Below are 60,948 nucleotides of genomic sequence, written 5' to 3'. Positions count from 1 at the left end.
AAAATGATACTACATGTAAGGATATTGTGCACATGAGAGCATCTGTCACATGTAGGATAAATAGTGGGCATATTTTAACTAGATGTACAATAATTATGTGCGGACGAGTGCTGCAAAATATACTCAATGCAGTTCCATAAGACATTAAAATGCATTCAAATTTTTCAACGGCGAAAATAGTGAACCGCGTAACTGGTGTATTTCAGAAATGATCCAATAGTGTTGAAAAAAGGCGAAGAAAATCATGGAGATAAACATTAGCTCAGTCCCATTAGCTGCATACATGTGGAAAGGGGGACAAGGCACAGTTAAGGTAATTAGGAATATTGGGGAAGATTTATAAAAACTAGCGCAAAAGAAAAAAAAAAAAAGTAAAGAGATTTCAGCTCTCATTTTCTGGTGGGGTCTGGAGTCGTGGGGACTTAGTTTTGCAGTATGGGTGCTGTGAGGCCCAGATCCACCCGCCCTGCTGGGGCACGGTCGCTGAGATGGAGGTTTGCGCATGGCGTCATACCTTTCAGGGTAGAGACCCCCGAAGAGGTTCACCGTGAAATGGCAGTAAGATTCATGCAGTCTGATCAGAAGGTTAAATTAAGAACCTCATGTTCACTTGGTAGATTTTGCGTAGGCAGCATTAGATCAATGTATACATATTGGGATGTGTGGTCCATGTCTTTCTACAGTACTGGTCACTGATAATATTTCCTTATGGCAAGTGGAAATTACAATTTCATTAAAAAACAAAGTTATTTTCCATATTCAGTGTTAACAGGATTTGTAAAAATTGAGCAAAGCACAGAAAATGTGTTAAAGCTCCACTCTAGGTTTTTTGCCGTTTTCGCGCTAGAGTGGCACTTTAAATATAAGTCCCTTGCCCCCGGTCATACACTCACCCTCTGGAGTCTTCATCGGTGCCACACTGCTCTCACGGCGCCATCCTGTGAGCGCTGCTTCAGACTGGCCGGAAGTCAGAAGCTACGTCACAAGCTCTCAGTACAAGTCTATAAGAGTCAGATCGCGGCTCTCAGAGACTTGTATTGAAAAGTGACTTCTGCACAGCGCTAAGAAACACTGGAGCTGCCGGCAGGCAAGTATGAGACAGGGGGAAGGGAATTATATTTAAAGCACCACTCCAGCAGCGCAATAAAGAAAAAATGCTGGAGTTGTGCTTTAAATTGAGAGAGATATATATATTATATATATATATATATATATATATATATATATATATATATATATATATATATATATATATATATATAGAGAGAGAGAGATATATAGATATATATATACACACATACAACGACAAAGTAAAGTCCAGCAATAACGTGAGCAATCCAGGATGCTGTTAAAAAATCTTTTCTTTTTATTCATAAATCCATTAAAATGCAATGGTCCAAGCAGTTCAAAACAGCAATAATGCAGGAAAGTCGTGCAGATAGGACTACGCGTTTCAGCGGTAGAACCCGCCTTCTTCAGTCCAGAAAATTTTTTTTAACAGCATCCTGGATTGCTCACGTTATTGCTGGACTTTGCTTTGTCGTTGTTCACATTTGTATGGATGGACTCCTACATCCAGATCCGGGCACAACGGAGTTAACCAGGTCAGCTGAGGTTCCAGGTGGTTCACAGGAGTGAGCTGGTCTACATTGTTGGAGATATATATATATATATATATATATATATATATATATATATATAACATACATAAAGCAGACATAAGGTAATGCTGGATCCTTGAATTAAAAATATCCTTTTTATATGAAAATCATTTAAAAAAAAAAAAAAATCACATCAGGGATGTCAGTAACTGGTTGATGCGTTTCGGCAATAGCCTTGGTCGTAACAAATTACAGAATATGACGCAATCACATTTATATTTCTAGATTGAGATACAGTTTTATACCAATGTGTTAGTATTCTATGACTCCCTTCCAATAAATTTAAATCACTGATATTTTAATGGTGATTTCATGACTCACTTGTTATATTGATCCTTCCCCCCCACCCCTTTTTTTTTTTTCACAATAATTGTACTTTCCATTTGTGAAAGTCCAACGTATATTTATATATATTCAGTTTCCTTTGTTGTGATATTTTGGCTCAACGTTGTTTTCCATCAATTGCATGGTTCTTCACACATGTTCCTTATAAATAATTACATGTATGATCTCACTAAATAGGAGTGGTGTTTTTAAGCGATTGCGTCATATTCTGTAATTTGTTACGACCAAGGCTATTGCCGAAACGCGTCAACCAGTTACTGACGACCCTGATGTTATTTTTTAAATGATTTTCAATAAAAACAAAAATATTTTTAATTCAAGGAACCAGCATTTTTTCTCTTTAAATATATTTATGCACCCAGCCGACAGGTAGCTGTGTTCCTTATTTGCATGGATCAGTCAGGTCAAAGGACTTTCTGGTGAGCAACATACCCTCTACTGATTTTTACTATAAAGCGGACATGTTCCACTGGTCCTCACTTATTTTTGGTTTACTTCCCTGCAGCGCTAACGTCTCCCGCATCCATGTGAACGAGGCAGCCATGGTGCAGCACAAGGCTGCTGAGCCCTATGATTGGCTGCAGTGATAAAATCATTAACCCCTTAATGTCCCCTGCTTTGATGAGGGTTCCGGCGCTGAGCCCGCATCAAAGCCGGGAAATGTCAGCTGTTATGAACAGCTGACATGTGCCCACAATAGGCGCAAGCGGAATCACCGTCCGCATGTGCCTATTAAATAGTTAAATCCCGCTGTCAAAGCTGACAGCAGGCATTTAAAATAGCATTTAAGGCCGCCGGGCCGGAAATGACCTCATCGCCGACCCCAGTCACATGATCGGGGGTCAGCGTCATGTTGCCTGGACAACCAGAGGTCTCTATGAGACCTCTATGGTTGTTCCAGGCATATGGCTATCAGCGCCACCCGGTGGTCGGTGCTGAAAGCACAGCAGTAAATCTGCTACATATGGGCGATTTGCTCATCGCCCATATGTAGCAGAGCCGATCGGGTTGCGCATGCTTCTAGCCTCCTATAGAGGCTATTGAAGCATGCCAAAAGTAAAAAAAATAAATAAATAAGTTTAAAAATAAAAAAAAATTAAAAAAAACCTAAAAGTTCAAATCACCCCCCTTTCGCCCCAATCAAAATAAAACAGTAAAAAAAAAAATCCCACACACATTAGGTATCGCCACGTTCAGAATCGCCCGATCAATAAAAAAAAAAAAAAGCAATAACCCGATCGCTAAACGGCGTAGCGAGAAAAAAATTCAAAACTCCAGAATTACCTTTTTTTGGTCGCCAAGACATTGCATTAAAATGCAATAACTGGCGATCAAAACAACGTATCTGCACAAAAGAGGTATCATTAAAAATGTCAGCCCGGCACGGGAAAAAATAAGCCCTCACCCGACCCCAGATCATGAAAAATGGAGACGCTACGGGTCTCGGAAAATTGTGAATTATTTTTTTTTTTTTAAGCAAAATTTGGAATTCATTTTCACCACTTAGATAAAAGAGGACATAGACATGTTTGGGGTCTATGAACTCGTAATGACCTGGAGAATCATAATGGCAGGTCAGATTTAGCATCTAGTGAACCTAGCAAAAAAGCCAAGCAAAAAACAAGTGTGGGATTGCACTTTTTTTGCAATTTCACCGCACTTGAAGGATCTTTTTTCCCCATTTTCGAGTACACGACATGGTAAAACCAATGGTGTCATTTAAAAGTACAACTCGTCCCGCAAAAAATAAACCCTCACATGGCCATATAGATGGAAAAATAAAAAAAAAAGTTATGGCTCTAGAAAGAAGGGGAGGGAAAAATGCAAAACCAAAAATACCCCTGGTCGTTAAGGTGTTAACAGTAAATTCAGGTTATCACTGTGGGGATGTAAAAAGATAAACAGGGACCAGCAGCAGGGAGGAGTTGCAGTGGCAGAAGACAGACTAAGTAAGGAAGGTAATTAGGTAAAATTATTCCTAAAAGTATTATTCTCAACTCACTTTTCACAACTAAAATAATAATGAATAAATTATTCCATTGTTGGATCATAGTGTCTATTCACAGCAGAGACAAGAAAGCAAAGCTTGATTCTCTTATGTTAGACATCACTAGCACCGACAGACCCTACTGATATATGCTCCATCATTTCACAGAAGGAATAAGTATGCAAGTCATATACGATGGAATCTGCAATGAAGGCTACAATGCAAATACAAAAAAAGCCTGTATCAAATGGTAGAGGTCCAATTCCAAACTGGATCCGCACTGTGCAGATGGCATTAGACAAGCTGCTTCTCTCCTCTTCCGTTTTCCGAAATCTTCAGCTGCAGTATTAAAGGGAACCTGTCACCTTCATGCCGTGCTCCTGCGCAGGCTTACTGATCTGCCTGTTGAGAGCAGAGAAAAGTACTGCATTGCGCAGGTGCTGGGAAAGGTCAGAGAGGCCCAGCGCCTGCGCACTGCAGTACTTGACTCTGCCCTCAACAGGCAGATCAGTACGCCTGAGCAGCAGCGCTGCACGAAGCAAGCAGGATGACGACATAACATGAAGATGGGAGGTGACGGACACGGGACCTGTGACACCCATCGGACCGGAATGCCCTGGGTGAGTATAATAAAACTTGTTTTTCTTCTTTCAGGTCAGACCAGGGGCTTATCTACAGCATTACAGAATGCTGTAGATAAGCCCTGAAAGGCAGTGGTTGCATCTTATAGCAGCAAAATGAGGTGACAGGTTCCCTTTAAATAACATTTTTATTAAAGAGTAAAAGCATATTGAGCACTCTAGTGATTAGAGAAAATACATTCTAGACCTAGAAATGAGGGCCCTCACCGCAATTGCAAAATTCAGACATGTGCACGAACATATCAGTATCAGGAGAGGTAAAAGCAATAACATAGTAGAAAGGTCCCTTGAAATATTCCATATATTTGATATTAGCTAGGAAGTTAAAATTGGTCCTGTAAGATAAATAACTAATGACGCTTGAAATAAAAAAATACTTTTCAGTGTGAGATTCTACTGAGTTACTGGAAATTAGGAAAAAAAACAAACAGTTATTTTACATATAAATTCATTAACTCTTATGTACAAGACAATTAATCGCCATATTTACAAGATGCCCATGAACACAAGAAAAGTCATGTTCACGGCGCTATATAATTTTTACACTTTTTAATTATTAAATGAACTAAAAAAATGGACTCTGTGACCTTCAAGTTGTGTCAGGAAAATAAAAGATGTGCCATATTGATGGATGGGTGGTGACTCGCTTCCTCTTCATGATGAAGTGGCTAGCTCTTATATTACACGGAGGAAAGTTTGTATATTCGGCGGATGCCATGATTCATTATCCACCTCGATAGATTGAGGTTAGTCGCTGCAGTTCTTTACAATTATCCATAGATATCGACTCCGCTTTCACTTTTAGTCTATTATCCCGGTAAACCTTTGCTGCATGTGTTAAATCCGCTTCTAAAGCAAGAACATAAATGTCATAAAATGAATAACCAGGTAAGGAAAATCATTTTCACATTTCATATGTAAGACATAAATATTAAAAATAATATGTCAGAGCAGCAAGATGTAGGGACAGAGACCCTGATTCCAAAAATGGATCACTTACTGGGCTGCTTGCTGCAGTTTTGAAAAAAAAAATCACTATTATCTGCTGCATATTTACAAGTTCTCTGTAAAACCTGCCCACACCACTGATTTACAGTTTCCTGTCAATCAGTGGTGGGGTTATACAGAGCTCATAAATGAGGACTACATGTGAGCAGGGTTACGAGTCCTCTAGAGATAATCTTCTGGTGATAAAAGTGATTCAAATTACAACAACCATCCCAATGAGGGACATATGGCTAGAATTAGGCTCAGTGGTTAGCACTGCAGCCTTGCAGCACTGGGGTCCTGGGTTCAAATCCCACCAAGGACTAAATCTGCAAAGAGTTTGTATGTTCTCCCCGTGTTTGGTGGGTTACGTCCAGGTTCTCCGGTTTCCTCCCATATTCCAAAGACATACTGATAGGGAATTTACATTGGAATATGGGAGGAAACCGGAGGCTCACAAAGACATAAGGATAGGGAATTTGGATTGTGAGCCCCATCGGGGACAGTGCCAATAATGTCTGTAAAGCGCTCTGGAATTAATGGCGCTATATAAATGAGCAAAATAAGTTAGGGTCTCTGTCTCTACATTATGCTGCTCTCAGATTATGTGGCAAAAATCTAGTAACATACTCCCTTTAATGGTGTTGTCTAGGCACGTACTAGTGATGACCTACTGTATCCTCCGCATAGGTAATCAATATCAGATTGGTGGGGCTTAGAGATGGTGCAAACTGTTTTGCAGGACGTGGTCCAGCAGTCATGTCAGTAATCCATAACCGCTGAGTACAGCCTTCCAACCTGCCAGCATTTGCGGCTCTTCTTTTTGATTAGACATGTGTGCATCATGCCGCAAACATGATATTGCACCAGGCCGGCTAATGGCTGGGGATGTCGTCCGATAAGAGGTTGCTCTCAAGACTCCCGTCTGGCAGCCAATGGTTACGGACGTTGACGGATTAACAGAACGGGTCCCATGAGCCACTTCAAACCATTTGGGATTCCATCGTTCAACACCCCCCATTCATCACCTATCATTAGCTTGGTCAGCAGCCAAATGGAAACACTGCATGGGACTGTACAGCACACTGTTCAACGTAGAGAGGCCACTGCTGGATATTACAGATCAGCCCCCATTGTCGTGAATAGGTGCCAATGTCCAGTTCGTGGCAGCAGCCACTTAACATTAAACATGGCGGTGCTGTTCAACCCCGCACAAAGCTTACACTCAGCTTCTGACGGAGCCAAGAACAAGTCATCAATGGGGGTGCTAGATAACGGACCCTCATCAATCTGATATTAATGGTCTATTCAGAAGGATAGATCACCAGAGTCAGATGCCCAGGCAGCTCCTTTAAAGGTGTGTTCTCATTTAAGGCACATTCACAGATGTTATTTTTCCCCCTCATTTAATGTTCTGTTTATTAATTTTTTTTGTGTTTGTTATACTGTGAGGTGCTGGGTTAGCAGGGAACATGTGAACTCTATGTTATCTGTTTATAGGTCACGATTAGAGTTGAGCGACTTTGGTCGGATCGGGTTTCGTGAAACCCGAATGAAACAAAATAAGTTTCAGATGAAACTGGTCCGACTAGAGCAAAAAAAGTCGGAGTTTCGCCCGACTTTTATTTCCCATTGACTTGCATTGGGGTCGGGTTTCGGACGAAACTCCGACTTTGTTTTGCTCTAGTCGGACCAGTTTCATCTGAAACTTATTTTGTTTCATTCGGGTTTCACGAAACCCGATCCGACCAAAGTCGCTCAACTCTAGTCACGATTATACAAAAGATGTGCACAGGTGTACACAGCTGCAGAACCTAGATCAGCGAAAGCCAGACCCGGATGACAGTACATGGCCGGCATGCTGAGCCCGCGGTTTTACACAGGGTGGTCGGGAAGAAGCCACACTTATATGAAGGATGTGGTGATGGCCTTTACAGCCTGGTAATAATGCCGTAAGAATTTATTAGCATTTTCACCAAGAGTAGGGCGATTTCAATAGTGAAAACTAATATAAACCGTACATGAACAATGTGGCTATCAGGAGGAGACTTGGATTGTTCAGGATTATGGTACTTGTTTTTTATTATGCATACCCCTTTTTCACGTGAAAAGCGCCATGGAATAAATGGCGCTATAACAATAAATATCTTCAGTATTTGAGGATTTATCATTTCAGGCAGTAAATGTCCTAACTGCAGATACAAGGACAAACCAATAACCTCATTTAGTCTTACTGATTTTTACAGCTAGGTCCTGTTCACACTGATTTCTGCAGTGCGTTCAGTTGTTACACCGGACTCCCTCTAAAAACAGGACTTGGACAGACCCCCGATAGAGCCACAGACTAATGATACAAATAGAGTTCAAATGAGCCAAGTTTGTGGTTTTCTTCTGAATGAGTCAGTTTGCCCAGACAGGCACAGAAACGTAGCAGAAGTCTGTTCTCATTGCAGTCTATGGCGGCTCTGTCAGGAGGTCCATCGGATTCCAGCTGTTAGGGAGATTCAGACAGAACCCCTGACGTCACTGCAGAAATGCAGTATGAACAGGTCCTAACTACACAAAATCGGTAAGAAAAGCTTTAGATGTTCAGATTAACAAATGTGGGCAGAGCAAGTCTACATATCGTCGGATCCATGCCATGTAAGACACCACAGCTGTCCTACAACTTATACTGGGGTTATGTCAGGAATAATAGTAATGCATTCAGAGCAATTTTCTCCATCAAATCTCAATGAAGCATTACTGTGTTTATTCCCCATCACTATGTCTTTAAACTATACCTAAAGTTTCAGGTAAGCAGTCATGTGTGTATACATTAGGAATTATGCTGCTTCTGTCCATTATATGAATTCTAGCCTGCAATTTCACGTCTGAAGATGACCTCCTAAATTTCAGGGATTTCTACATTTCTTTCTCAATGAACCAGATGTTCAGAATCAGCATGGAGTATTATACAGTACTACTGAGCAGTGCAGCTGTGAATCTAGCTCTGGGATAAGTTAGAACACTGCTAGCAGCTGCACCACAATCCGTTTTTCTGTCAGAGACGCAGGAGACTCATTCTCCTCTTCCCTCTTTTCCATAGAATTTAATAGAAACTATAACCCAATACTTCAGTGAATTGGTATGTCGTCTGATTTTGAGCAAGAAAATTTCAGCTGTTTTTCAGACTGAATGATGAGCTCAGAAGGCAGTGGGAGAGGAAGAAGTGGCTCATAAATGTAGAAATAAGATGTTTCTTATAATTGCTTGTACTATTGATTTATGCAAAATTTGTTCAAATGACAGTGACTATTTAAATTAAGAGCATTGTTCCTACCACAGGGAGATATTTTTGTGTAACATGAAGGGTTATTTACACTTTGAAATGACAAGTAGCTGGTCCATTCACAAAGCTATATAACACAGGATCCTAGAGAGACATCTGTGCTGAATATGTGTTGTGTCACCAGAAATATGTCCCCTTTACATGATTCAAACAGCAAGCTACAACGCGGACCGTCACTTACTCTGTTGTCTTTCCCGCCAGCAGTTATTCCGGACGTTAGCCACATAATCCTCTTCAATGTTCTTCTCCAACTTCTTTAGTAACATCCCACTGTATTCAGACTGAAAGTCCTTGCTGACATAATAAGCTACGTGAAGATTTTCTGTCACACGCTTTATGTTTTGACTGCTGTAATGAGAGAGTCATAGTCACAAAGACTGAAGTGACAATATTCTCTCTTCAAGACCAAAACTCTTGTTTTATTTTAAAAAGTACAGAAAATTCAAAAACACATGCTGTCCAATAAAAGTTAGTAAGCATCTCAAAATAATATAATTTCCATACAAAACAGACTGCCACAGAAACCTTCCATAAGCTATTGCAATTTCTGCTACTAAAAAATCCAAATCAAAGCAGGTTGGGACAATATATATATATATATATATATATATATATATATATATATATATATATATATATATATATATATATATATATATACACACACACACATACATATACATACACACAGTATATTCAGGAATTTTATTTTTTTGGACAGAGAAATTGATTCTACAGAGAGTAAAGATCCACAGATAAAATTGCCTCATTGTCATCTGACATTGGTTATCAGTATAGAAAGCTTCCAAAATAAAATATTTTTAACATCTGAGCATCACCTATATGTGTAGCAGAGCCGATCAGGTTATGGCAGCTTCTAGTCTCCCATGGAGGCTATCGAAGCATGACAAAAGAAAAAAAAAAAAAAAAAAAAAAAAAAAAAAAATTAACCTGATTGGTAAACAACGTAGCAAGAAAAAAAAAAAAAAAAATCAAAATGCCAGAATTACGGGTTTTTTTGGTCGACATTGCGTTAAAATGCAATAACGGGCGATCAAAAAATCGTATCTGCACCAAAATGGGATCGTTAAAAACGTCAGCTCAGCATACAAAAAATAAGCCCTCAACCAACCCGAGATCACGGAAAATGGAGCAAATTTTTTTTTAACCCCTTAACCCCCAAGGGTGGTTTGCATGTTCATGACCGGGCCAATTTTTACAATTCCAACCACTGTCCCTTTATGAGATAATAGCTCTGGAACGCTTCCATGGATCCCGGTGATTCTGACATTGTTCTCTCGTGACATATTGTACTTCATGTTAGTGGTAAAATTTCATTCAAATAACTTGTGTTTATTTGTGAAAAAAAACGAAATTTGGCGAAAATTTTGAAAATTTCGCAATTTTCCAACTTTGAATTTTTATGCCCTTAAATCACAGAGATACGGCACACAAAAAACTTGATAACTAACATTTCCCACATGTTTACTTTACATCAGCACAATTTTGGAACCAACATTTTTTTTGTTAGGAAGTTATAAGGGTTAAAATTTGACCAGCGATTTCTCATTTTTCCAACACCATTTTATTTTTACGGACCACATCACATTTGAAGCCACTTTGAGGGGGTCTATATGACAGAAAATACCCAAAAGTGACACCATTCTAAAAACTGCACCCCTTAAGGTGCTCAAAACCACATTCAAGAAGTTTATTAACCCTTCTGGTGCGTCACAGGAATTTTTTGAATATTTAAAAAAATGAACATTTAACTTTTTTTTCCACAAAAAAATACTTCAGGTTCAATTTTTTTTATTTTACCAAGGGTAACAGGAGAAATTGGACTGCAAAAGTTATTGTGCAATTTGTCCTGAGTACGCTGATACCTGATATGTGGGGGGAACCACTGTTTTGGTGCATGGCAGAGCTCAGAAGGGAAGGAGCGTTGTTTGACTTTTTCAAAGCAAAATTGGCTGGAATTCAGATCGGACGCCATGTCACGTTTGGAGAGCCCCTGATGTACCTAAACAGTGGAAACCCCCCCCCACAAGTGACCCCATTTTGGAAACTAGACACCCCCAAGGAACTTATCTAGATATGTGGTGAGAACTTTGAACCCACAAGGGCTTCACAGAAGTTTATAACGTACAGCGGTACAATTAAAAAATAATTTTTTTCCATAAAAATGATCTTTTCACCCTCAATTCTTATTTTTCCAAGGGTAACAGGACCCTAAAAGTTATTGTGCAATTTGTCCTGAGTACGCTGATACCCCATATGTGGGTGTAAATGACTATTTGGGCGCATGGCAGAGCTCGGAAGGGAAGCAGCGCCATTTGAAGTTTTTGGCTGGAATTAAGATCGGACACCATGTCGCGATTGGAAAACCCCTGATGTACCAAAACAGTGGAAACCCCCCACAAATGACCCATTTTGGAAACTAGACCCCCCAAGGAACTTATCTAGATGTGTGGTGAGAACTTTGAACCCCCCCAGTGCTTCACAGAAGTTTATAACGACCGGGCGTGAAAATAAAAACGTCGTATTTTTTCAACAAACACGATCTTTTAATCGGGCCACCAATTGGCCTGTGTAAACAGACCCTTACTCTACTCTCCCCATAGAAAACCGAAACAATGAGCCGAACAGACTGGGAAATCAAAGAAATTACTTTCACTTGGCACTGTAAGTTCACGTACATCAAAAAGAACAGTGTTATGGTTTCTCGGAATAACATGTTACTTACGATCTGGGATAGAGACTGTATGGAGGATTGGAAACCAATAACTGGCTGAGCAAGGACACAAGTATTAGCACAATTATAGGCAGCAGTTGTATGACCATGGAGAAACCACCCTGTAAGTGGAAAAAACAAAAGGCAGGTATTACAAATGTCATTTTTATGTGACAGCCCTCTATACATTTAGTATAGATGGTGAAGCCAGAAAGACTTAGATGAGGGAAAATACTTACATCCCCCCTCTCATCTTGTCTTTCGTGACCGCTGTGATGCTGCTGATGTTGGTGGTGGTTACATGTTGTCCGTCCATTGGAAAATGTCCGAACGTTTCCTGATGAGAATAAGATCCATGTGTTTATTTTTTAGAGTTTATTTATGGGAACTAAACGCCATGTCAGCATGGCATCAGTGACCTCTGTTTCGGGGGGCAGAGCTGGTCTGTGATCGCCACGATCTCTCCTTACAATGCGCACCGACAGTGCGCTCTGTTACCGGCTTATTTCTAATTAGAGCCAGTGAGGGAGCGCACCATCACTGTGCACAGAGAAGAATACTGCACAGTGACAAGGAAACTCGTATTGAGCATATATCGGAATTGACAACAGATGCATGCTTGGTAGAGCAGGGACTAGGCCAGACCCTGAAATGGACATCACGGAGGATGCTTCATTTCAGGGTGGTGACAGAGGACATAACCACGACTGCTGCTTCTGTCCCCTGAGGACGTCACATTTGAGTATACCACCATGCATTGGGGATTCTCAAATGAAGCATCATTAAAACAAAAAAAAGGAATTAGATTAGAGAGGGAATAGGACACTTTTTAAGTTACACCACATTAGAAAATTATTAAAATAAAGAGAGACATTTAGGATGAAAACCAATATTAGTTTCAGACCAGCCCCTTAAGTCAAACATACCTGATGGGAAGCCTCCCCCAAAGAACATGTTAAACAGATCTTCTGGCGTTATGTCAGCTTCGAATCCTCGGTGGTAGTCATACCCACCATTTCTGTGGTAGCTGTGTACATGCTCCTCACTTCCAGTTAGGTCATATTGCCTGCGTTTCTCTGGATTGCCTAGTACTGCATACGCATTTCCAATCTCTGAGAAAACAGAGCACCAAGTAATTGGAGTAGTCCACTACAAATGCACGTTACTACGGAGCACATAAGAGGCAGTCCGGTACACACATCAGCACGTTGAAGCTGAACATGCCCAATTCTTCTTCACTCTTAAATCAGACCTTGAGGAGTTTGGACCCCTCCAAGACACATTAAGTGAATTGGTGTATTTGACCAATATTAATCTTATGAGTATGACTTGCTTTGAAAGGTTTTTTTGTTTCCTTTCATGAAAAGTTCAGCCCTGGCTGTAGGCGATTATAAAGAAAATCTGTGCTGTACTCCCCTTCCTCGAGTACATCGGCAAGTCTTGATGCTGCTCCCAGTGTCTGGCATTGGCTGTGGTGCTAAAGTCAAATCAACAGTTCGACAGCTAGTCTGTGAGCTAAGCTGCTCTGAGTGGGGCATTCTGTCTACATGGTAATGCCCCGCTCGGAACCACCGAGCTCACCGATTAGCTGCCAGACTGTGGACGTGATAACAGCGCCGCAGCCAATGTCAGACACTGGGAACAGAGACTCAATGCTGTACCCAGGGAGAGTGCTTAAAAATGCAGAGGGTGGATAAAGTGCAGTTTATTTTCTTAAAGGGGTTGTCCAGTCTTCTGATAAAAGTCTGCAGTCACTACATGAATGTAGACTTCTGAACCATGACAGAATGTGGTACTCATGCTGTCAGGATTCACCGGTATTACAGAGCGAAGATGATCAAGTGACCGACTTGCATACACAGGGTCACATACTGACTAGACGTGCTCAGCTTCTCAATTTCATTTGTATTGAGAGAAGAGAGTCAGAATGTGACTGGAAGTATGCAAATCGCATACTTGTGGTCACATAATCACCTTCTCTCACTGGCAATACTGGTGAATCCTGACAGCGTGCGCACCGCATCACTGAGTGACTGCAGACTTATCAGAAACAGTCAACCTCTTCAATTCAAACTGCAGCCGGGGAAGACGAGATTCCCAAAACCAGAAAATCCCTTTAAGAGAAGCCACTTTATGAAAAATATCAGATGCAGCATCCCTGAGGCTTTATAACGTCACCATCTTACAATATGAAAAATGATCATATGAAATGACCAATGCAATTCTATGCATGCCTAATATATTCCCTACTGTATTCCATGTAAATGGGAAAGAAAGCGACACAGCGTAGGACTGTATACAAGGACGACTACAAGATAATGAGCAGTAGCTCACAAGACGTAATCAGCGTGTGGGCAGCTTGGAGGCGGACATAACCTGCAAGGCAGACGCTCAGTAATATCAGTGTGTTAGCATACGTCTCTAGAGAAGGCATGAGCTTCTAGAAATACTGTGCTGCTCCATTCCTAGAAGAATGGAAAACACCCCACCGGCCCTTGAAGAACCATTCATTCTCAGATCCTGCTGCTAGGGAGAATTTAATGCTTATACGGTGGCTCCTCCGTATAGCAGGGCTCCCGGAAAACTGATCATGTGATTAGAAGAGGAGGATGAACATGCAGGCTGACAAAACCAGCCGCGCTTACTCTTAAATGCATCGGTGGCTCCTGGAGCATGGTTTTTATCTGGATGAAACTTAAGTGCAAGTTTCCGATAAGCTTTCTTCAAGTCCTCCTCTCCTGCATCTTTACTCACTCCCAGGACCTCATAATATGTTTTACAGCACTGTATCCTGCAAGAGAAACATAAGCAAAACACATGAGAAACCAAGGATTGATCTGCAGGCTTTTCTGATGAAAGATGGCAGCAAGGCAGAGTGACTAATATTGAGAGAGACCTACAGAACATGCTTCCACACTCTGCTAGGACGAGATTCACCACCAGTCTCTATAAGGAGACAGTTATCCCAGATTTGACATCTGCAGTGCGATCGCCAAGAGAGATCAGCTTACAGCAATACAGGGGTATTCCCCAAGTCACTGGGGTCTGACCTCTGGAACATGGGTGGGTGTAGAGCCTGGTTCCCATCTCTAATGGAGCAAAAGGTGCGTATGACCGACCTCCACTCCATTCACAGTTTATAGGCCTGATGGACATGGCCAAGTACTGTTTTCTACTTTCTCCAGCAATACACAATGAATGGGGTGGTGGTAGAGTATGCGCATCTGATCGCTGGTACCTGGAGCAGAGATGCACATACTCGACCGCTGCTCCTTTCACTGTTTATGGCACTACCGTAAGTGGATAAGTACTGTAATTCACTTTCTGCAGCAATCCCATAGGCAGTGAATGAAGCGGAGGTTGAGCATGCACATATCCACTTTAGGTCCCAGCGATGGGACAGTAAGCTATCCTATCGGAGCGTTGCAGATTCTTGCGATGCTCCCGGCAAGTCCCGTTCCCAGGGATGCCTTGTGACAATGACCTTTGATGACGTTGCTGTCTCGAAAGGGACTTGCCGGGAGCATCGCTGAGGCCTGGTGACACTGCGAGGGACACCGGAAGGTGAGAATATGAGGATTTTTTATTTTAATTCTTTTTTTTAACAGGGATATGGTACCCAGAGCCCGGAGGACAGTCTTCTTTTCTCCAGACCCTGGGTACCATCCGCAAATGTTCTGCTTACTTTTCTTATGGTGGGCACAGCCACATGCCAAAAGTAAGCAGAACAATGGATTCCTATGTGTGCGGATTTTCCCGCGATTCCGCACAAAGAAACGAACATGCTGCGTATTTTTCCGCAATGCAATTCCGCCACGGAAAAATACGCAGCATTAGCAGAGCATGTGTGGAATGCCATGCTTTTTTTCGTTTTCGCAACAATCGCGCGTTTAAAAGCGCAAAAAAAAAAGCTACGTGTGAACACAGCCTTATAATTCAGTGCGACAGCAGCTGCTCCTCACTGCTCCCTCTCCCGTCTGTAATGTTACATTACAAACCATTGTGCAGCTCCCCTCCCATCCCAATCCCCATGAGTACCAGCAAGCCTATGAAGAGGCATTGCCACACTCCCTGTTCTCTACATCGAAACAGCTATTATCATAGTAACAGCATGAAGCTTCATGCTGCTCTAACGTCCCAGACGGAGGGATGAGCAGTGAAGAGCAGCTCTTGTCACACCAGCCCCGATAATGTTTCCCTGTTTGCAGTCCCTAGTAGTAGCAAGCCCACTGAAAAAAATATCTCCTTCACTGCAGGGCTACTAGCAGGGAGCAGGCCATGCCTACTCATCTCTGACTGCAGACAGGGAGTCATTATCAGGGGGCTGGTGTGACAGAAGCTGCTTTTCACTGCACAGCTCATCCCTCAGTTTGGGCTATTAAAGCAGTGTGCAGCTCCCTGCTGTTAGCAGTCAGTCTCCTGATAATAGCGATTTCCCTGTAGAACATGGGGCGTGGCCATACCCCCCTTCTCAGACTGTCTGTTAAGGCCCCTTTACATTTAGCGATGCACCAGCGATCCCGACCACGATACGACCCGGTCAGGATCGCTGGTGCATCGCTAAATGGTCGCTAGTGAGCTGCCAAACAGGCAGATCTCACAGCGATGTAGCGACGCAGCAGCGGTTGTTACTTACCTGTCAGACGCAGCGATCCTGACATCCTCTTGCCAGCGTCCACGTGTCGCTCGTCGGCGCCAGCAGGAAGCGCCCGACGAGAAATGGACCCGGCCGATCTCGCGCGATCAGCGATAACCAGCGGGGAAGCCGGTCGGAGGTAAGTATCACATGTAGCGATATCGCTAGCAATCGGTGACGCTTTAGCGATATCGCTATGTGTAAAGCCCCCTTTACTCACAGCGGAAGCTGCACACAGGTGTGTGCGGTAACGTCCCAGACGGGAGAAGGGGGAGCAGTGAGGAGCTGCTGCTGTCACAATGAATTACAAGTGTTCTAACGATAATAGAAGTGCACTGGGTATCTCAGCTTTATAGCTTATGAGGGCAGGGACAAAAAATTTTTTTTTTTTTTTTTTTTTAATCTCCCTGGAGTACCCCTTAAAATGCTATCAATCTCTCAACGCTGAATTTAAATGGTTTTAACAAGAGTGGGCATCTTTTCAAGCACCCATTCCCCACAGCCAAGAATCACAATACAGTCCTGGGGTGCCGAGGGCTTTTCATGGCAGTCGCCTGCCTACTAACGGGATCTGTCACTGCCATCCATTGTACTTTTTATGAGTGTTAATGTCACTATATACTGTAATGCTGAGCCTGCTCCATACACAGGTTTAGACTTTCCACAATTGTACGGGCCTTCTTAAAAGATCACATTTACTGGTACTTGAACACCATTTAAAGAAAATAGAGAACATGGAATTATTCTCTTTTCAACATAACCTCAGCAGGACTCCCCCATCTTTTAATACATTTGGTAACATGAATTATGTCATTCAAAACTACAATTCAATTCAGCCATATGAAGGCTTCATTTCTTTGCCAGATAACCTTCTTTTTAAATGTATGGTCCTTGAAGAAAGGCAAAAAAAAAAAAAAAAGATAAAATGGGAAGGGGCTGAAGAACAGGGATGAATTGTGTTGAACAGCTTACCTTTTTACACCATCCACTTGGTCCTTCGTAAAGCTTTTGCCACCATCACCAGCGGCACTGTCCTTTTCTGGACTAGCTTTATTTTGTTCCACCCCATTCGACATTTTTGCACATTTTGGTCCATTCCCCGTTGATCCTTCATGCTTTTCAAGCCTTTCTAGCAGTTCTTAGAAGAAAATAATAGTAAAGAAGGAAAGTGAGCACTGTTGAGCAATGAAAGCAATAAAACACGTAATGCAAAATAATCAGTAATTATTAGAATTACATGTGTACATCTTCCTTTTCCAGCGGTGTTAATACAGTAAATGGTCATTTGCTTTACAATGGACTGATTCTATACAAATCCTATCAAGCTTTGAAAAGAGCATTTGTGACTACAATGCAACCAGTGCTGTAGAGTCTGAGTCGCTATAAAATGGACTTACCCCTAAAATATATAATAAATTGGGTACAGTAGTACAATGTAGGATGTGCTGTAAATGTTTTCATAAGAATCTGGGAAAGTGATGAAATGTCCTATAAATGTCTGTTCCTGATCTATTGGAGAGGAATCTTCGCTGCCCTTTACGTACATGCTCAGTACTATGTAAGGCTGTGGAGTCTGAGTCGTGGACTCAGGTTTGGCTTACTGACTCCACAGCCTTGGATGCAACAGCAAGCAGGTAGCGGGATGAGCTATGAATATTATAAGGGCTCATACACACAGTAAATCCAGAGGCTCAGTACAGGCCCCATGCACTGGGATGAAAGCTCGATTACAGTGCTGTACAAATAGCCATGATCAGGAAGTTTTAGACATACATATCAGCCTACTCTTTGAGGAACCCACCAATATCGACGTGTTCGGCTGATGGTATAATGGGTTTGGGGTCGCCGACCCACTGACGGTCGGGACAGATGTCCGATTTTGTAAAGCCAATCACATTGTTGTTACAGAGATAAGCCGCCAGCCTATGTTTCAGTCTTTGGATTTCTCATAGAGAACACAGGCGTGCTCCTGTGTATGTGAGAGTTGGACAAGTGAACTCTCCTGTATATGGTAGAGTTGGCTGTCAGCCAAACAGTTGGCCGTAACATCGTTTGGCAGACGGTCATCTAATGTGGATGGCTAGCTTAAGTCAGACTCCATATTGTAACTGATGACGGATGCGATGGTTGAAAAGGTGCGCTGCCAAAAGTCCAAAATACAACTGGAGACCAAATGAAATATGAATACCATTTCATCAACGCTTTTCAAGGTCTTCAAACCTATTTGGTGGTCCTTCAGCAGCCTTTACATGCTTTCTAAAAGAAGTTGTGACTGTCAGAGTATGACAGCGGCATTTAACATGTTAACAGCAATGGGTGGATTGAGATTCCACCCGTGGCTGTTAAGGCCACATGACAGCTGATCAGATCAGCTGTCAAGTACCGGAAAAGGTGCAGGCTCATTGCCAAAGCCTGGCACCAAACAGGGGGAGGCGTCCAATGATGGGTATATCCGTCATCGGACGTTAAAGGGTTAAGGCTATTGTTTTGAGACTGTTGCTTTTTTGATCGTAAACACAGAGAGCTTCCAATAAAATATGGTATTAGTATATTATAGATTTTTTATTGGATGAGAATCTCCACAGCGCTGGGGCCCAGATCTGCACTCCGGTTATTACTGTGATCTAAGCTTCAATGACATGACTGCTGTGCTCAGATCTCTCAAAGGAGTGGTGAGCAACACAGCTCCGACCAACTGCCCCCCTATATCTATAGTGTCCATCCACATACCAGTAGAAGATTTCTATATCTGTTCTCGTCTTTCCCAATTACCACACTTTACCAGGAACAGATATAATGAACTGTTGCCGAAAAATGTTGTAACATAGAAGGAGGCGTTATAGGGAAATGATGTAGTAAACAAACCCCCTCCAAATGCCGGCCTTTACTAAAAAAAAAAAAAAAAAATGATTTTCCTCCCTCACCCAATAAAAAAAAAAATTTAATGGCATCATCACATCCGTAAAAGTCCAGTCTATCAAAATATAGAATTAACCCCACCGTAAACAGAAAAATAATCGACATATCAAAATTGCTGTTTTTCAGTCAAATGACCGATGAGGGGGAAGGAGGTGAGCAGCTGATGGGTTGGGTTTTATCCTTGTGATAATCATGGTCTGGACTATATCAGCTACAGAAGTGTGCATGCTTGTTCAACTCCGCCACCTCTGGTGATAAGCAGCTCACTGTCTAGAGAATTTGTCCATACAGAGCCTGCTGTGGGCGGGGTTAGCTTCCTCAGCTCTGCTGCATCGTTAAATCTAAGAACTCTATCAGAACCGCTGTACCCAATAAGCGATAAGATTGTTGGATTCAGGGTCTCTTTGCCTACCTCAGGCTGCTCTCAGATCAGGGAGCCAAAACCTGCTGACAGATTCCCTTTAAGATAATAATATGCATGTTCAAATTCCCAAGAGTCATGCTGATTTATCAGGCTTTTCTCTTTGCCATCTCACCCAGCTATTGATATTAAAGCAATCGTCAACATTTGGGCAGGCCGTGTTGTACCCTGATATGAGTATGTGTATCACTGACTCCATCAGTCTTGTCTGACCAAGAACAGTTTGGCCGGATGGCAGAACAATTCGGAACCTACTACTCTGACACCACATCAGGAAAGGAGGGCATTCCTTTTTCACCCATACATTAAAAAAGCCACAATACTGATGATACACGGAGGTGTTACTTTGTGCTGAAGAGATGATCACCAAAACTTAAAGCAAGTGGAACTGTAGACAGGATCTCGGTAGTGTTAATTAATTAAAGCACAGCGTCCTATTACTAAGTGAGAAGCCAAGACTGCATATAGTACAGACACGATCACCTGAGCCAGGATCGTACTCGGGTCACAAACGGAATGTCGATGTGTCCATGAAAACACATATGGTATGTAAGGGACAAAACAAAAATGATAACCGAAAATAGGACACAGATGGGACACCATCAGGCCTCACATCCCCCATTGGCTGTAACAAGGTCGTCAGTTCTCTGTCATATTGTTATTTTACCAGAAAAACAACAGCTTATACAGTGACAGTATATTCTGTGTATGGTGGTGCCAGTCCTAATAGTAGTGCTCTGTGTCAGGCTGCAGGTCCTATATGTGAGGGTATATACTGCCCCCATGGTCCTGTGTATGGTGGTGCCAGCACTAATAGCTGTGCCCTGTGTCAGGCTGCAGGTCCTATATGTGAGGGTATATACTGCCCCCATGGTCCTGTGTATGGTGGTGCCAGCACTAATAGTAGTGCTCTGTGTCAGGCTGCAGGTCCTATATGTTGAGGGTATATACTGCCCCCATGGTCCTGTGTATGGTGGTGCCAGCACTAATAGCTGTGCCCTGTGTCAGGCTGCAAGTCCTATATGTGAAGGTATATACTGCCCCCCGTGGTCCTGTGTATGGTGGTGCCAGCGCTAATAGCTGTGCCCTGTGTCAGGCTGCAGGTCCTATATGTGAGGGTATATACTGCCCCCGTGGTCCTGTGTATGGTGGTGCCAGCACTAATAGCTGTGCCCTGTGTCAGGCTGCAGGTCCTATATGTGAGGGTATATACTGCCCCCATGGTCCTGTGTATGGTGGTGCCAGCACTAATAGCTGTGCCCTGTGTCAGGCTGCAGGTCCTATATGTGAGGGTATATACTGCCCCCATGGTCCTGTGTATGGTGGTGCCAGCACTAATAGCTGTGCCCTGTGTTAGGCTGCAGGTCCTATATGTGAGGGTATATACTGCCCCCATGGTCCTGTGTATGGTGGTGCCAGCACTAATAGCTGTGCCCTGTGTCAGGCTGCAGGTCCTATATGTGAGGGTATATACTGCCCCCCCATGGTCCTGTGTATGGTGGTGCCAGCACTAATAGTTGTGCCCTGTGTCAGGCTGCAAGTCCTATATGTGAGGGTATATACTGCTCCCATGGTCCTGTGTATGGTGGTGCCAGCCCTAATAGCTGTGCCCTGTGTCAGGCTGCAGGTCCTATATGTGAGGGTATATACTGCCCCCATGGACCTGTGTATGGTGGTGCCAGCAGTAATAGTAGTGCCCTGTGTCAGGCTGCAGGTCCTATATGTGAGGGTATATACTGCCCCCCATGGTCCTGTGTATGGTGGTGCCAGCAATAATAGCTGTGCCCTGTGTCAGGCTGCAAGTCCTATATGTGAGGGTATATACTGCCCCCATGGTCCTGTGTATGGTGGTGCCAGCACTAATAGCTGTGCCCTGTGTCAGGCTGCAAGTCCTATATGTGACTGTATATACTGCCCCCATGGTCCTGTGTATGGTGGTGCCAGCCCTAATAGCTGTGCCCTGTGTCAGGCTGCAGGTCCTATATGTGAGGGTATATACTGCCCCCATGGTCCTGTGTATGGTGGTGCCAGCACTAATAGCTGTGCCCTGTGTCAGGCTGCAAGTCCTATATGTGAGGGTATATACTGCCCCCATGGTCCTGTGTATGGTGGTGCCAGCACTAATAGCTGTGCCCTGTGTCAGGCTGCAAGTCCTATATGTGACTGTATATACTGCCCCCATGGTCCTGTGTATGGTGGTGCCAGCCCTAATAGCTGTGCTCTGTGTCAGGCTGCAGGTCCTATATGTGAGGGTATATACTGCCCCCATGGTCCTGTGTATGGTGGTGCCAGCACTAATAGCTGTGCCCTGTGTCAGGCTGCAAGTCCTATATGTGACTGTATATACTGCCCCCATGGTCCTGTGTATGGTGGTGCCATCCCTAATAGCTGTGCCCTGTGTCAGGCTGCAGGTCCTATATGTGAGGGTATATACTGCCCCCATGGTCCTGTGTATGGTGGTGCCAGCTCTAATAGTAGTGCTCTGTGTCAGGCTGCAGGTCCTATATGTGAGGGTATATACTGCCCCCATGCTCCTGTGTATGGTGGTGCCAGCACTAATAGCTGTGCCCTGTGTCAGGCTGCAGGTCCTATATGTGAGGGTATATACTGCCCCCATGGTCCTGTGTATGGTGGTGCCAGCACTAATAGCTGTGCCCTGTGTCAGGCTGCAGGTCCTATATGTGAGGGTATATACTGCCCCCATGGTCCTGTGTATGGTGGTGCCAGCACTAATAGTAGTGCTCTGTGTCAGGCTGCAGGTCCTATATGTGGCTGTATATACTGCCCCCATGGTCCTGTGTATAGTGGTGCCAGCTCTAATAGCTGTGCCCTGTGTCAGGCTGCAGGTCCTATATGTGAGGGTATATACTGCCCCCATGGTCCTGTGTATGGTGGTGCCAGCACTAAAAGCTGTGCCCTGTGTCAGGCTGCAGGTCCTATATGTGACTGTATATACTGCCCCCATGGTCCTGTGTATGGTGGTGCCAGCTCTAATAGCTGTGCCCTGTGTCAGGCTGCAGGTCCTATATGTGAGGGTATATACTGCCCCCATGGTCCTGTGTATGGTGGTGCCAGCGCACTAATAGTAGTGCCCTGTGTCAGGCTGCAGGTCCTATATGTTGAGGGTATATACTGCCCCATGGTCCTGTGTATGGTGGTGCCAGCTCTAATAGCTGTGCCCTGTGTCAGGCTGCAGGTCCTATATGTGAGGGTATATACTGCCCCCATGGTCCTGTGTATGGTGGTGACAGCACTAATAGTAGTGCCCTGTGTCAGGCTGCAGGTCCTATATGTTGAGGGTATATACTGCCCCATGGTCCTGTGTATGGTGGTGCCAGCACTAATAGCTGTGCCCTGTGTCAGGCTGCAGGTCCTATATGTGAGGGTATATACTGCCCCCATGGTCCTGTGTATGGTGGTGCCAGCACTAATAGCTGTGCCCTGTGTCAGGCTGCAGGTCCTATATGTGAGGGTATATACTGCCCCCATGGTCCTGTGTATGGTGGTGCCAGCGCTAATAGCTGTGCCCTGTGTCAGGCTGCAGGTCCTATATGTGACTGTATATACTGCCCCCATGGTCCTGTGTATGGTGGTGCCAGCCCTAATAGCTGTGCCCTGTGATAGGGCTGCAGGTCCTATATGTGAGGGTATATACTGCCCCCATGGTCCTGTGTATGGTGGTGCCAGCACTAATAGTAGTGCTCTGTGTCAGGCTGCAGGTCCTATATGTGAGGGTATATACTGCCCCCATGGTCCTGTGTATGGTGGTGCCAGCACTAATAGCTGTGCCCTGTGTCAGGCTGCAAGTCCTATATGTGAAGGTATATACTGCCCCCCGTGGTCCTGTGTATGGTGGTGCCAGCGCTAATAGCTGTGCCCTGTGTCAGGCTGCAGGTCCTATATGTGAGGGTATATACTGCCCCCGTGGTCCTGTGTATGGTGGTGCCAGCACTAATAGCTGTGCCCTGTGTCAGGCTGCAGGTCCTATATGTGAGGGTATATACTGCCCCCATGGTCCTGTGTATGGTGGTGCCAGCACTAATAGCTGTGCCCTGTGTCAGGCTGCAGGTCCTATATGTGAGGGTATATACTGCCCCCATGGTCCTGTGTATGGTGGTGCCAGCACTAATAGCTGTGCCCTGTGTTAGGCTGCAGGTCCTATATGTGAGGGTATATACTGCCCCCATGGTCCTGTGTATGGTGGTGCCAGCACTAATAGCTGTGCCCTGTGTCAGGCTGCAGGTCCTATATGTGAGGGTATATACTGCCCCCCATGGTCCTGTGTATGGTGGTGCCAGCACTAATAGTTGTGCCCTGTGTCAGGCTGCAAGTCCTATATGTGAGGGTATATACTGCTCCCATGGTCCTGTGTATGGTGGTGCCAGCCCTAATAGCTGTGCCCTGTGTCAGGCTGCAGGTCCTATATGTGAGGGTATATACTGCCCCCATGGACCTGTGTATGGTGGTGCCAGAAGTAATAGTAGTGCCCTGTGTCAGGCTGCAGGTCCTATATGTGAGGGTATATACTGCCCCCCATGGTCCTGTGTATGGTGGTGCCAGCAATAATAGCTGTGCCCTGTGTCAGGCTGCAAGTCCTATATGTGAGGGTATATACTGCCCCCATGGTCCTGTGTATGGTGGTGCCAGCGCTAATAGCTGTGCCCTGTGTCAGGCTGCAGGTCCTATATGTGAGGGTATATACTGCCCCCCATGGTCCTGTGTATGGTGGTGCCAGCACTAATAGCTGTGCCCTGTGTCAGGCTGCAGGTCCTATATGTGAGGGTATATACTGCCCCCATGGTCCTGTGTATGGTGGTGCCAGCAGTAATAGCTGTGCACTGTGTTAGGCTGCAGGTCCTATATGTGAGGGTATATACTGCCCCCATGGACCTGTGTATGGTGGTGCCGGAACTAATAGCTGTGCCCTGTGTCAGGCTGCAGGTCCTATATGTGAGGGTATATACTGTCCCCATGGTCCTGTGTATGGTGGTGCCAGGACTAATAGCTGTGCCCTGTGTCAGGCTGCAGGTCCTATATGTGAGGGTATATACTGCCCCCATGGTCCTGTGTATGGTGGTGCCAGCACTAATAGCTGTGCCCTGTGTCAGGCTGCAGGTCCTATATGTGAGGGTATATACTGCCCCCATGGTCCTGTGTATGGTGGTGCCAGCACTAATAGCTGTGCCCTGTGTTAGGCTGCAGGTCCTATATGTGAGGGTATATACTGCCCCCATGGTCCTGTGTATGGTGGTGCCAGCACTAATAGCTGTGCCCTGTGTCAGGCTGCAGGTCCTATATGTGAGGGTATATACTGGCCCCCCATGGACCTGTGTATGGTGGTGCGAGCACTTAGTAGTGCCCTGTGTTAGGCTGCAGGTCCTATATGTGAGGGTATATACTGCCCCCCGTGGTCCTGTGTATGGTGGTGCCAGCACTAATAGCTGTGCCCTGTGTCAGGCTGCAAGTCCTATATGTGAGGGTATATACTGCCCCCCGTGGTCCTGTGTATGGTGGTGCCAGCCCTAATAGCTGTGCCCTGTGTCAGGCTGCAAGTCCTATATGTGAGGGTATATACTGCCCCCCATGGTCCTGTGTATGGTGGTGCCAGCGCTAATAGCTGTGCCCTGTGTCAGGCTGCAGGTCCTATATGTGAGGGTATATACTGCCCCCATGGTCCTGTGTATGGTGGTGCCAGCAGTAATAGCAGTGCCCTGTGTCAGGCTGCAGGTCCTATATGTGAGGGTATATACTGCCCCCATGGTCCTGTGTATGGTGGTGCCAGCACTAATAGTAGTGCTCTGTGTCAGGCTGCAGGTCCTATATGTGAGGGTATATACTGCCCCCATGGTCCTGTGTATGGTGGTGCCAGCGCTAATAGTAGTGCTCTGTGTCAGGCTGCAGGTCCTATATGTGAGGGTATATACTGCCCCCATGGTCCTGTGTATGGTGGTGCCAGCGCTAATAGCTGTGCCCTGTGTCAGGCTACAGGTCCTATATGTGAGGGTATATACTGCCCCCATGGTCCTGTGTATGGTGGTGCCAGCACTAATAGCTGTGCCCTGTGTTAGGCTGCAGGTCCTATATGTGAGGGTATATACTGCCCCCATGGTCCTGTGTATGGTGGTGCCAGCGCTAATAGCTGTGCCCTGTGTCAGGCTGCAGGTCCTATATGTGAGGGTATATACTGCCCCCGTGGTCCTGTGTATGGTGGTGCCAGCACTAATAGCTGTGCCCTGTGTTAGGCTGCAGGTCCTATATGTGAGGGTATATACTGCCCCCATGGTCCTGTGTATGGTGGTGCCATCCCTAATAGCTGTGCCCTGTGTCAGGCTGCAGGTCCTATATGTGAAGGTATATACTGCCCCCATGGACCTGTGTATGGTGGTGCCAGCGCTAATAGCTGTGCCCTGTGTCAGGCTGCAAGTCCTATATGTGAGGGTATATACTGCCCCCATGGTCCTGTGTATGGTGGTGCCAGCGCTAATAGCTGTGCCCTGTGTCAGGCTGCAAGTCCTATATGTGAGGGTATATACTGCCCCCATGGTCCTGTGTATGGTGGTGCCAGCGCTAATAGCTGTGCCCTGTGTCAGGCTGCAAGTCCTATATGTGAGGGTATATACTGCCCCCATGGTCCTGTGTATGGTGGTGCCAGCGCTAATAGCTGTGCCCTGTGTCAGGCTGCAAGTCCTATATGTGAGGGTATATACTGCCCCCATGGTCCTGTGTATGGTGGTGCCAGCGCTAATAGCTGTGCCCTGTGTCAGGCTGCAAGTCCTATATGTGAGGGTATATACTGCCCCCATGGACCTGTGTATGGTGGTGCCAGCGCTAATAGCTGTGCCGTGTCAGGCTGCAAGTCCTATATGTGAGGGTATATACTGCCCCCATGGTCCTGTGTATGGTGGTGCCAGCGCTAATAGCTGTGCCCTGTGTCAGGCTGCAAGTCCTATATGTGAGGGTATATACTGCCCCCATGGTCCTGTGTATGGTGGTGCCAGCGCTAATAGCTGTGCCCTGTGTCAGGCTGCAAGTCCTATATGTGAGGGTATATACTGCCCCCATGGTCCTGTGTATGGTGGTGCCAGCGCTAATAGCTGTGCCCTGTGTCAGGCTGCAAGTCCTATATGTGAGGGTATATACTGCCCCCATGGTCCTGTGTATGGTGGTGCCAGCGCTAATAGCTGTGCCCTGTGTCAGGCTGCAAGTCCTATATGTGAGGGTATATACTGCCCCCATGGTCCTGTGTATGGTGGTGCCAGCGCTAATAGCTGTGCCCTGTGTCAGGCTGCAAGTCCTATATGTGAGGGTATATACTGCCCCCATGGACCTGTGTATGGTGGTGCCAGCGCTAATAGCTGTGCCCTGTGTCAGGCTGCAGGTCCTATATGTGAGGGTATATACTGCCCCCATGGTCCTGTGTATGGTGGTGCCAGCGCTAATAGCTGTGCCCTGTGTCAGGCTGCAAGTCCCATATGTGAGGGTATACACTGCCCCCATGGTCCTGTGTATGGTGGTGCCAGCGCTAATAGCTGTGCCCTGTGTCAGGCTGCAGGTCCTATATGTGAGGGTATATACTGCCCCCATGGACCTGTGTATGGTGGTGCCAGCACTAATAGCTGTGCCCTGTGTCAGGCTGCAGGTCCTATATGTGAGGGTATATACTGCCCCCATGGACCTGTGTATGGTGGTGCCAGAACTAATAGCTGTGCCCTGTGTCAGGCTGCAAGTCCTATATGTGAGGGTATATACTGCCCCCGTGGTCCTGTGTATGGTGGTGCCAGCACTAATAGCTGTGCCCTGTGTTAGGCTGCAGGTCCTATATGTGAGGGTATATACTGCCCCCATGGTCCTGTGTATGGTGGTGCCATCCCTAATAGCTGTGCCCTGTGTCAGGCTGCAGGTCCTATATGTGAAGGTATATACTGCCCCCATGGACCTGTGTATGGTGGTGCCAGCGCTAATAGCTGTGCCCTGTGTCAGGCTGCAAGTCCTATATGTGAGGGTATATACTGCCCCCATGGTCCTGTGTATGGTGGTGCCAGCGCTAATAGCTGTGCCCTGTGTCAGGCTGCAAGTCCTATATGTGAGGGTATATACTGCCCCCATGGTCCTGTGTATGGTGGTGCCAGCGCTAATAGCTGTGCCCTGTGTCAGGCTGCAAGTCCTATATGTGAGGGTATATACTGCCCCCATGGTCCTGTGTATGGTGGTGCCAGCGCTAATAGCTGTGCCCTGTGTCAGGCTGCAAGTCCTATATGTGAGGGTATATACTGCCCCCATGGTCCTGTGTATGGTGGTGCCAGCGCTAATAGCTGTGCCCTGTGTCAGGCTGCAAGTCCTATATGTGAGGGTATATACTGCCCCCATGGACCTGTGTATGGTGGTGCCAGCGCTAATAGCTGTGCCGTGTCAGGCTGCAAGTCCTATATGTGAGGGTATATACTGCCCCCATGGTCCTGTGTATGGTGGTGCCAGCGCTAATAGCTGTGCCCTGTGTCAGGCTGCAAGTCCTATATGTGAGGGTATATACTGCCCCCATGGTCCTGTGTATGGTGGTGCCAGCGCTAATAGCTGTGCCCTGTGTCAGGCTGCAAGTCCTATATGTGAGGGTATATACTGCCCCCATGGTCCTGTGTATGGTGGTGCCAGCGCTAATAGCTGTGCCCTGTGTCAGGCTGCAAGTCCTATATGTGAGGGTATATACTGCCCCCATGGTCCTGTGTATGGTGGTGCCAGCGCTAATAGCTGTGCCCTGTGTCAGGCTGCAAGTCCTATATGTGAGGGTATATACTGCCCCCATGGTCCTGTGTATGGTGGTGCCAGCGCTAATAGCTGTGCCCTGTGTCAGGCTGCAAGTCCTATATGTGAGGGTATATACTGCCCCCATGGACCTGTGTATGGTGGTGCCAGCGCTAATAGCTGTGCCCTGTGTCAGGCTGCAGGTCCTATATGTGAGGGTATATACTGCCCCCATGGTCCTGTGTATGGTGGTGCCAGCGCTAATAGCTGTGCCCTGTGTCAGGCTGCAAGTCCCATATGTGAGGGTATACACTGCCCCCATGGTCCTGTGTATGGTGGTGCCAGCGCTAATAGCTGTGCCCTGTGTCAGGCTGCAGGTCCTATATGTGAGGGTATATACTGCCCCCATGGACCTGTGTATGGTGGTGCCAGCACTAATAGCTGTGCCCTGTGTCAGGCTGCAGGTCCTATATGTGAGGGTATATACTGCCCCCATGGACCTGTGTATGGTGGTGCCAGCACTAATAGCTGTGCCCTGTGTCAGGCTGCAAGTCCTATATGTGAGGGTATATACTGCCCCCATGGACCTGTGTATGGTGGTGCCAGCGCTAATAGCTGTGCCCTGTGTCAGGCTGCAAGTCCTATATGTGAGGGTATATACTGCCCCCATGGACCTGTGTATGGTGGTGCCAGCGCTAATAGCTGTGCCCTGTGTCAGGCTGCAGGTCCTATATGTGAGGGTATATACTGCCCCCATGGTCCTGTGTATGGTGGTGCCAGCGCTAATAGCTGTGCCCTGTGTCAGGCTGCAGGTCCTATATGTGACTGTATATACTGCCCCCATGGTCCTGTGTATGGTGGTGCCAGCGCTAATAGCTGTGCCCTGTGTCAGGCTGCAGGTCCTATATGTGAGGGTATATACTGCCCCCATGGTCCTGTGTATGGTGGTGCCAGCGCTAATAGCTGTGCCCTGTGTCAGGCTGCAGGTCCTATATGTGACTGTATATACTGCCCCCATGGTCCTGTGTATGGTGGTGCCAGCGCTAATAGCTGTGCCCTGTGTCAGGCTGCAGGTCCTATATGTGAGGGTATATACTGCCCCCATGGTCCTGTGTATGGTGGTGCCAGCGCTAATAGCTGTGCCCTGTGTCAGGCTGCAGGTCCTATATGTGACTGTATATACTGCCCCCATGGTCCTGTGTATGGTGGTGCCAGCGCTAATAGCTGTGCCCTGTGTCAGGCTGCAGGTCCTATATGTGACTGTATATACTGCCCCCATGGTCCTGTGTATGGTGGTGCCAGCGCTAATAGCTGTGCCCTGTGTCAGGCTGCAAGTCCTATATGTGAGGGTATATACTGCCCCCATGGACCTGTGTATGGTGGTGCCAGCCCTACGCTTGCCCTCATATATATACACACGGAATGTCGTGCACAGCTCAGGCCGCTCCGCTCACCTCGGGCTTCCGTGCTTGGGTATAGCCGCTCCGCTTTGATGAGAAATTTGCGGCCTTTCTCCCGGTCCCCGACCAGCAGCGCAGCCTTCCCGATTTGCCGGCATCGGTCAGCCTCTTCCTTATTGCTCTCCATGGTCCCGGGGCTCTTCTCCTCCTCCGGCCCCGGAAGCTCAGACGGTAGAATAAGAGTGGAGCGGGGTAAGCTGGAAGAACGCTCCGCCTCTATGACGCCGTAAGTAACTACTCGTTCTGTTCTGTGCGGCCATAGCTCCTCCCTGCTGGCGCCATCTCTCTACACCCGCCGTAGCTCCTCCCTCCGGGCGCCATCTCTCTACACCCGCCGTAGCTCCTCCCTGCTGGCGCCATCTCTCTACACCCGCCGTAGCTCCTCCCTCCGGGCGCCATCTCTCTACACCCGCCGTAGCTCCTCCCTCCGGGCGCCATCTCTCTACACCCGCCGTAGCTCCTCCCTGCGGGCGCCATCTCTCTACACCCGCCGTAGCTCCTCCCTCCGGGCGCCATCTCTCTACACCCGCCGTAGCTCCTCCTTCCGGGCGCCATCTCTCTACACCCGCCGTAGCTCCTCCCTGCGGGCGCCATCTCTCTACACCCGCCGTAGCTCCTCCCTGCGGGCGCCATCTCTCTACACTCGCCGTAGCTCCTCCCTGCGGGCGCCATCTCTCTACACTCGCCGTAGCTCCTCCCTGCGGGAGCCATCTCTCTACACCCGCCGTAGCTCCTCCCTGCGGGCGCCATCTCTCTACACTCGCCGTAGCTCCTCCCTGCGGGCGCCATCTCTCTACACTCGCCGTAGCTTCTCCCTGCGGGCGCCATCTCTCTACACCCGCCGTAGCTCCTCCCTGCGGGCGCCATCTCTCTACACCCGCCGTTGCTCCTCCCTGCGGGCGCCATCTCTACACCCGCCGTAGCTCCTCCCTGCGGGCGCCATCTCTCTACACCCGCCGTAGCTCCTCCCTGCGGGCGCCATCTCTCTACACCCGCCGTTGCTCCTCCCTGCGGGCGCCATCTCTCTACACCCGCCGTAGCTCCTCCCTGCGGGCGCCATCTCTCTACACCCGCCGTAGCTCCTCCCTGCGGGCGCCATCTCTCTACACCCGCCGTAGCTCCTCCCTGCGGGCGCCATCTCTCTACACCCGCCGTAGCTCCTCCCTGCGGGCGCCATCTCTCTACACCCGCCGTAGCTCCTCCCTGCGGGCGCCATCTCTCTACACCCGCCGTAGCTCCTCCCTGCGGGCGCCATCTCTCTACACCCGCCGTTGCTCCTCCCTGCGGGCGCCATCTCTCTACACCCGCCGTAGCTCCTCCCTGCGGGCGCCATCTCTCTACACCCGCCGTAGCTCCTCCCTGCGGGCGCCATCTCTCTACACCCGCCGTAGCTCCTCCCTCCGGGCGCCATCTCTCTACACCCGCCGTAGCTCCTCCCTCCGGGCGCCATCTCTCTACACCCGCCGTAGCTCCTCCCTGCGGGAGCCATCTCTCTACACCCGCCGTAGCTCCTCCCTGCGGGCGCCATCTCTCTACACCCGCCGTAGCTCCTCCCTGCGGGCGCCATCTCTCTACACCCGCCGTAGCTCCTCCCTGCGGGCGCCATCTCTCTACACCCGCCGTAGCTCCTCCCTGCGGGCGCCATCTCTCTACACCCGCCGTTGCTCCTCCCTGCGGGCGCCATCTCTCTACACCCGCCGTAGCTCCTCCCTGCGGGCGCCATCTCTCTACACCCGCCGTAGCTCCTCCCTGCGGGCGCCATCTCTCTACACCCGCCGTAGCTCCTCCCTGCGGGCGCCATCTCTCTACACCCGCCGTTTCTCCTCCCTGCGGGCGCCATCTTTCTCTGGGGAGAAAAATGTACTAATCCTCTTGGCATATGTAGTTAACCCCTGAGAGAGAGGAGTTTATTGATACCATTTTGGGAAGAAACATTTTGACCACTTGTTATTGCATTTTGGTTGCAGGGTTGCCACCAACCATCAAACCCAAATTTTTCTGTGCTGAACCAAGCTTTCTACGTATTAACACAAGCAGAACTAAGCCTACTATAGAGCTACAGAAACACAACCAAAATTACTACGTGGATACAGAAGCGGAAACCAAGGTCATTAAACGATATACTATACACTATAGGAACAGAACCAAGCTCATTACATAGCTACGGGAAGAGACCCAAACTTGTCACCCCCGGGAGAAGACAAGCGCCGAAACGCGCGGCGGTGACCCGGTTGCGCACGTATACGTAGGTAATTGCCTGTCTACCTCTATTGCATTTGCACTTTCTTACACATAACTATTCAGCACTTGTATGGACTGGAAATTGCATCTCGGCTTCTTGCCGGTACCAGCTACTTATCGTGTTCTTATGTATTCACTGTGAAAGTTACTAATACACACAAACCGGTTTACCGCCTCTGTAATGTTGCATTTAAACACAGAGTTATTTTCCCTACATATTGTACCTCAAGTATTATGACTTTGTTGTGTACAAATGCATTGGATCAGCTGGTAAATTTTCGGTTTTAATTATTTTGCCATTATTACTTTTGTATTTTTATCTATATATGGTCTTGTTTGCACTTTTTCTCTATATGATCCGTGTTTGCATTGTTATACAGTGCAGACCAAAAGTTTGGACACACCTTCTCATTCAAAGAGTTTTCTTTCTTTTCTTGACTATGAATATTGTAGATTCAGGCTGAGTTCACATGTGGCGTTTTTTTCGCGTTTCCGCGGCGGTTTTAACCGCGCGATTTTGCCGCGAAAAATAAGCATCCCATGCATTCCTATGGGATCCGCAATGCTGTGCTGATGCTGCGGTTTTTACCACGGCAGAATCGCTTCACGGTAAAAAAAGGCAGCATGCTCATTAATTTAGCGGAATCGCGGCGATTCCATCCACATAGGAATGCATTGTTCTGCTTACTTTCTGCATGTAGCTGTGCACACCACGCGGAAAGTAAGCAGAACATTTGCGGATGGTACCCACAGTCCGGAGGAGAGGAGACTGTCCTCCGGGCTTTGGGTACCATATCCCTGTAAAAAATAGAATTTAAAATAAAAATATTGTTATTCTTACCTTCCGACGTCCCGCGCAGCCTTCCCGCTTCTCTCCACGCTCTCGTTCCCAGTAGTCCTTTGCGAAAATGCCCGCGATGATGTCTGTTCTCGCGGGATCACGAAGTCTCGCGGTCATTCGCGCGACGTCATCGCAAATTTCCCGTTAGACGTTGCGATCCCGCGAGAACGTACGTCATCGCGGGCATTTTCGCAAAGGATTACTGGGAAGGAGAGCGTGGAGAGAGGCGGGAAGGCTGCGCGGGACGTCGGAAGGTAAGAATAACACCATTTTTTATTATTTTTTACATTTTATCTTTTACTACTGATGCTTCATAGGCAGCCTCAGTAGTAAAAAGTTGGTCACACTTGTCAAACACTATGTTTGACGAGTGTGACCAACCTGTCAATCAGTTCTCCAAGCGATGCTACAGATCGCTTGGAAAACGCTAGCATTCTGCAAGCTAATTACACTTGCAAAATGCTAGTTTTTCCGTGGGAAAATCGCGGGAATTTAAAATGCGATTTTCCCGCGGAATGGAATTCCGGAACTCTCGCGGTAATTTCCGCGAGAGTTCCGCTACGTGTGAACTTACCCTCACTCTGAAGGCATCAAAACTATGAATAAACACATGTGGAATTATATAATTAACAAAAAAATGTGAAACAACTGAAAATATGTCTTATATTCTAGGTTCTTCAAAGTAGCCACCTTTTGCTTTGATTACTGCTTTGCACACTCTTGGCATTCTCTTGATGAGCTTCAAGAGGTAATCACCAGAAATGGTCTTTCAACAGTCTTGAAGGAGTTCCCAGAGATGCTTAGCACTTGTTGTCCCTTTTGCCTTCACTCTGCGGTCCAGCTCACCCCAAGCCATCTCGATTGGGTTCAGGTCTGGTGACTGTGGAGGCCAGGTCATCTGGCGTAGCACCCCATCACTCTCCTTCTTGGTCAAATAGCCCTTACACAGCCTGGAGGTGTGTTTGGGGTCATTGTCCTGTTGAAAAATAAATGATGGTCCAACTAAACGCAAACCGGTTGGAATAGCATGCTGCTGCAAGATGCTGTGGTAGCCATGCTGGTTCAGTATGCCTTCAATTTTGAATAAATCCCCAACAGTGTCAACAGCAAAGCACCATCACACCTCCTCCTCCATGCCTCACGGTGGGAACCAGGCATGTAGAGTCCATCCGTTAACCTTTTCTGCGTCGCACAACGACACGGTGTTTGGAACCAAAGATCACAAATTTGGACTCATCAGACCAAAGCACAGATTTCCACTGGTCTATTGTCCATTCCTTGTGTTCTTTAGCCCAAACAAGTCTCTTCTGCTTGTTGCCTGTCCTTAGCAGTGGTTTCCTAGCAGCTATTTTACCATGAAGGCATGCTGCACAAAGTCTCCTCTTAACAACTGTTGTAGAGATGTATCTGCTGCTAGAACTCTGTGTGGCATTGACCTGGTGTCTAATCTGAGCTGCTGTTAACCTGCGATTTCTGAGGCTGGTGACTCGGATTAACTTATCCTCTGCAGCAGAGGTGACTCTTGGTCTTCCTTTCCTGGGGCGATCCTCATGTGAGCCTGTTTCTTTGTAGCGCTTGATGGTTTTTGCCACTGCACTTGGGGACACTTTCAAAGATTTCCCAATTTTTCAGACTGACTGACCTTCATTTCTTAAAGTAATGATGGCCACTCGTTTTTCTTTACTTAGAATTTGTATTATGGCAAGAAAAAAGCAGCTAACAGTCTATTCAGTAGGACTGTCAGCTGTGTATCCACCAGACTTCTGCACAACACAACTGATGGTCCCAACCCCATTTATAAGGCAAGAAATCCCACTTATTAAACCTAACAGGGCACACCTGTGAAGTGAAAACCATTTCCGGTGACGACCTCTTGAAGCTCATCAAGAGAAATACAAGAGTGTGCAAAGCAGTAATCAAAGCAAAAGGTGGCTACCTTGAAGAACCTAGAATATAAGACATATTTTCAGTTGTTTCACACTTTTTTATTAATTATATAATTCCACATGTGTTAGGCTAATTTCACACTTGCGCCTTTTTGCGCAGCCTATCGAGCGCACATGAAACGCATGTCAAAGGCGCATGCAAATGCTTGTAAACGCTGCATTTTTTGTAGCATTATTGTGCGCGTAACGACAAAAAAATTGCAGCGTTTTTGTGCGTTTGCATTTTTTATGCGCAATGGTGTCACTTCACAGGAGAAAAAATCCTTGAAAAATTCGTGCAACACACTCCACCAATGGCACACCAGTGGGCGTGTCTTATGGAAATTCTTTATGTAACCCCTGTTTACAGCTGAATTCTTCACATTTACTTTTATTTGACTTGAGAAACATGGATCTGCGCTGGAAGAGTTTTGACTTTGACTTGGATCTGGACATGAGGATGGCTCAGGCTTATGCCGTTGCTTGTCATGAACAGAGGGAGAGAGAGAGGCAGCGAAGACGGCAGTAGCGGCGTTTGTGGATACATCCCATTATTGAACTCCGGGAGAGCCGTGGAGCGTACCACACCCTCTACAGCGAGCTCCAGGCAAACCCGGAGAAATTTACGGATTATACCCGAATGACCCAAGAAACCTTTCACTATTTGCTTGGTCGGGTAAAAGAAGTCATCCGGAGACAGGACACGCAGCTCCGGCGTGCGATTACTCCTGAGGAACGGCTCCTGGTCACATTAAGGTATGTTGTTTTGCTAAACCAATATCTGCAGATTTTTCTAGGTTGTGACATGTACTCTTCCAAATCTGGCAGAATTGTAGTGCTGCCATGTAGTTAACTAAAGGCTGCGGTAATTTTTTGATGGCATGTACTGAACCAAAGGCTGCAGATATATATATATATTTTTTTTTTTTTTAACGTGTGTAAAAAATCCGTATACACAAATATTAATTTTTGATTTTTTTCTTTGTGTCACAGATTCCTGGCTACTGGAGAGACCCTCTCGTCACTGCACTTCCAGTACTGGATTGGAATCTCCACGTTGTCTGGAATTGTAGCAGACACCTGCCGGGCTTTGTGGAACGTTCTTTGTCCCGAATTCATGCCCCTGCCAACCGCAGAAAAGTAGTTGGAAATTGCCGAAAGATTCTGGACTGTCTGCAATTTCCCTAACTGTTTGGGAGCGGTGGATGGGAAACACATCCGGATTATCAAGCCCAAAAGAACAGGCTCTGAGTACTACAACTACAAAAAGTACTTTTCTACTGTACTCATGGCCATTGCGGATGCAGACTGTACGTTTATTGCTGTGGACATTGGGGCATTTGGCCGTGGGAATGACTCCCAGGCTTTTAAGAACTCGGAAATGGTCAGGAGGTTGTATGGCAACAACTTCAATTTCCCCATGCCACGGCCTCTTCCCAACACCGAAGGTCCGCCTCAGCCCTTTGTAATGGTTGGTGATGAAGCATTCCAGATGTGCCAAAACCTGCTCAAACCCTACTCCAGCCAGGACTTGGACCTCAACAAAAGAATTTTTAATTACAGGCTCACCAGGGCCAGGAGAACAGTAGAGTGTGCATTTGGTATACTTGTATCTAGATGGTGCATTCTTGGCACAGCTATTAATCTGAAACTGGAAACAGTGGATGAGGTGGTGAAGGCCTGTGTCGTTCTACATAATTTTGTAATTTCTCGAGAGCACCCAAACTTAGATCTTGATGATGTTGCTCCTAATCCATTGCCTGAATTTACACAGCACCCTCTCAGGTCATCCGTTGAAGTTGGTCAAATGAGGGACCAATTTGCGGCCTACTTCAACTCAGATGTAGGATGGGTGGAATGGCAAGAGCAAATGGTGTAAAAAAAATTTCTTGTTGGTATATTAATAAAAAAAAAAAAACGTTTTTGATACATGTTGTTGGTATGTTAATAAAAAAAACTGTTTTGATACCTGTACTGAGTGCATTCTCTGTTTTTACACTCCCAAAACCATTAGCAAGTAGCAAGGTGTATCAGTGAATTTATGATGCTGCGTTTTGTGCATCCTGAATTCACTAATACTCCTGAGTAGGTGACTATACATACACACACAAGTTGTATTACCTTTATAATCTCTACAGTGTGTGTTCAATTAACAGCGACGGTGGAGATAATGCTACTGTTTCACATGGGGTGATTTTACAAAAATATAACACCACTATGGCTTTCATTTAGAAAGCACACTGGTAAAATACCCAGACCTTGTGTCATGCTGAATACTTATCAAATGGGCATTACAATACAGATTAAACTGCAGCATCATTACACAAAATATATATATCATCTTCTGCAAAATATATGGAAAGTTAAGCAACGCTGCAGGTTCAAACTCTATTCACCTGCCCAGGTGTCATAGTGATGCAAGGTCAGGGGATTTGTCAACTAGATAGATCATTTATTTTCACCATCATTAATCTGTTTCTTGAACAAACACGTAATAGAGTATGTGGTAAATTACAAGGTATATCTATAGTTCCTTGCCTTTTCTCTAATAGTTAAATCAGGACGGTACAAAAAAGGCAAGTTAACCATGGATATGCCTTGCACTCAACACCATGCTCTATGCCAGGGTTTCCAAAATGTAGTCCTAAATGTCAACCAACAGATCATGTTTAAAGGTTTGGTTTTTTTTTCCCTCAAATGGAATTACTTTGCACATGATTTGTTTGTTGGCTTTGAAGACTGTAGTTGGGGAACCCTGCTCAAGTCAGTGTGTGCAATACACCAGATATCTCCATTACTGATGTTTCTTGTGTCAGTCTTGGAGATATGTGTTGTCAACGAAAACAATCTACATTGCTTTTCTTTTCCGCAGCAGGCTCTACATTCTTGTAATATTGCACAGACTGGATCCAACAGGGTTCCACTACTCCAGTCCTCAAGGGCCCCCAACAGATCATGTTGTAATGAAATCCATAGCTCCGTTGATAACTGCTTCACAAGAGCCAAAAAAAAAAAGAGGATTCTATACAACATGATCTGTTGGTGGCCCTTGAGGACTGGAGTTGTGGAACCCTGCTGGATCCAGTCTGTGCAATATTACTAGAATGTAGAGACTGCCGTGGAAAAGACAAGTCATGTAGATTGGTTTCATTGACAACACATATCTCCAAGACTGACACAAGAAACATGTCTCAGTAATGGAGATATCTGGTGGCAAAAACGCTAAGTGTACGACGCAGTGTGTGTAGTCGGCGATTGACACAGTAACCAATCCAAATATTTTGAAAGCATAATTGCACATTTATTTTTTAGCAAAAAATAAAATATTTTTTTTTTTTATTAGGAATGACGTTTGGGGGAAGATTGGGATACTTTGGGTGTGTGGAGAGACGAGGAACGACTGGAGGTTGAGGAAGGGGCTAGGAGAAGGGGCGACGAAAGTACTGGGGGAAGGGAGCTCTGGAATGGACATGGAGGCAGGTTGAGACACATTAGGAGGAGAGGGTGGATGGACGAACAAAGTTTTTTTTTTCTTTTCTTTGCCGCTGGAGTATCCTGCCCGGACCGACGTGCACCCTGTGACCGCCTTACATTGCTCGACCGCTTGGTGATGGTGGACTGGGGCGTTGCCCTGTAAAATAGCGAATGGGGATCACCCCTTTGCTGCTTTGTGGTGGCGGTGGCGGTGCTGCTAGAAGTGGCAGTGCAAATAATGCATAAAGGTAATAATAAGGGTATTTAGTAAACATAATTTTGATCAAAATAATGTACAAGCCATCCCGCCACGTCACGGCAACCCTTGTGGGACAGTCCGTACTCTAGTATTTAAAACCTTTTCACTTGCCAAGTGGCGTGAATGTGAATAAGGGTCGAGCGGCTGAACCACTAGTAACAGCTTAGGCCAGGCTGGATGGCTTTCCCAGCTCAGAAAAAGGGCGGTCACACCCATATATGCACTGAATGCACAATGAAATGAATAAAAAACAAATCTGAACTGAGAAAAGCAAGTTAATGTGTATGCACAATGTAAGTGCATATTAACACATGACCATTAACCAGAGAAAACAAAAAGCAAAAAACACAAATATCCTGAACTAAAAAGTAAAAAATATACTGCAAATAATGCATAAAGGTAATAATAATAATAAGGGTATTTAGTAAACATAATTTTGATCAAAATAATGTACAAGCCATCCCGCCACGTCACCGCAACCTGTCCCTCAGCATGAACATCAGTGTTGAAGCGGTCCTTCATCGAGCGCCAACGTGTGCAGATTTTGTTCACCATTGAGAAAAAGAAAAAAAAAACACGTTAGACAATGCACTTAAGAAAACTTAATTATCAGCACACACACCGGATAGAACTTTGCAAACAGTCAATGCTGCAGCAGACATAAATTATAGACACAATGCAGTCACTGTTGTTCCTGAGGACACTGCTATGTTTCCTGCTAGAATATATGTAGCAGCCAAAACAACAGTATCATCCGGAGCAAGAGTGAAAACAGGATCAAGACAGCAGTTGGAAAAGCAATCACTGTTTTTCCGCAAGGCATTGGTGTGTTTAATGCAAGAATATATTTTGCAAAAAACACAACAGCACCATCAGGACCAGAAATCAATGCAGTAGTTGAATACAAAAATCAATCACTGTTTTCCACAAGGCATTGTTGTGTTTAATGCAAGAATATATCTTGCAAAAAACACAGCAGCACCATCAGGACCAGAAATCAATGCAGCAGTTGAATACAAAAATCAATCACTGTTTACCACAAGGGATTGTTGTGTTTAATGCAAGAATATATCTTGCCAAAAACACAACAGCACCATCAGGACCAGAAATCAATGCAGCTTAAAGACAGCAGTTTAATACAAAAATCAATCACTGTTTTCCACAAGGCATTGGTGTGTTTGATGCAAGAATATATCTTGCCACAAACACATCAGCACCATCTGGAACAAAAATCAATGCAGTATCACAGAGCATCTTTATACTTACTGAACGCCCTTTTGGAACTCGGAGAGGCGCTGTCCCAGCCATCCATCATCGCTGCGGCCACCTCATTCCAGAGCTGCCGGGTCACCACTGTGTCTTTGTACTGCTGGTCACGGCTGTCCCACAACGGGATACGCTCCTCAACAAGGCGGATCAGGTGCTCGTTGTCTATGTATACTACTACTTCTTCGTCATCCCGTTGTGGAACCTAGAAAAAAAAAAAATATTAGAATGTTTGGAATTTTGGAGAATTAAAAAGATACAAAAAGAAACAGAGAAGAAGAAAGGTAAAAGATGAAAATAAAGACAGAAAAAAAAAACACATTATATACTAACACTGCGTCTCCTTGCCACGACTTGCCTACGCTGCTCCCGCTCAGAATCCTCCCGATCAGACCGCTCCCGCACTTCATCTTCACTGCCCGTGTCCGATGTCTGTAAAGTAAAAAAAAATTAAAACACATTTCTAGAGGCAGCTATACTTACCCAAAGGCAGCAGCATCCTCACCTCACGATCAGCTTGGGCCAGTTCTTGCCGAGATGGCGAATAGGCCGATCCAGAAGAAGACATGCTGAAATATAAACAAAAAATACATTAGTACATTATAAAATTGTACAGGACACACAGACATTATGTTGAAGAATACTCACATTTTGGCTCCTGAAGCTTGAATCCACAGGTGGAAGCCTCTTGTAGGTTCTTGTCTGGTCTCTGCAAGGCTGTGTAGAGTATTGGTCTGACCCTGAAGACACCTTCTTTTATCCACACTCCTCCCAAACAACGTTGCTTGTTTAGGGGGAGGTTAAGACAAGTGTCTAGACATTGTTTACTCAAATCGCGTGCGCGCACAAGGCGCTGACGTGCGCGCATCCAAGCGCACGTCAGCGACCCCATAGACTGTAATGCTATTTTTCGGCGCACACATGCGCGTGCGATTTTTTTAACGATGTAGGCGGAACAAAAAATGCAACATGTAGCGTACGGGCGTCTGGGCACACACCTGTAAAATGCGCAGCGCACACTAAACGCTGATGAGCACGTACATTCGCAAGACCCTGCGATTGCCATGTTAAAGATAGGGGAACATTGCGCGTGAGCCCGATAGCGCACGATGCGCTGCGCGATAAAACACTAGTGTGAAACCAGCCTTATTTCATAGTTTTGATGCCTTCAGAGTGAATCTACAATTTTCATAGTCATGAAAAGAAAGAAAACTCTTTGAATGAGAAAGTGTGTCCAAACTTTTGGTTTGTACTGTAGGAAAGGAACCAAGCGTATTACATAGATACAGGAACATAACCAAGCTTACCATATAGATACAGGAACAGATCCAAACTTATTACATAGATTTGGGCGAAAAAAACAAGCATATTACATATATGGGAACAGAAACAATCTTACTGCATATACAGCTCTGGCAAAAATTAAGAGACCACTGCACAGTTTTATAAAAATCAGCTTCTCTACATGTTTGGCGGCCATTCCATTCCAGTGTCAGTTGAATTCCAACCAGAGTACATCTCGTTCTACTTAATGTGCTGCTGATTAGGTGATCACCTGAACCAAATCTTATTTAACGAAGGAAAGTATAAAAAACCCTGCTGTGGTGTTCACAATCCTCTTGCAATAGGACAAGCTGGATGGCAGAACAAGTGCTAGTAATATCCCAAAAGTAATAGGAATGAAAAATAACTTTTAACCATGCCAAAGGAGTTGAAAAGAAAAGTCTTGAGTGAGGAAAAGAAGGGCTCAATTCGGCTTTACTAGCAGAGCAATACAGTGAGCGTGATGTTGCCTCCATCCTTAAAATTTCTAAGATGGCAGTCCATTACTACAAGGTCAAGCAGCAGACATTGGGTACAACAAAGCTAAAGACCGGCAAAGGGTGAAAACGACTCTCCACTGACCGGGATGATCGTCATCTTATTCAAATGTCACTCAGCAACCGCAGGATGACATCAAGTGACCTACCAAAGGAATGGCAAATGGCAGCTGGGGTGAGTGGGGTGAAGTTCACAGCAAGAACAGTTCGTAACAGGCTCCTAGAGGCAGGGCTCAAGTCATGTAAAGCTAGAAAAAGCCTTTCATCAATGAGAAGCAAAGGAGAGCCAGGCTGGTTTGCCAAAGACCATAGGGAGTGGACCATAGAGGACTGGATTAAGGTAATCTTCTCTGATAAGTCTAATTTTCAGCTTTGCCCAACACCTGGTTGTCTAATGGCTAGATGGAGACCTGGGGAGGCGTACAAGCCACAGTGTCTTGCACCCACTGTGAAATTTGGTGGAGGATCGGTGATAATCTGGGAATGCTTCAGCAAGGCAGGAATTGGGCAGGTTAATCTTTGCGAAGGACGTATGAATCAAGCCGCATACAAGGTTATACTGGAAAAAACAGTTGATTCCTTCTGCTCAGGCAATGTTCCCCAACTCTGAGGACTGTTTTTTCCAGCAGGACAATGCACCATGCCACACAGCTTGGTCAACCAATGTGTGGATGAAGGACCACCACATCAATTCCCTGTCATGGCCAGCCCAATCTCCAGACCTGAACCCCTTTGAAAACCTCTGGAATGTAATCAAGACGAAGATGGATAGTCACAAGCCATCAAACAAAGAAGAACTCCTTGCATTTTTGTACCAGAAGTGGCATAAGGTCACCCAAAAGCAGTGTGAAAGACTGGTGGAAAGCATGCCAAGACACATGAAAGCTGTGATTAATAATCATGGTTATTCCACAAAATATTGATTTCTGAACTCTTCCTGAGTTAAAACATTAGTATTGTTGTTTCTGAGTTATTATGAACTTGTTTTCTTAGCATTATTTGAGGTCTGTAAGCACTGGGTTTTTTTGTTATTTTGACCGTTTCTCAGTTTCGGAAAATAAATACAAAATTTAGTGCTTGGAAATTCGAAGACTTGTTGCCAGTAGTTTATAGAATAAAAGAGCAGTTTACATTTTACTTAAAAATATACCTATAAAGAGAAAAATCAAACTGAAAATTTTGCAGTGGCTTCTTAATTTTTGCCAGAGCTCAGTAGCGTAGCTACTATTGGGGCAGAGTGGGCCGTTGCCCCGGGGCCCCGTCCCATGAAGGGGCTGCTATCAGGCAGGAGTGAGGGAGAGTACCACAAATTGTCTGCTCCTCTGTCTTCCTGAGACTCTGCACATGGGCTAGCACCTGCTCAGCTGTCAGTGCTGCAGTCAGCTCTGCTCCCTGAGTGCTCTGGCTCATGCATGCTGGAGCTCCCCTGGGTCCTAGTGCCCACATCTCATTACCTCAGACACTGCCTGGGCCTGACCTCATCTCATGTTCTGTGCCTGCAGCACTTGGATCAGACATTGCAGGTGCCATCCATGAACTACCTGCAAACTTCATCTGAATGTGGCCAGAATATATTAGGCTAATTCAATTCACGTATGTAACGGTCACTGTGGGGTGAATGTGAGAGGATGGGGGCAAGGTGGGAACTGAAGGGGTGGTGGAGGGAGGACAGGGCGGGGGGCTGTGGGTCCCTCATACTGTGTTTAGGGGAGCTATACATGGGCAGACTCAGGGGACATTGTTAAATGGGCATTTAAGAAGCATTTTTGTTATAGGGGCACTCAGAGTTTTTGACTGGCAAAAGGTGACATTATTTCTTTCTAGGGACTATAGGTGGGCACTGTTATCACAGTGGCACAGAGGTGGCATTACTACGTGGGGCAGTAAGTGGAGCTCTGTTTTTGAACAACATATGCATTAATAGGGACACATATGTCAGACGTGGCTCAGTATTGGAGTATCAGCAGGATAAGGAGTTTGTGCAGGCAGGGAATAGATGGGAAATGTGCTGGAAAAGTGAGAAATCATATGTGTCTTTGTTGTAATATCTATCTACAGCTGAGTCAAGGCTGGAGAAGTTGACGTGTCAGTCGGGCCAAGATGGAAAAGTGAATGTTTCCATGAGAAAGAACATCACCTGTAAGTCACTATTTATAACTGTACTGCAATCTCCTATATGTTCTGCAGTAGTGGTATCTAGCACAATATGGCGGTAATAACAGTGTTGTTTTTTCATGGAGATTTATTTTCAGTAATACCATGGTCATCGGCTGAGATTCCCCTATGCCCACAATTAGGGTGTGCAACTATAGTTGTAATTAGGGCTACCTGGGTAGGGGCCCAGGCAGATGTTCCCCCCCCCCCCCCCCACCTAGCTACACCTCTGCCACAGCTGTATATGTTAAGGTCATTGTATCTGTATAGTAAGCTTGAGTCTGTTCCAGAATCTATTTAGTAAGTTTAATTGAGTATATACACACACACATACACACACTCAATTAAACTTACTAAATAGATCCTGGAACAGAACCAAGCTTACTACACAGATGCAGGCACTGAACAAATCTTATTACATGAGACGGACTATAAAAAATGAAGAAAAAGAATGAACATAGTAACTTATAGGTCCAAAGATATGGAGAGGTATTATAGATTCCATCTCTTCCTTATTACATAGATATGTGAATGAAATCAAACTTATTACTTGGATACAGGAACAAAACAAAGCTTACTGAATACAGGAATAGAACCAAGTTTAGTATATGGCTACAAAAGCAGAGCTAAGCTTGCTGTTGAATGGGAATATGTCATGTCACTTTTGTGTTGTAGGCTGTGTGCCCACGTTGCGTTTTCTAAGCGTTTTTGCCGCGAAAACGCTTAAAAAACCCATACTGAACGCACTCCATGCATTCCTATGGCATTCCGCACATGCTGTGCTAATGCTGCGTTTTTTTCCGCGGCAGAATCGCATCGTGGAAAAAAATGCAGCATGCTCATTCTTTTTGCGGAATCGCCGCAATTCCGCACCCATAGGAATGCATGCGATCCGCTTACTTCCTGCATGTGGCTACCATGCGCAAAGTGAGCGGCTCTTGTGCGGATGGTACCCACGGTCTGGAGGAGAGGAGACTGTCCTCCAGGCCCTGGGTACCATATCCCTGTAAAAAAAAAGAATTAAAAAAAAATTAAAAAAAATCGGGTTATATTCACCTTCACCGATCGTCCCGCCAACTCCCGTTCCCAGTAATGCCTGCGGCAAGGACCTGTGATGACGTAGCGAGACCACTACAGTAACGCGAAACCTCATGTCATCAAAGGTCTCGCAAGGCATTACTGGGAACGGGAGCATCGCGAGGATCGGGGAGGCTGCTCGGGACGTCGGAAGGTGAGAATATCACGATTTTTTATTTTTTTATTTTTAACATTCTAGCTTTTACTATTGATGCCGCATAGGCAGCCTCAAAAGTAAAAAGTTGGTCACTCTCGTCAAACACTATGTTTGACGAGTGTGACCAACCTGTCTATCACATTCCAAGCGATGCTTCAAATCGCTTGGAAAGTGCTTGAATTCCGCAAGCGAAAATCGCGGGAAAAACGCAAAAATAACAGTGCAAAAATCGCGCAGAAGACGCGCGGAAAAAAACGTGCGATTTCTGAGAAGGAGTTTGGATTTTTGTCAGGATTTTTCCGCATACGTGGGAACATAGCCTTAAACTGCTCCGAATGTGCATATCGCCCGATATCTCTTGGGCGGCACGGTGGCTCAGTGGTTAGCGCTGCAGCCTTGCAGCACTGGGGTCCTGGGTTCGAATCCCACCAAGGACAACATCTGCAAGGAGTTTGTATGTTCTCCCCGTGTTTGCGTGGGTTTCCTCCGGGCACTCCGGTTTCCTCCCACATTCTAAAGACATACTGATAGGGAATTTAGATTGTGAGCCCCATCAGGGACAGTGATGGTAATGTGTGCAAACTGTAAAGCACTGCGGAATATGTTAGCGCTATATAAAGATTATTATCTCTTCTCCCTTACGCCTCAAAACTACTGGAACAGCATGTATATATTGAACTGTCCTCCCACCTCTCCTCCTGTTCCCTCTTTGAGCGGTTACAATCTGGCTTCCGACCGCATCACTCAGCTGAAACTGCCCTAACTAAAGTCACTAACGACTTACTAACCGCCAAGAGCAAGCGACACTACTTGGTCCTCCTTCTCCTGGACCTGTCCTCTGCATTCGACACCGTAGACCATTCCCTCCTGCTACAGACTCTCTCATCTCTTGGCATCACAGACTTGGCCCTATCCTGGATCTCATCATACCTAACAGACCGAACATTTAGTGTCTCCCTCTCACACACCACCTCCTCACCTCACCCCCTGTCTGAGGGTGTTCCTCAAGGCTCTGTCCTAGGACCCCTACTATTCTCCATCTACACCTTCGGCTTGGGACAGCTCATAGAATCCCACGGTTTGCAGTATCACCTCTATGCCGATTACACGCAGTTCTACCTATCTGGACCCAACCTCGCCTCCTTACTGAATGAAATCCCACAATGTCTGTCTGCTATCTCAGCCTTCTTCTCTGCTCGCTTTCTCAAACTGAACATGGACAAAACAGAATTCATCATCTTTCCCCCATCTCACTCTACCCCTCCACCAGACCTATCCATCAATGTCAATGGCTGCTCTCTTTCCCCAGTCCCGCACGCTCGGTGCCTTGGGGGTGATCCTCGACTCTGCGCTCTCTTTCAAACCACATATCCAAGCCCTCGCCTTCTCCTGCCACCTCAAACTCAAAAATATTTCCCGGATCCGTTCATTCCTCATCCACGAAACCACAAAAACACTAGTGCATGCTCTTATCTCCCGCCTCGACTACTGCATCCTCCTTCTCTCTGGCCTCCCCTCTAGCACTCTGGCACCGCTCCAGTCCATCCTACACTTTGCTGCCCGAATAATCCACCTGTCTCCCCGCTATTCCCCAGCCTCCCCCCTATGCCAGGCCCTTCACTAGCTTCCTATTGCCCAGAGGCTCCAATTCAAAACCCTAACCATGACATACAAAGCCATCCACAACCTGTCTCCTCCATACATCTGTGACATGGTCTCTAGGTACCCACCCGCACGCAACCTTCGATCATCTCAAGATCTCCTTCTCTACTCCCCCCTTATCTCTTCTTCCCACAACCGCATACAAGACTTCTCCCATGCTTCCCCCATACTCTGGAACTCTCTGCCGCAACACATCAGACTCTCACCATAAACGGAAACCTTCAAGAAGAACCTGAAGACCCACCTGTTCCGACAAGTCTACAGCCTGCAATGATCCTCGGTCTACTGAACCATTGCACGACCTGCTCTACCCTCTCCTACTGTATTCTCACCCATCCCTGTAGACTGTGAGCCCTCGTGGGCAGGGTCCCCTCTCCTTATGTACTTGTGTGTCCCTTGTCTTACACATGTTTATTATACTTGTCTATATTTCCCCTTTTCACATGTAAAGCGCCATGGAATAAATGGCGCTATATAAATGCATAATAATAATAATGTGCATCACTAATATGGTTTTCTCAAAGAAAAGGTCCCAGTATATATATAAAAAAAACGCTTTTTATCATCAGAAGATTGCATCACATACCTTCTGTTTCAGTCATTGAGGTGGCATTTTGTAGTGTTTCAGTCACCTGAACCCAATAGAAAATCTTTGGAGGCAGCTGAAACTCAATATTGCACAGCGACAGCCCCTAAACCTGAAAGATCTGGAGAAGATCTGTATGGAGGACTGGGCCAAAATCCCTGCTGCAGTGTGTGCAAACTTGGTCAAGAACTACAGGAAAGGTCTGACCTCTGTAATTGCAAACAAAGGTTACTGTACCAAATATTAGATGTTTTTCTATTGGATCAAATACTTATTTTATGCAAAAAAAATGCAAATTGTATAAAAATCATACTTTGTGATTTTCTGTTTTTTATTTCTAGATTCCATTTGTCACAGTTGAAGTGTACCTACGACAAAAATTACAAACTCCATTCTTTGTAGGTGGAAAAACCTGCAAAATCGGCAGTGTATCAACTACTTCTTTTCTCCACTGTATAATGTCACAAGTGCCCGTCTTCATCACTGAGAAGGGAGTGATTGTCCTCTGATCCTGTCAGGATGTATCTGATGGCCCGGAAGTAGCAGTTTCCATCACCTTTGGTTTTATATGTACACCATGGATGTCCAAGGTTTCTTTTGGCTCCATAGTACACAACCCTACCAAACATAGGGCAGAGAATGGTGGCAAGATTTCTTTCCTGTACTTGGTAGTGGGTTGAAAGAATAGATTTGCTTGTGTTTCTGTGTGGCAGAGTCACTGGGACAATCATTAGGGGACTGGGTGGTACAGAAGTTTCATCATCTTGGTAAATCTTAAGGTTGCTGGCATGATAGGTGTTGCTCAGTATCTTGCCAGTTTTATTGTTCTTAAGTTTTACTTGTCCCTTGGTCAAGGATTCCACAACTAAGTACGGTCCAAACCAGTGTGGTTCCATCTTTGAACGCATGCGAAGAATACAGCGTTGATTCTTCAGTCACAAAACAAGCATGGATAGCCTGTTTGTTGGGCTCTTCATGCATGTATTGTGACTGTCAAACAGCTGCGACACATGCAGCTGCGGCGCCAAACAGCTGATCATCAGGAGAACTCCAAGTATCCGGGTTCCCGATGCAGCTATTCAGATAAGGAGTTATCCGAATCTATTCGCTCAACCCTAAGGCTATGTGCACACGTGCGGAATTGCCGCGGAAATTTCAGCCGCAATTCTGCAACTCCCTGCCGTGGGAAATACGCATGTGGAATTCCTGTAAAAAAATAGCGTTTTGCAAGCATAATTAGCTTGCAGAATGCTACAGATCGCTTGGAAAACTGATTGACAGGTTGATCACACTTGTCAAACATAGTGTTTGACAATGCTCCCAGCAATGCTGGGTGTTTGACAATGCTCCCAGCAAGTCCCGTTCCCAGCGATGCCTTGCGACAATGACCCCAGATGACGTAGCATCACGCGAGACCGCTGCGTCATCACAGCTCATTGTCGCAAGGCATCCCTGGGAACAGGAGTTGGCAGGAGCATCGCTGAGGCCTGGGAGTGCTGCGGGGGATGCCGGAAGGTGAGAATATCACGATTTTTTATCAGGGATATGGTACCCAGGGCCTGGAGGAGAGTCTCCTCTCCTCCAGACCCTGGTTACATCCGCACATTTTCCACTTACTTTGCCCATGGTGGACATAGCCACATGCGGAAAGTAAGCTGAACAATGCATTCCTATGTGTGCGGAATCCCCACGATTCCGCAAAAAGAATGAGCATGCTGCGTATTTTTCCGCGATGTGATTCCAACGCGGAAAAATACGCAGCATTAGCACAGCATGTGCGGAATGCCATTGACTTCAATGGGTTGCTTTATGTGTTTTCGCCGGGTTTTCGTGGCGAACAAACGTGGCAAAAACGCATAAAATTTGCGGCAATGGGCAAACCCTCCCCACAATTTTCCTCCATTCTCTAAATGGGAGGCTGACCTGGGAAGATCTTTATCGATCGAAGATAGATCAAAAATCCTTCTCTTTACGTTTAGATCTTCACTATGTTCTACATCACAGGAGAGGAGCTACGGGATTCTTAAAAGATGGTATAGTTGCCCATCAGCTGTCCACTCTATATTCACGGTGGTCCCAGATACTTGTTGGAGATGCCTACATAAGGAAGGCACATTTACTCATATATGGTGGCACTGTCCGCCCATCAAAAACTTGTGGTCAGCAGTTTTTGACCTACATAACAGATTATCCATTACCAATATTATACCCACAATGGAAGCTGCATTATTGTCCCTGAATGACATCTCAGTTTCCAGATTCAAAAAACGCCTTTTTAGACACTTCCTTACAGCTACCAGGAACTTGATCCCCAGATATTGGAAACAGGTAAAGTCACCTTCTCGTTCTGAGTTTGTCGCTGAGCTTTACGAAATCTATAGAATGGAGCAAATGATAGGCCAAATAGTTGGTGATACAGACAGCGTCTATAACACTTGGGCTCTCTTGTTTTTAGAGAGACCCCTGGGTTGGAAGTATGGGTATCAGGACACTGAGAATATTCATCAATAAATGAACACCCCTTTGATTTGATTGGATGGTTTTCGGGGCGCCCTGGGTTCCTGGATGGCCGTTCTGGATCTTGACTCCTATCAGAGTGGTCGAGGGATTTATGGCCTTCCGGGTGCGGGGAATGCTCGAATCCCATTTCTAATTTGTAATGTCTATCTCCTACGATCATTTAATCCCCTCCCTTCCCCTCTCTTTTCTTCTCTCTTCTTCCCCTCTTGTTTCCTTTCTCCTTTCTTTTCACTTTCTTGTTTAGGTTGCATAAATTTCATTTCACAAGCATGTCAGTATTCTCTTATTGACTACTCTATTAATCAATGTACTGATTGCTGTCAGTTTAGCAAGTTTAATTATAATAGAAATGACACAGTTATCAGTTATATCCTACAGTTGATAATTTCATCCTAATATGGATTATATGCTTTCGTTATACTTTATTACTAGTTTGGATTATGTATTGCATTATTTCAATACACTTGATTTACACAAAATTTGCGGCAATTCCGCACGTGTGCACATAGCCTCATAGTGAGAGAATACTTAGCTAAGGCTACTTTCACACATCAGGTTTTCGGCGTCAGGCGCAATCCGGCGTCGTGCCGGAACGCCGGATCCGGCAAATGTTTCATAAAACCGGATGTGACGGATCCGGTTTTCTGCCGGATCCGTCTTTTTCTTGACAGACAAAACCGGATCCGTCTCATCCGGTTCATCCGTTTTTCGATCCGTTTTTCGACGGATTACGCCGGATCCGGTTTTTAAAATTGACCCTTGTGGCCTTCCGAACGGGATTGGCTACTGGAAAACTATATATAGCATGTTCCTACAGCCCTTCTTTGACAGGTTGTAGAGGAGAAAGTGCAGGTTGGAGAGAAGAGCAAGTTACTGGCGAAGATGGATGTTGTCATTGGAAATATTTTGAAGAATTTGGCGGATTTTATAGCGGAGGCGAATCGTTTGAGGGTGATTGTTCTGGAGAAGGAGAGAGCGAGACAGCAGCGCATCAGGCATCGTAGACGACGTTTGTGGATCCACCCCATCACAGCCAAGAGAATGACGCGTGGGGTCTATTCTACACTCTGCATGGACCTTCGACGAAACCCGGATAAATTTTTTGGATATGTTAGGATGAAAATGGAGAATTTTGATTACTTGGTGGAGCGCATTGCACACCTCATAAGAAAAGCGGACACCTATTGCCGCTTCTCTGTTTCACCCGCAGAGCGTCTGATGGTGACTTTAAGGTAAGCCACATTTATTGGATATGCTCGCATCAGAGCACACTTTCACTGCAATCTTGTTGGTGGTAGTTTGTATCTCCAAGTGTTATAGGTCAGTTTTGGTATGTAATGCTGTGATTTAAAACTAATTTATTGTTTTTTAATTCCCCACAGATTTCTTGCAACTGGAGAATCCCTTTCGTCACTGCATTTCCAGTACAGACTTGGGATTTCCACCATATCTGGAATTGTGAAGTACACATGCCGTGCACTGTGGGACTCCTTAGCTGAAGAGTTTTTACCAGAACCCACAACAGAGAGGTGGATTGAAATTGCTGACAAGTTTCAACAGATATGTCAGTTTCCAAACTGCTTGGGCGCTGTGGACGGGAAACATATCCGCATTGTAAAGCCAGCTGGATCGGGATCGGAATATTTCAATTACAAGAAATATTTTTCAATTGTCCTCATGGCCATCGCTGACGCGGAATACAAATTTATTGCGGTTGATATTGGGGCCTATGGCCGCTCCAATGACTCTCAAGTTTTCAAACTGTCTGCCATGGGGCGTAAACTGTATGGAAACACCTTCCAGTTCCCACCACCTAGACCGCTGCCGCAAACATCTGGTCCACCTATGCCATTTGTCTGTGTAGGGGATGAAGCCTTCCAGCTGTCAGAACACCTTTTGAAACCATACTCTAGCAGAGGATTGACAAGACCAAAACGCATTTTTAATTACCGCCTCACAAGAGCAAGAAGAATGGTTGAATGTACCTTTGGTATTCTGACAGCCAAATGGCGGGTCCTATTGACTGCAATCAACCTCAAGACAGAAACTGTGGACGAGGTGATCAAAGCGTGCGTGGTACTCCACAATTTTGTTATCTGCAAGGAACCCATTTCCATTGAGGACACCTCTGAAGAAACCACCTTGCAAGATTACCATGACATTACCACTAGAAGTTCTGTGACGGTTTCAGTAATGAGGGAAAATTTTGCAATATACTTTATGTCACCTCAAGGCAGAGTACACTGGCAGGATGACAGAGTGTGAAAGATTTGTGCCCTAACCAAACTTGTGTACCTTCTGGACCAACAGTATATACCTTTGCCAACCAAAGTTGGCTATCTTGTCATGGTCTTACTATTTTTAGCTTTAGGCCACAGGTGTGTACCTGGTTGTGTTTTATGCAAAGTATTTCACCTTTTAACAAAAGTTGTGTACATTGTTAGGAAATCACCAACAATAAACACAACTTTTTAGGTGAAATACTTTGCTTCAAACACAACCAGGAACACAACTGTGGCAAAAAGCTAAAATTTACCCACAGTTATATACCTAGTTTTGAATACCATTTCACCTTTTAAATACCCTGTATTTAACCTTTTTCGCCGCAGAAAGAAATGACAGACAACCAGTGTAAAATAATTTAACTTTTATTGAAAAATGTTTTTTTTAGTAAACTTTTTTAAAATTTTAATAAACTTGTTTAATAAAGCTTTGAAACCATAAAACTGGTCATTTTTATTTAAATACACACATTATAAATCTGTGTAGTGTGTGGTGGAAATACTGCTGGAGGGGCTGCGGGACTGGGATCGTGGTGGGGAAGGAACAGTTAGAGGTGAAGGTGTGGAAAAAACTACAGAATGGGTGGACATGTGGGAAGCAGAAGAGGTGGTGGGTGGTGGAGTGGAGGGTTGGGCAGGGATTGTAGGAGCAGATGATGTTGATGGCAAGTTGTATGGGGAAGGAGTTTGGTACGGGGCAGGTTGCTGGAAGTGGGGAGATGTCTGGTACGGGGCAGGTTGCTGGAAGTGGGGAGATGTCTGGTACTGGGGAGGTTGCTGGTACTGGGGAGTTTGCGGGTGCTGGGGAGGTTGCGGGTGCTGGGGAGGTTGCGGGTGCTGGGGAGGTTGCGGGTGCTGGGGAGGTTGCGGGTGCTGGGGAGGTTGCGGGTGCTGGGGAGGTTGCGGGTGCTGGGGAGGTTGCGGGTGCTGGGGAGGTTGCGGGTGCTGGGGAGGTTGCGGGTGCTGGGGAGGTTGCTGGTGCGTAATAGGAGGGGGAGGATGGAAAGTGGCTGGAGGGGGTGTAGATGTAATAGGAGGGGGAGGATGGAAAGTGGCTGGAGGGGGTGCAGGTGGAGGAACTACTGTGGTGGGAGGAGGAGGTTGGGAGGCAACTTGCTGGAGAGCAGCGTGGCATGAATGCATTACATGCATCTGCTGGGCAGGAGAGAGCGTTTCCATGCGCTCCACAACAGACCTGAAAAAGGTGTGGTTTGGCGAAAATCTTGCTTCTGAATGCATGGTTTGCAGAAGTGTCTTCACCTCCAGAATGCTGGAGTTGATCTGCTGATAGCCTGCGGAGATTTGCTCTGACAAGACTTTGACAGTTCTGGAAAGATGCATTCAGATGCAAGAACTCTGGCGCATAAGTCTTTTCCTGACCCCTCTGCCGCTGCCGCCCAGTACCCGCAGGTGTACTAGAGGTGGCAGGGGCAGAAGGGTGGGGTAAAGGGAAAGCGATCTCCTCACCAGCAGCTTCATATAATGTAGGCGGCCACGATGCTCCTGTGCTGGTGGATGGGACAGATGGGTCGAATGTGTGGGAAGGCTGGGAAGGTGCAGATGTACCGGGGCGGTCGAAGTGTCCCTCGGTGCCGGTCTCCTCAGGGATCGCCTCAGAAGGGTCCAATCGTGCAGGCTCCCGAGTGCTGCTCACCGTGCTGTGGAATAAAGAGAAAAAAAAAAACAATTAAAATACTGACATGGTATGGCCCTGGCTGAAAAAAAAATTTACATCTAACATTTTTTTTTCACATGTGGTGTGTAATATTTACCTTCTAGTGACCATTGTTTCCCAGAGGAACGACAGGGCTTCTGCGTACTTGTACTTGCTCCTGCGTCCTCCAGATCCACTCGGGGCCCGCATCTCTTTATTGAACTCCTTCTTGAAACGATCCCTCACAGACCGCCACCGATTCACAATTCTGTTCCCTGAAACGAGAAAGGACAAAGTGGTTAGTATACAACATCAGTGTTTCCCAAACTTCAGTCCTCATGGTCCCCAGGGGTCATGTTTTCAGGATTTCCATAGTAAATAGAAATCCTGAACACATGATCCGTGGGGACCACGAGGACTGGAGTTCGGGAAACACTGGTTTACATCAAGCAACCGGTACTGTATATACTTACGCTCTTTAATCTGGGCCCGAACATCGAGGTCCTCCCAGCGGCCCACAAGGAGTGAACAGATTTCCTCCCAGAGTCGTCGGGTAACGATAAGGTCAGCGTGGCGGCGGTCAGCCATATTCCAGAGCGGCTCCCTTTCTCTGACGAGATCGATGAGGTGGTCCACATCGAGTCCTCCATCCTCACCGTCAGAGTCGGGAGCACGCTGTGAAGGCTGTTAAAGAAAAAGACAAAAATAACATAATTAGCCTCCACAAAAGAAATGAAATAAAAAGTGCAAAAAAACAAAGCAAAAATATTTATACTTACACGCTGGTGACCGCCTCGTTGCTGTCGCCGACGACCCTGGGAGGCACTGCGAGGACCTCTTGGCCGAGCACCAGATTGGGAAGACTAGAGAAGAAAACAAAAAATGTTATGTCTTTGGATGTAGGCATTTGTTTGCTGTGTGTGGTCTGCAGAACATTGTTTTATATGTGTTGTGTGTAGTGTGATGTTGTGTTTCTGCGTTTGATGCAAAAAACTTACCAATTGTGAGCCCACTCCAAGTGTCTGTCCACCCCTTTCTTCTTCTTCTGGGAGCTCCTCTTCATCTTGTGAATCCTGTTTTGAAATAAAAGGCAATGAATAGACATATATTACAGAGATGATGGATTTTGGAAATAAAAACTTACCGTCAAACGCTGACGATGCGAGGGAGGGCTCCCAGAAGATGATGTGCTGTCTTCCTGGTGGCCACACTCCATGCCTGTGGGTGGTGTTCCACCTGCTGCCATTGCTGCTGCTGCTGCTGCTGCATCTATTGGGCGGCTGTTGAATAAAGAGAAACAAAGGGCCAATGAATATCTTGATATTCAATAGCCCTAGTTTGGAGGAATGGGGGATTTGATAATTACCGTCTCTCTGCTGCTGGCCTCCCCTCCTCAGCATGTTCCATTTGCTGCTCCATTTGGGGTGGTGGTGGTGCTGATGGTGCTGCAGTGGTCTCCTGCCTTCTCCTGCTGCGCTTGGTTGCTTTCTTGGGTGGCATGTTGGGTGTGGCTGTGGGTCCCACTGTCTTGCTTTTATATATGTCTTGTGGGCAGAGCTACTGAGCATGCTCAGACCCAAAAAACCGGATCCGGCGCATTGCGGCGCTCATAGGCTTTCATTGTGAGAAAAAGCCGGATCTGGCGTGTCCGGCTTTTACGCCGGAGACAAAAAAACGTTACAGTCTCCGTTTTTTCCAGACGCCGGATCGCGTCACATTGCCGGATCCGGCGAAAATCGGATGAAACGCATGGCCATCCGGCGCGATCCGGCGCAAATGCAAGTCAATGGGGGGGAAACCGGATCCGGCATTGCATTTCGCCGGATCGCGCCTGACGGCGAAAACCTGATGTGTGAAAGAGGCCTAACATGAATGAATTCAAGTCTCCAGATCCAGATGAATTACATCTGAGGGTACTGAGGGAGATACAGGCAATTGAACCACTCCATAATATGAAAATTTTTGGAGACCAGTATTCCCAGATGACAGAAGAGCATATTTTGTCCACATCTTCAAAAATGGGAAGAATGTGCACCCATGGAACTATAGGCCTGTGAGCCCAAGTGTAAGGGGAAGGAACTAACTAAGCATGTCTTCTCCAAGAAGGTTCCGGAACAGTCGGGGCTGTCACCTATATTGTGGGGTAGAAAGCTTGAGACTCCAAACCGTACTCTGTGTTTGAGAAAAGGGGGCGTGGCTAAGCGGACAGCGCGCGAGCGACCAGACAGTTTGGGTGGGAACTTCGAGAGTGCGGGACACCTGTGAGGTAAAATCTGCAGAGAGGTGTCTGAGCAAAGCCTGGGACGGAGAGCGCTTTGACTGGAGACCGTCGACTGAGTACCGCTCAGACACCGCTGTCCCAGCTGACATCACTACCCTCGCTGAGACTGTTGACACAGTCAACAACGCTGCCACAGCCGCCCCCGCTGACAGTACTGACTGTGAGAGACAAGGTCTGGGAACAGGACTTAGGCATGTGTCGCTTCGGCACAGCGAACCAGGCTGCCCATTGTAAACTGTTTGGGCAGTGCTGCAAATCTCACCACTGAAGATAAGAACGCATCCCTCTTCATCACCTCATCTGCTGGACCCAAGACCCGCATCAGGATCCCGAGGATTTGCCGCCATCGTCAGGACCTTGGGAGGACACCTCCAACATCAAAAGATACTACATCATTTACCCTCAGGATTGTGACAGACCCCCCACTGTGATGCAATCTAGCCAGCACCAGTAACAGACAGAAGTTCAACCATGACTGGCGCCTTAGTGATAAGTTATATTTTATTCTATTGTCGGCTTTACTTGTCCCTGTTCTTTAAGTTATTCCCATTAGCCTTTTGCTGTATTAGGGAATATTATGACTCCGTTTTCTCCCTGCGTAGGGTTTCTACTGTATAATAAACCCCTTTCACCCTTGGTCTGTGTACAGTCCATTACTGTATCCTACATGCTTGCAGTCTTCTCACACTTGGCGTAGTCGGCAGGATGCAGTCCACATGTACGGACATGGCAGACCAAGTGTCTGGGGAGGGCCCTAGATCCAGTATCTCTCTAGGGGCAATGTTAAATAACCTTCCAAAGTTTAATGGGAATAACACCATGTTATGGAGCTGGACTGAGCGTATAAAGGGAATGATGAGAATGCACCCTATGGTTCCCGCCTTTCAGGCAGAGGTCACCGTGATAGCTTTAGATGAGGATGCGAGAGATTCAGTTATGTTGCGGCCCCCCCGGGATTGAGATACCCTTGACAAAGTATTACAAATACTGGAGGAGACTCACGGGGGACCCTACAGACGTAGGAGAATTACATATGCGTCTGTTCAGGCGTATTCAATGAGAGGGGGAGACGGTGACCCAGTATATGAATGTGCTGCAAGAAATTCACACTGCCATAGTTAGAAAAGACGGCTTGTGAGCAGGGCCGACTGATGTGGTGTTACGAGACCAATTAGTGACCGGGATGAGAAAGGCGTTGCTTAAGCAGGCCCTGTGAGAACGTTTGCGCGTGAACCCACATATGACCTTTGCAGAGGTCAGAAGCGAGGCGCGTGTGCGGGAACAGGAGCAGGGGGTGACAGTCCCGGCGGCGAAGGTCTGTGTCAGGGTCCTGACAGCGCCGGCGTACAGCCTCCGCTAAGCAGGGACTTACCCGCACCGTAGGGACCCCTGGGGACAAGAACAGCCGGACAATAAAGATGCACAGGACCTGAATGTAGAAGATCAGAAAGCCGGCACAGGACCTACGGTCATGTGAACGGTCATGTGACTGCAAGGGGGCGGGGCTTAGCGTCCTGCTTTCAGAGGAGGAAGAAAACTCAGAGTCAGGCAAAGCAGAGGTCAGGCACAATACAGGCAAGCGAGGTACAGGAGGGATAAACAGTCGGGAGGTCAGACAAAGCCAAAGGTCATACACAAGATATCAATACAGTATCAGGGATGAGACAGAACGGACAGTCAGGGCCAAGCAGAGATCAAAAACCAAACGAACATAGAAGGTACCAACAGAATCCAAAGCGATATCCAGAGAACGACCGAGTCATACACAGGGAATCAAGCAACCAGAACACAGCACTAACACACTCAGGGGTCACCACACAATGCCAATGGCGAAAGTATAACTGACGGGGGATGGGAGCTTCCTGAGGCTATAAGAAGCCTCCCCAGAACCAATGAGAGGCCACCCTAATAGGTCCCAGGTGTGCAGGTGAGAGTCTGCACTGTGATCAGAACATTAACCCCAAAAGTGCCGGTCACCCAGCACTGGTATCATGACAGTACCCCCCTCTCAACGGGGGCCTCTGGACCCCCAGGCTTGCCCGGGTACCTAGCATGGAAAGCCCGAACCAGACGATCCGCATGCATCAACCGGGACGGCACCCAGGACCTGTCCTCCAGCCCATACCCCTTCCAATGAACTATGTACTGTACTGACCGCCGTACCAACCTATAATCTGCAATGTGACCAATCTCATATTCCACATGTCCCTCAACCGAAACCGGAGGAGCAGCGGACTCGGATTCTCCCCGGACTGCTTCAAACGGCTTCAATAGAGATCTATGGAAGACGTTAGGGATCTTGAAAGAGGGTGGAAGGCACAGCCTGTACGCTACCGGGTTGATTTTTTCCACAATCTTGTACGGGCCAATGAATTTGGGGCCCAACTTGGCTGACGGAACCTTTAACTTAATGTTTTGCGTGGAGAGCCAAACTTTCTCTCCCACCTGAAACATGGGACCAGGTGTTCGTTTCCTGTCCGCGAAAAACTTATACCTGCCTTGAGACCTAGATATACGCCGCTGGACTTCTGCCCATGTATCTTTTAACCGCTGAACAGAGTCCACAGCCCCGGGGCACCCCGAATCCAGACGAGAAAACTCACCAAAATGAGGACTGAACCCATAGTTAATCAAGAAAGGGGACATACCAGTGGATTGACTCACCCGACTATTGAAGGCGAATTCAGCCAATGGCAGTATATCACACCAGTCATTCTGTCTAGCAGAAGTCAGACATCTGAGGATATGTTCCAGAGACTGATTAGTGCGTTCCGTCTGACCATTACTCTCAGGATGGTATGCAGACGAAAAGGACAGAGATATCCTTAATTTTTTTACAGAAAGCACGCCAAAACTTAGCCACAAACTGCACACCATGATCAGACACCACATTCAGGGGTACCCCATGCAAGCGGACCACATGCTGCACAAACAATCTGAATAAGATCTCAGCAGAAGGTAATGCGGACAGGGGTACAAAATGAGCCTGCTTAGAAAATCTGTCCACCACTACCCATACCACCGTATTACCCCTGGAAGAGGGAAGATTGGTAATAAAATCCATGGACAGATGGGTCCACGGTCTTTCGGGAACTTCCAAGGGCATCAGCTCCCCCGCCGGCCGGCTATGGGAGCTTTTAGAACGAGCGCAGACCCCACAACCAGAAATTAATTTCTTTATATCAGAACCCAGAGTAGGCCACCAGAAGATCCTAGCCACCGCCAGTCGCGTGGCTGATATACCAGGGTGAGCACACAACTTGGATTTGTGGAACTCTTGCAAGAGTTTAAGGCGAAGTTGTTCTGGGACAAACAACTTGCCCCCTGGTTTGGCCGCAGGAGCCAGCGACTGGGCCCCCTCAATTTCCCGTTCCAATTCAGACGAGATCCCTGCTAAACACCACCCCAGGGTGCAGAATTGAGGACGGTGGCTCAGGGACAGACACAGGGTGAAAACTACGAGATAAGGCGTCAGCCTTGATATTCTTTTGACCCTGGACAGAATGTAATAGTAAAGTGGAAACGAGAAAAAAAAAAGTGACCAACGGGCCTGTCTGGGCGTTAATCTTTTAGCAGACTCGATGTAAGACAAATTTTTGTGATCAGTGATCACAGTAACCGGGAGACTTGCCCCCTCCAAAAAGTGCCTCCATTCCTCAAACGCCAACTTAACCGCAAGAAGCCAGGGGAAGAGTCTTGAGGAGATCATTTGCATATTCCCAGTGCCTTCTGGGATAAGTGAAGAGTCTCCGCGAGCTCAACGATCACTGGGTTTTGGCCGTTGCAGCTGATAAGAGGAAATCGTAAAACCAGGGGAAGAGTCTTGAGGAGATCATTTGCATATTCCCAGTGCCTTCTGGGATAAGTGAAGAGTCTCCGCGAGCTCAACGATCACTGGGTTTTGGCCGCTGCAGCTGAAAAGAGGAAATCGGAAAACCAGGGGAAGAGTCTTGATGAGATCATTTGCATATTCCCAGTGCCTTCTGGGATAAGTGAAGAGTCTCCGCGAGCTCAACGATCACTGGGTTTTGGCCGCTGCAGCTGAAAAGAGGAAATCGGAAAACCAGGGGAAGAGTCTTGAGGAGATCATTTGCATATTCCCAGTGCCTTCTGGGATAAGTGAAGAGTCTCCGCGAGCTCAACGATCACTGGGTTTTGGCCGTTGCAGCTGAAAAGAGGAAATCGGAAAAAACGCGCGAATTTTGGCTCATCTTTCATCGTTTTTAAAGAAATCTCAAGATGGAAGAGGCCAGGAGCCATTTGGTGAGCTGCATTTCTTGCTACATGTTCACAGACTTACCAGTGGAAAAGCCAAACTTCACATGCCACAAATGCAAGCTTGTGTCCCTGTTGGAGGAAAAGTTGCAAAATCTCAAAGAGAGGTTAGCTACGTTGAAGATCATTAAGGAAGGTGAAGAGTTCTTGGACAGAGCAGAATTATCTCTTCATGTTACAGAAAGAGAAGAAATTCGAAGTGCACCTGAAGAAACAGAGGAATGGAGACATGTGACCCAGAGAAGCAGGAGGATCAGGAGGCAGTCAGCACCCATACTGCTCAGAACCAGTACCAGGCGCTCACGCAGGAAAAAGATGAAGAAATACATCAGGATAAGACTTTTCCAACAAACAGCAACCTTGTACGCCTTCAGAGTTCTCCTGGAGAAAGAAAAATGTTGTGAAGAAGAAAAACGGAGAGTGGTGGTCATGGGGGATTCCCTGTTGAGAGGAACAGAGGCCGCTATCTGCAGACCGGATATAACTTCAAGAGAAATGTGCTGTCTTCCAGGTGCAAAAATTAAAGATGTGTCTGACAGGATATCAGGACTCTTCAGACCTACAGATGACTACCCATTCCTGCTACTACATGTGGGGACAAATGACACCGCAA

General features: G+C 46.3%; 1 protein-coding gene across 2 annotated transcripts; it reads right to left on the bottom strand.

The window, feature by feature from the left end:
* Positions 1-4,916: 4,916 nt before the first annotated feature.
* On the bottom strand, positions 4,917-30,127 carry DNAJB14 (DnaJ heat shock protein family (Hsp40) member B14). 2 transcript variants are annotated; one of them, XM_073589443.1, is made up of 8 exons: positions 29,856-30,127; positions 17,295-17,460; positions 14,332-14,477; positions 12,613-12,798; positions 11,926-12,023; positions 11,699-11,808; positions 9,134-9,297; positions 4,917-5,483 (listed from the first exon to the last, which is right to left on the bottom strand). In XM_073589443.1, the coding sequence occupies exons 1-8, from the start codon at positions 29,986-29,988 to the stop codon at positions 5,359-5,361; spliced, it is 1,128 nt and encodes a 375-aa protein (XP_073445544.1). In that variant the 5' UTR covers positions 29,989-30,127; the 3' UTR covers positions 4,917-5,358. The 2 variants fall into 2 exon arrangements, with proteins under 2 accessions (XP_073445544.1, XP_073445540.1); XM_073589439.1 differs by having other exon boundaries at positions 9,134-9,300; positions 29,856-30,126.
* Positions 30,128-60,948: the final 30,821 nt, after the last annotated feature.

The sequence above is a fragment of the Dendrobates tinctorius genome, unplaced genomic scaffold, assembly GCF_039654945.1.
Source record: "Dendrobates tinctorius isolate UK_male_01 unplaced genomic scaffold, ASM3965494v1 ptg000011l, whole genome shotgun sequence".
Classification (NCBI taxonomy): Eukaryota; Metazoa; Chordata; class Amphibia; order Anura; family Dendrobatidae; genus Dendrobates; species Dendrobates tinctorius.
Note: the sequence above shows the minus strand (reverse complement) of the source record. Positions and strands in the feature narration are given on the sequence as shown.

Coding starts and splice junctions, on each gene's coding strand:
- DNAJB14 (XM_073589439.1), bottom strand. CDS start 29,988: ATGGAGAGCAATAAGGAAGAGGCTGACCGATGCCGGCAAATCGGGAAG. Junction 11,809..11,925: donor GACAAGATGAGAGGGGGGAT/GTAAGTATTTTC, acceptor TTCCACTTACAG/GGTGGTTTCTCCATGGTCAT. Junction 9,301..11,698: donor TACAGTCTCTATCCCAGATC/GTAAGTAACATG, acceptor CTCTCATTACAG/CAGTCAAAACATAAAGCGTG.